Raw genomic sequence first — 72,089 nt, 5'->3', positions numbered from 1 at the left:
CTGAGTTAAAAGAAAGAGGCTTAGCAGAGTTATGTATTGACGGATGCACGTGATGATTTCAGGACACAGAGCCCTTATAGCTATGCCCTGGCTGATTGAGGCAGGAAGTAAAATACTTTAAATTGTAATAAGTGATCTAGCAGTGAATTCATTATAGGACCAGCTTATTTCATTTGTTTGTGCAGTACTAGCGTGTGTACTGAGTCACTAATACCAGTCATGCTTCGGGTATTTGCCTTGGACCAATGGTCAATGGCACCCAGTGAATCTCAAGTCACATCCATTACATGTTTTTCCTAGCTCAGAATCACCATGCTGGCAAGACTGTGCAGGCACCCAAAGGGATGAGTAAGGAGCCTGTTCCCTCCATGTGTCATACATTCTCTCACCCCACCCCCCACATGGAAGCCAGGAAAACCTTGGTTTGACCCAAAATTTAGCACTGCTACAGTGCCACAAAAAACAGAGGCTCTTGCTGTAATATGTAGGTCTACAAGACCACAGAATACACAGAGCCTTAAATACAGAGCATTTTGTACATTAAGCTACAGAGACATTAGTTAATAAATACATGGGATTTTACAGGTGTTAAATTAGCCAGTGGAGGAAGGCTAATATTCCATTAATGTAACAGAAATATTATAAAAAAAATTAAAATGAATACACAAGCTACTAAGTTTTTAAAGTATGGTTCTGATTTCCTGAGCTATAACAATTATGAAATTCACCAGAGTTGGCGCTTTTCTGGTTCTGCTAGACTAGGCATCCAGGGCTGGCCTTACCATGAGGCGAACTGAGGTGGCCACCTCAGGTGCCAGACTGGGGTGGGGGTGGGGGCGCCACTAGGACCCAGAGTAGAAAATTGTGTCTGCTGCTGGTGCATATGTATTCTCTCTGCTCTAGATGCACAGAGAGGGTGGAGTGCTGTGCTGGAGGAAGGAGGGCACAAGAGACATAACTGGCAGGCAGGAGAAAAGGTGAGAGGGAATAACAGAAAGCAGCAGGAGCTGCAGGGAGAGAGAGGAGGAGGAGCCTCTTATGTACCTCTCTAGCACCCCCAGGAGCCTGGACTGATTAACACCAGCTTCTCAGGGAGCTTCCTGTTTCCTGCTGCTTCCCTGAACCCACTTGAGGAGAACAGGCAGTCAACTGAAGTAGTAGGAGCCAGTTAGGCCGTTAAGATGCTGGTATCTTCCCTCACTCAGGCCCTGCCACCAGCCTGCTTATTTGTCCCCTTCAACTGAGTGTTGAGAGCCACCATAGCTGGCACAGAATAGCAGTCATGAGTGAAAGAAGAAAACGCCCCTCTGGGGCAGCATTCAGAAAAAGAAAGCAAACAAAGGAAGCTTTTCTATCTAAGCAAGAAGGAGCTCTCCTGAGATACATAGACACAAATGTTCATGGTGAGCCTTCCGGCCCCAGTGAGGATGTGAGTGGTGAGGAGATGCCTGATCTTCCAGTTAGTCAGAGTGCAGGTGACCTGGCAGCTACTACAGCATCCATATCTCCATCTCGAATGGATGTAACTATGCACATTCCTGAAGAAAAGTGTAGATCAGAGAAGAGTGTGGTGGAGGCACAAGAAACAGCTGCTGCAGGGTTTAGTTCCTTAAGTCTAGATTATCCAGGACTGTGGACCCACTTGAGCAGTAGTCTGACTTGCTTGTACTGCATGGGCCACAGAAAGTGAAAAACTTCATCTTCCTCAAAGATAATGAAAATAGAAGTTTCCATCCAACACATTACTGGCGTGAAATCCCCAATGGTGACAAAGTGGAGAGGCCATAGCTTATGTACTCAAAAGCCCAGAATGCTGCATACTGGTTTTGTTGCAAACTCTTCCAGTCTAATGTTCGAGCCACATTGGGTTCTACAGGAACAAAGGACTGGAAAAATCTGGCTAGAAATCAGGCATGCCATGAGAAGGCAGCAAATCACCAGAGAGCATTCCATAGGTGGAAAGAGCTTGAGATGAGACTAAGGTTAAAGGCCACCATAGATGATCAGCATTAAGAGAAGATTGCATCAGAGTCTCTTTACTGGCAAAATGTTCTGAAAAGGCTCATTGCCATTGTGAGAATGCTTGCTACCCAAAACCTAGCACTGCGTGGCACTTCAGATCAACTGTATGAGCCAAACAATGGAAACTTCCTTAAAACTGTGGAGCTGATGGCTGAGTTTGATGCTGTACTCCAGGAGCATCTTAGAAGAGTCACCACCCAAGAAATGTACACACACCACTACCTTGGAAAAACAATTCAAAATGAGATCATACAGTTACTGACAACAAAAATCAAATAGAAGATTGTGGCAGATCTCAAGTCAGGAAGATATTACTCTGTTATTCTGGACTGTACACCTGATATCAGCCATACCGAACAAATTACTTTAATGGTGCGTTTTGTAACAACAACAGAACCTAGTGAAAATGTCCCTGCAATGGTGACTGTCAGAGAGCATTTTCTAGAATGTACTGACATTGATGATAATACAGGAGCTGGTATGACAAATGTGCTTCTTAAAAAGCTGGAAGATACAGGAATTGCGATAGCTGACATGAGAGGCCAGGGCTACAATAATAGGGCCAACATGAGAGGAAAGAACAGAGGAGTGCAGACACAGATCCAAGAGTTAAACCCTCGTGGTTTTTTTTGTCCCATGCAGTTCTCATTCATTGAACTTGGTGGTCAGTGATGCAGCATCAGCTTCTAGTGAGGCTGCTGAATTTTTTAATGTAATTCAAAGCATCTATGTATTTTTCTCTGCATCAACTCATTGATGGCAAATTTTGAAGCAACATCTGGGAACATCCTCTCTGACACTGAAACCACTGAGTGCCACACGATGGGAAAGTCAAGTGGAGGCAATAAAGCCTATCAAACACCAAATTGGGAAGACAGATGATGCCAATATGGAGGATAATGCTATGACAGGAACTGTTCGTGGGAGAACAGTGGCAGAGGGAAATGGAATCACCAGAAACATACATAACTTCAAATTTCTGTGTAGCTTAGTGTTGTGGCATGACATACTGTTTGAAATAAATGTTGTAAGCAAGAGACTCCAAGGTGTTGACCTTGATATATCTGGAGCAATGGAACAACTGAACAAAGCAAAGTCATACCTACAGTCTTACCGGTCAGATGAGGGATTTCAAAATGTTCTGAAGAGTGCACAGAAGTTGGCAGAGGAACTTCACACTGAAGTTATTTTCCCACCCATTCAAGAATACAAGAGTCACCGAAGAAGAAGACATTTTGATTATGAGGCACGGGATAATCCCGTAAGAGACCACAAACAGCAATTCAAAGTTGAATTCTTTAACCAGGTGCTAGATCGTGGAATACAGTCAGTTGAAGAAGGTTTCATGCAGCTCAAGGAACACAGCAGTATATTTGGGATGTTGTATGATATTCCAAAACTCCTCACTATACCTGAAGAAGACCTACACCAGCAATGCAGGGCACTAGAGACAGTGTTGACACATGATGACGTGCAATATTGATGCGAGTGATTTAGGTGATGAACTGAAAGCCCTTTCAAGATACATTTCAGCAGGGTCAACTCCAAAGGCTGTACTGGAATATATGTGCACAAATAAGATGACCACCCTCTTTCCAAATGCTTTTGTTGCTCTACGCATACTTCTAACACTTTTTCTGTAACAGTTGCCAGTGGAGAACGCAGCTTCTACAAGCTGAAGTTAATAAAAACACATCTACGTTCCACAATAACACAGGAGAGACTGGTCGGCCTTGCAACCATCTCAATAGAGCACGAGCTGGCCCAGACTGTGGACCTTCAGCAGGAAGCAGTTCAAATCTTTGCAACCAAGAATGCACGGAAAGCACCACTTTGATTATTCAAACAGATAAAAATGCCAGTGTTTACTATGCAGACAAGAAAAGTTACTTTTGCTGTTCAGGTGTTTGAAAGTTAAGTGTTACTTAAAATTTTTGAACAAGGCATTTTAAGTTGTTAGTTCTCCTTTATTGGGGTAGGTAGCAGAGGAGTAGAACAGGAAGAAGGCAGAACTGAGACCTTTCAAAGTTTTGGCCCAAGCGAGGAGGCATGGGGGCATCATTTGAGCTCCCCGCCTCAGGTACCAAAATGTTGTGGGCCGGCCCTGTAGGCATCCTATTAACAAACAAAAGAGTGCATTCAAGAAGTAAGTGGAGCCAGTACATCTCCAAAATGAGCTTTAAAGAAGCACATTTAACACTGAAACACTTTCATTGCTTACTGAACCTCTGCTCCCCACTTTGGGTAAAGACATGATTAAAAGTCAGGGTGGGAGTAAACCTAAATGTTACCTGTGAGGATTCCATTTGGAATGAACATGCCCATTCGTGTCACATATAACAACATGCATTGCGTATAAATGGCTTTTCTGTAATGTTCTGTATCGATATCTACCTTTAGTGCTACAGCATCTGCTGCTTGTTACCAATGTAAACTAAAGGAGGGTAGCTTAGTATACACCACTGATGACAATGTACAAAATACCTGATGATAGAACATATCCTAAACCCACTGAAGTCAATGAAAAGGCTCCCACGGACTGACTTGGATCAAGCCCTATACAGACACAGAAATAATAGAACACTGACATTGTCTTCAAAACACATGAGCTTGTTATATTTTAGTTTTGATGCAGAATATGACAATGACAACATAAAACAAAACTCACATAGTTGACTTTGTTAATTGCTAAGTGTGTCATTACCTGATGGAAGGCTGAGTATGCTCCCTCAGTTAAGGACTGAGTTCAAGAGTTGCAAAGCAGTAGAGAAAATTACACGTAGTGTGAGAGGGAAAAGGGAGGAATTGCCTTCATCTGAAAATCCTTTATTATTATCATTTAATACTACAACATGATTCTGACTTGCCACTTTTTAATGGTCATCTGGTGAAACGACACAATGGTTTCTAATGGTTCAACAGAGCCATAACTAGGCACTTAGAGCCCGAGCAAGCAAGCATATTTACACCCCCTACCATGTTTTCCCATCATATTTTCCACTCCATTCAAAGGTGGCACGTAACTGTTCATAGTAGGGGAGCACAATTCAAAGGTTCTGGGAGAGTATGTTTCAAACTGTGTAGTGCGCCCCCTGAGGGGGTGTGAAGGAACATTTGTGGGGGGGGGGGGAAGCAGCAAAACCAGGTGGCTCGGGCCAATGATGGCAGATGGCTCGGGCCAACCCCAAATGGTGGGGCTCATGATGGAGTTCGTGGAAGGAGCCCCACCTCCACCCCATGACTCACCTCAGCAGGCCACCCAGCCTGTCTCAGTTAGGGGGGCACAACCAAAAATCAGGGGGAGTAGGGGCATATGACCCCATGTGCCCTCCCCCCACACATCACTTCTGGCCCCATTTTCCTGCCCCCACAGCTTTGCATCTGAGGCCGGTGCCCTGATCATCCCACCCTGGTTACTGAGCCCTGTGACTCAGTATATCCCATTGGTTCTGTCAAGCAGTTGTTCAAATTGTCATACCATGTTACAATTGAAATTAATACGTGTGAATCTCCATTTTGAGAGATTTAGTTTAGCACAATTCTCACGGATTTAGTTAATTAGCAGGTTTGCTTGTTCACTGGTTTTCTTTTCTGATTAAATTATGTTACTAAACCACATTTAACCATGCTCCTTAAAGCATAATTTTATGCTGAAAAGTAACTATGTGTAAAAAAAGGAACCTTCTTACTCAACCACTTTATTCTTGTTGATTATATTTTGAGTCCGATCTGATGTCATTAGAGACATATGTTTTACTGCATTTTACTCCTATTACCCCTGCAGAGCCAAATACAGCTAAGAGAGAGTGAGCTGTATTCTATTCCTACTGGTGCACCATCAACACAATTGTTTATTAAGTTCCATTCATTTACATCTGTGTAATCCTACTGAAGGCAACGGAGTTTCACGGAACTTACTGAAGGCGTAAGGTTCTGGGAAACAGTGGAGCTGTATAGCTGTACAGTAATTGAGGCATAAATTGACCTACAGGTCCCTTTATTATGCTGAAGAAGCACAAGAAGGAAATCATCCAATCCGATTCTTAGATCGCAGGTTGAATCTGCAGGGCTGGCAGTTAGAAGGATCATTTTTAATTGGAAACTGAGCACATTTAATAGAGGCAATAAGTGTAGAACCCCATGATGCCATTTTTGTAGGCTCACTTTTCAGAACAAATACATCCTTTTAGGTGTTAAGGAAGCTGTTCTGGTAAGTAAGTCATATAGGAGCCAGTGAACTATGTACAAGCTATTTTAACATCTGTCAAAACTTGCTGAAAAATACTTATTTTAAGAAGTTTGTTTTCTAGTTGTTATTTATTATGAGTTTAGAATGCTTTGTTAAACACAGAGGGCATGGTCCCTGCCTGCTCCCGTTCATATCAATGTCAACAAGAGTGCAATATTTCATGACAATCCTCATTTATTGCATTCCTGACTTCTTGAATAGCAAAGTGCATGAAGGAGGAGGATTTTCCTGTGTTTGAGTTCTAATTTTCTCCATGAATCTGGCATCTACTAAAATGATTTTATGTGTGATATTATTGAGTAAGGCTGCGCAAAACCACAAAAAAATAAACTTCATAGGGAAGCGCCACCTAGCTGGCAAAATTTCCTTATTTATGTGGCCCAGTTTGGTTCAACATACTGTGCAGCCAATACTTAGTTACGTAAGTTGCTTCATTACAAAAGATCACTGTAGCAATCAGAATGCTAAATGAATCAGATGGGTCGGCTTGGAATGTAATTCTCAATGCAGAGGCTGGGATGCGATGCCATTGAGGCCTACGTATCAGTGCTATAGGCAGAACTAGAGGACTCAAAAAACCATCCAAAGCTTCTCTTCAACAAATTAAGAAAATACAGACACCAGGGAGGCAATTGGAGTCTAGTTTGATCACCTCAGACTGACCAACGTAGAGGGGCATACAGCTATTAGGGAGAAAAGTGTTAAAAATGAAGTGGAGAGGTAGGAAAAACAAGAAAGCTGAAATATAGCAACTGGAAATATTGTGCAGCAGGTTAGTGAAATCAGATGAAGTACTGAGGTTTTTAATCCAAATGTATATTATATAGTATTCCACTGCTAGCTCTTACACTATCAGAAGATGAATGAATTGCTTTGATAGAGAAATAGATCCTTGACATTTTAGGACCTGATCGTTCAATCTTAATCAACTCTTGCTCTATCTGTCTAGCGATATAGTAATACAGTTCTGATTATGATACCATCTAAGCACCTCCCAAGTATTTAAAAATGTTAAAAACCATATCCCTCTTCCTTCCTGCCTGTCGGAGAAATAGCCTGATAAGTTCACAGGGTTCTTTGATTGTTTGATGATTTTTATATGAATGGGAACGTGTGTGTAACAGTGTGGCTTGCCTTAGTAAGCCAGCCCTAATTACAAGATGAGCCCCACCTGTGGGGAAACAGGTTATTCAAATATAAAAGACAGCACAGGGGTGATGACTGAGAGAAGTTTAGGAATTAGGAGACACCAATAAAGAAGGAAGCAGGACCAGAGGCTGAGTGCCAGCCAGAAAGAGATGGTGATGATGGCTTCAGGTGGAGTAGCCTAACAGAGAAGGAACTGTCAGCTGAAGAATGGGAGCTAAATTTGAACTATTGAATTATGCTTTTTGACTTTGTTGATGATTCTCTGGATTATTTTGTGGCTCAGGACTCTGAGGTCTGTGTGAACTTTATTTGACATTAAACCAGCCCCAGAAAGGTGTGCTGTGAGCTACAACAGAGACAGTCTGGAGTACTTAAGGGGCCTGCAGGGGGGGTTAACAGGGCAGGGTGCCTATGGTGACGAGGGGGTGCCTAATAAGCAGCCACACCCTAAAGTGCACTATCTGTGAAGAATTATTAACTCAACAAAACTAATTTAGTGTTGTGTTGTGATGTTAACAGTCCTTATTTCTTGCCATTGTGATTTTCAGAGTCTAGGTCCACCTCCTGTGAAAGTTCTGTCTCCTGCACTCAGATCTTTTGCATTCTGTGATTAGTTTTAGTTCAAGTGTAACTTGGCTGTCATCAGGGCTGGATTACCCAACAGGCAGACTAAGCACGTGCTTAGAGCACCAGAAAAGCAGGGGGCACCACAAAAGTGAGGATTTTTTGGAAAAAATTTGATATTTCAAAAAAAGCATCGAAGTAGTCATCATGGGAAAAATCAGAACTTCTGTTAGAATTCCTTACACTCCACTATACACTCTTCCCCTGTTTTTCTGTTCTCTTTTTATTACTTATCCCCACTTAAACCAGGGGGGCATCCTACTAATGTAGATCGAAATAATGCAAGGAAATCAGATCCTGTCATGTATTGCAATAAATTTATGTTTTATTATTAATATATTCTTCTGAGTTATACATACTTGATTCATTTTTTTTTTGTTTCTTATATATATATATATATATATATATATATAAAAATAGTGTACGTTCTGTAATTTGGGATTTTTTTAAGCTCAGATAACTGAGATAAGGGGCAGGATGTAATGTAACCAACTGAGTGGAGCACAGAAACATAAACTGGCGGAAGAAAAGAAACAAAAAACTAGTGAAATTTTCCAAAATCTTCCAAAGCTGACATCATTTTTCAAAGCAAATCCATCAGAAGCAACATCTTCTCTCAGTAGCACAAACATCGTTCCAAAACCTATAGGTGTTTCAGAGACTGACCCTTCTTCTATTGGTGAAACAAACACCATTCCAGAACATGTGGATGTGTCAGAGACTGTAACTGATCATCCTACTCCTGGTGGTAAAACAGATATTGTTCTAGAAGGTGTGGATGTGTCAGAGACTGAACCTGCTCATGCTGTAAATAATAGGAGAAAAGATCCTGGTATGTGGGTTGATTTCAGTACCAGTGATGTAGCTTACTGGTTAGATCATGGACCAAATAACTGTCAACACCACGCTGGTCCATTTGAGAAATCACGTCGGACTTTTACCAATGGGAAACAAACAAGATATTGTCTACAAAAAATATTTTTCTGCATGAAAGCAAATGGTGAGAAATACACTCGAGAATGGCTACTATATTCACCATCAACAGGGTCTGTGTACTGTTTTGTTTGCAAACTTTTTGCATATAAACCTTCAACATCCCGGTTTGCTGCAGATGGATTTAGTGACTGGCGGAATACTGTTTTAATTGAACAACATGAAAATAGCACTACTCACAGAGAGTCAGTGTTGACATATTTCAATCGAAGACAGGGCTTTGGATTGACACAAAAATTGGAAGAACAAATTAAAGGGGAGCGTGAATACTGGCAACATGTCTTGCAGCGTGTTATAGCTGTTATTCAAACATTATCTGAACGTGGCCTGCCTTTCCGTGGATCAAATGACACATTTGGATCATTGCAGAATGGAAATTTCTTGGGATTGTTGGAGCTTGTGGCTCAGTTTGACCCATTTTTAGCAGGCCATACCTCAAAATATGGGAATGCCAGCAAAGGTAACCCATCATACTTATCCAAGACAATATGTGATGAACTCATTGGTCTAATGAGTGACAAAGTTCGTTCAGCTATTGTGGATGAAATGAGTATGGCTGGGTACTTCAGTTTATCTGTCGACTCTACACCTGATCTTTCATATATTGATCAATTGAGTATTGTACTAAGATAAGTGTCTCCCACACATGGAAAACCAGTTGAATGATTTATAACAATCCTCAATTTGAAAAGCCACACTGGTGAAGAAATGGCAAATCAAGTACTGCATTATCTGTGCCAAGTTTGCAAAATAGATTTCTCAAAGTGCAGAGGTCAGTCTTATGACAACACTGCCAACATGTAAGGGTGTTATCAAGGAATGCAGAAGAAGCTTTTAGAACAGAAGAAATATGCCATATTCATACCATGTGCTGCACACTCTCTCAATCTTGTTGGCTGCAGTGCTGTTGATTGTTGTCCGGTGGCAGTAAGTTTTTTCTCAACAGTCCAGTTAGTTTATACATTTTTCTCTGCCTTAACAAACCAATGCACGGTTCTTAAAACATATTTGGGCAATGATTGTGTGTTGAAATCTCTTTCTAATACTCACTGGGAGGCACGCGCTGTGGCAACAAGTGCAATTCTGGAGTCCTACTCAAAGATTGTGGATGCATTAGAAAGTACAGCTGAAGACCAATCACAAAAGGGAGAAACTATATGAGAGGCAGAAAATATTGCAAACAAGATGCAAGAACTAGAGTTTGTATTCATGTTGACCATGTGGAATGAAATTTTATAACACTTTTACCACACAAGTCAAGCTTTCCCAGAAAAAGAATTGGATTTGAAAACATGTGCAGACCTCTGTCAATCATTAGCAGACCACTTACACACTTTGAGGAACGATTTTGAAAGATTTGAAGACATATATCAAAAGATATCTTGCCTGATACTAATGACAAAGAAGCCCAGTCCCGCAAGCGAATCAGGAAAAAAACAAGCAAATGATAGCAGTACAACAGAAACAGCATTGAATCCTAGAGACAAATTTCGCATATCTACTTACTACGCTATAATTGATACACTTGAAGCTCATATGAAGAGGAGAGGTGAAGTGTACAAAGAAGTATCTCAAGTAGATTTTCTTTTCTAAACGATATGGACTTATCTGACAAACAATATTCACAAAGTTCCCAAAAGCTAGTTGACTCGAACATGAATCTCTGTGGAGAAGTACGGCAGTTCCACTGTTATATGCACGCAAAGTTTAATGAAACAGGAAAAATGAAGTTCAGTCACATTGATCTTCATGACACAATACTGAAAGACGGAATACAATATTGTAGAGATCGCACTCCGTATTTTTCTAACATGGATGATTACTAACTACTCCGCAGAACGCTCTTTTTCTCAGCTGAAAAGAATAAAAAACCTTCAGAGAACAACAATGTGTCAGGACAGACTTGATTCCCTTTCTCTATTGTGTATGGAAGCAGACATGCTTCGTCAAGTCAGCTTCGATGAACTTATCCAGAATTTTGCAATCAGAAAATCTAGAAAGAAGCTATTTTAATTTCAGCATACATGTAAAAAGTTTTGTGTCATTTTGAAAAATAAAATGTTATTTTATGGTATAGTATTGTTTTTATTTTGAATTACTTATGTGGGGGCACCATAATCTTTTCAGTGCTTAGGGCCTCTAAAGGTCTTAACCCGGCCCTGGCTGTCATCAGAAGTCATGCTCATAGAGGGAGAGGCAATCTCTCATGTAGCTAGAGCCAGTTCCTAGGGCTTCTTACATTAAGACAGAGCCCTAGACTGAATTCTATATTTAATGAGGAGCCAGTGAAGAGTGAAGCACCAGGGTGATGGTGTTTAGTGATGTGTTGCTGTGTGGTATTTTAGGGTGGTTTCATTCCAAAATATAACAAGTTGCAATTATCAAACCTGATGGCCAAAAATGTATGGAACGCCATAGCCAGTGGTGGGTCGGATAGGATAGGGTGCAATCCTATGGCTAGCCAGAGACCTGTATGAATTATTTTGCCACCATAGCTATTTGTATCCAGTAGCAATGAGTCAAAAAGGACCTAAGGCCTACAGACCAAACTAATAATCTGAGGGCAGACCGTTTCAGTAGTGTAATAGGGGATGCATGTTTTTCCGAAGTGCTTCCTTCTCCTTGCTAGTATCACCTGTCTTGCCTGGATTTAGTATTAACCAGTTGCTCTTCATCCAGGTGCTGGTTTGGACTAGGCATTGCAAAAATGGGGACATATTGCTGTTTATGTTTGATGTAAAGGAGATGTAGAGTTGGATGTTCTCTGTGTACTGTTGGCAGGTCAGTCCCATATTATCTCACTAGCTCTCCCAATGGCTCCTTACAGAGGTTGAATAAATAAGGGAGAGTACTGAACCTATGGGGCTCCATAGATCAGGGCTTTAAATGTGCAGGAACAGTTTCCCGTAACAACCCTCTGGATTTTTTCTGAAACAGACCTGACACATTTTGGGGGTACTTGCATTCATTCCTAGAGCTTTTTGCAAGTGGGACGGGAGACAACAGTGTCAAATACCATAGACAGGTCAGTAGGATGAGTTACAAGTGTACTCCCTTCTTGGTTCCAGAAGAAACCATGGCACAAAAAGGCACTCTTGTGAACACAGTACTTTAAGTGTCTGTTGGAAAAAATTGAGACATAGCATTTAATATTCTCAGACCCTTCTTTTTTCCAGACCTGAGGCCTAACAATGAAAATAAGAACAGGTTCTTCTGCTAAGTCATGCATTTTTGATGAGGAAATAGACACTGCCACTTTTATTCTGCAAAATATAGAATGAGATCATGCTAAAATGTATGTTTTCTTGGAGCCAGAGTCTGCTCAGCATCTGTTAGACAAAATCAAGAAGCAGGTCCCAGGGGAAATAGACACTGAATCAGATTAAAGACATTACTAGAGACTCTTTCCTGTGGTTAAAATCGCTGTCTATGACACACAGTTTCAAGTAATGGCATTCTATCCCTTGTCTTTGAAAAAGAACATAATTATCTCACTGGTAGAACTACCCGTACAAGTATATTCCATGTAAATAAGCCACTTTTTTTTAATTAAGGTGCAATAATAATTGATTTTTATCCTTATAAAACTAAAAAATGAGGCTTGCTTGCCAATGTATGCCCAGTATAGAGTCGTTCATGAACCATGACAGAGTTCATAAGTCATGTTTGAGACCGGGTAAATTACTGTTCCAATTACACATAGCATCACCTTCAACTCCTGCATCCAACTGTTCATCCTGCACATTCAGACTCGTCAGCTACATATAGAATGAATATGTTGATTTGTGTTTAAAATGTACTGTTAGCAAAATCACCACTGTATTAAGATTGCTCTGCAAGTATGCAAACGTATTAATAATAATTTTCTTTTGGGTGTTTGGACTGACATGCTTGGCCAGATTTAACCACATGAGCTTAATGAATTCCTCTTATGACTTCACTTGGAGTCCCACAAGGAATAAATTTGCCCCACTGAGATGCCTGTTTGAATTTACTGTTTACATAAACTTGAACTAGGCCTTGTCTGCATTAGGCCGATCTATGCAAAATTTCCAACTGGTACAACTCTGCTCATGGTAGGAGCAGCAGGTGCTCAGCACTTCTGAAAACTAGGCCACTCCTTTATCCATTTAAATATGGATTTATAAGCACTTTAAAGCTTGGGCCAAATTTTGAAATAAAGAAAAGAACAAAGGTACTAAAATATCAAAATGGGCTGTCAAACTGCTCAACGGGTTCTTTGGTTTTTGTTTTGTTTTGGTTTTTTTGGGTGGGGGGGGGTCTGTTCTTCCTTTTTACCCACTTCCTTTTTTCCATCTCTTCTCACTTCCTCCCCTGTTTATCTTTCTCCTCTTACCCCAACCTCCTTCCAGGTCAATCCAAGCTCTTGTCCCCTAAAATAACTGCAATATATTTTATTACCACTGTTTCAAAATGGAATGAACATATACCTTATAAAACACAAATATATGAAGACTTGTTAAGGGGACAAGAGCCTTGCTGGTGGAAAGGCTGATAGATGGGAAAGTGAAATTAATCTAAAGAGTTTAAAGCTTTTTTAAAAAATCGAATTCCCTTTCTATGATGTCACAGCCCCATTTTCTATGCTTTTAATGTCTTTCTTTTTTATTATCATGTTTTAAAAGGTTTTTCTGCACACAGCAAAGAGAGAGAGAGAAACTGAAGGGCCACCAACTACATTATGCACCTCCATGTCCTGAGTCAAATCTGGCACATTACTGGGTAAAAAGCCCGTGAGAGACAGGTTGATGCCATTTGGACGTTGTGTTTTAGGATATTCTCTTTTCATGTGGTCAAAGTCAAAGATGACACTCACAGGGAAGTTGGTAGGCATTTGGGGCAGATGTCCATACTACCTTAGGTAGCATTGGGCAGTTATTTTGAGAAAGGGGGACCCACCTAGTTAGAAAACTGATCTCTTCATTCAACTTGAATTCATACCATTTGATGTTTTCAATCATTCAAGGATGCTTGATCTGAATGGTGTACAACTTCTTTTCAATTCTGAGAGTGAGGCATGTTTCAATCCCAATAGGAGAATACTAATCACTGAAGCATTATATTATCCTCAGCTTTGCCTCTCTCCTTTATCAGGGTGTTTGGTTTACAAAAGTCATTCTTGACGAGGTGCCTCATTACTGACTACGCTTTTGCAGTGTGGACTTAAAGTTCTTTCTTGATGGCACCCATGGTGTTGACAACAGAGCCAAAGTAGGTGAAATCACCAACAATTTTGACTGGGTGGTTACCCACTAAGATGCTAGAGCCTATAGCATGTTCAAAATTGACAGTAATAGAAATTTGGTTTTACCCCAATTTATTTTCAGGCTGACTTTTGCCACTGATCTTTCCAGGGCTTAAAGTGCCGCAAATAACTTGCTCATTGATTTGGCAAACTCAATGTTCATGAGTTTCTTATCATTAAGGCATGTGCCTAAAATTCATGTACGTGGTGGCTGCTCAAGCACATTGTTTACATTGACGGCATTCAAATGTTCCGGGGTTGCAACATATCCTAGTCAAATGCCCGACCTAACTGGGAAGGTGGTTCTTTCCTCTTGTGATGGGAGGGATGCAGCCTGGACTCTGGGATCGCTGTGCCTGCTTAATTCTCCAGCCTAGGCTGTCTCTCACAATGCTTTGCTAGTGACAAGCAGCAAGCCCCTCCAGGTACTGATATCACTCAGCACAATCCCATGTGGAGCCCCTACCCAGCTAGATTATGTGAATGCTCCCAGAGCCACTCATGAATCACAAAGGCACCAGCCAAATCCCCCCAGCTCCCAGCCTTGTGCCTCAGGAATAAACCATCTTGCACTGCTCAAGATGAGCAGTGCAAATTTATTAATTGGTTCGCAATTTCATCAGTGGAAAGTGGATATACACCAGCCTTTGTAACTCTGAGCAAATACCCTTACCAAACACTTCAGGCAAACTCACTGGTAAAGATAAACAGTTTGTAGTGGGGTGCCTGCCCCCCTCCTGCAGAACAGGGGATAAAAGCAGCCCTGGAGAGGGCTGTGGCTGGGGGAAAAGAGTGAAAGCAGCTGAGGGAGTAGCTGACCACAGCTGTGGCCAGCTCAATTAGGGCCCAGCTGGCCCTGATAAGAGGGCTGGGGAGAGAAGGGCTAGCTACCTGAGAGGAAGGTACCTGAACTGGAGTAATGCTGGGGAATAGGGTAAGGGAGCTGGGGAGCTCCAGCCTGGTAAAACCCCCAAGCTGCAGGCCTTGATGAAGGCCTATGAAAAGGTACTGGGGCTGCACAGCGGCAGCCTGAGAATAGGCAAAGGCAGCAGGTCCTAACCCCTTGCCAATGATGAGTGGCCATTGTTCTTTCTCCTGATACCTTACATGGCATGCTTTATATGTAAAATCACAATTCTACATAAATGAGAAATATGGGGGTTACAGGGTGCTTCCCCCAAGGTATAGAATGTCACACCCCTATCGGAAGACCACAGCTTGAGCAGTCCTCGTATAGGAGACACATCAGTATACAAAGTTTGTCAAGGAGGGCTATGAGTGATATGGAAACATTTTGGCTGATTTTGAAAGTCCTACAACCTTGATTTCCACAAATGCAATATGAATGGGGAGTTTGAATTATCATGCTTTTGTGATAAACTGGTGTGCTGGGAAGACTTGCCCTGTTGTGGAACAGGCAGAAGTGAAGTCATACTGTGGTCTCCTCTTGCTTCCCAAGGTATCAGTAGCTTGGGCCAACAAGGCAGAAACGAACTTTCCTCAGGAAGAGTAATGCCATGATAGTTACAACCATCTAGTGTGCTGCCTTTGTTTCCAAAGTGGTAAAATAATGCCTCTTTGCCAGTCAGACTGGACCAACTCAGTTCTCCAGCAAATATTTAAGTGTCTGTAGTCATAAGAGTAGCTGGTCCAGCACTTTTAAACAGTTCCACAGGTTCCTACTGCCTTATTTCTCTTGCATCTAAATTTGCCAGGATCATTTTGCAAGGACAGGGTCAACTTGCAGACTTTATGTCAGGGTCCAAAGAAATTGGGGGTGCATTTAGCAGCTGAATGAAATGTTCACTCCAGCATGCCATGTGCTCAGCTTCTGTATCAATTAACTGACCAGAACTGGAGTAGATTTTGCCAAATGAATGACCTTTCTCATTGTGTAAGTGTTACACAAGGAGACAAAATTGTTCCTGGCAGAATATACCTCCAATGCAATGACTTTGGCTTCCATAAAAGCTTTGTAATCAGCATGTATTATGAGTGCCATTTAGCTTATAATTCACAACCACATCACCTCTCAAACAAGCCATGTGATGCTGTTCAATGGTGCTTAAGGTATTAATATAGCATTTTTGTTGTTGGCAAGCTAACTGAAAAATCTAAGTACAGGAACCAGTCAGAGAAAAGGCAAATTAGAATATTGTGAATATACACCTTGCTATATAAACATTGAGAAATAACAGTACAGTGTTTAATTTAATCTTTCTATGGATTTGTTCTCATCACTGTACCTGAGTGACTTTTTTCCCCCTTTAAATAGGGGGATCTCGATAGCCTTGGTAAAGAGATTTTCTTTTGAGTTTGACTGTAGGATATCTAGACAAAAAGAGTGGATTTTACACTTCATTCTGAAGGCAGTGAGGACTGTAGTCAAATAGTCTCTCAGTTGTGGGCTAACAGCAGAGAAAGCTCTGTCTTCAGCAGTCAATAGTCCCATTCACATTCCAGTGGAATTGTCAGCTAAAGGTGGTCATGACTGTAGCAAGATGTTCCCTTACACAGGTTGGGCCATTTCCATGGAAGGTTTTAAAGACAAAAGCCTGGAACTTGCCTTGGTATTGAACAGGGAGTCAGTGCAATGAGGTGAGCTTCAGAATGATGTGCTTTCAGCAGCCTGTGTTGCTAAGTGAACAGATTGTCTGTCAGCCTTTAATAGCAAGTAATATTGCATGGACTTACATAACTGGCTCAAAATCAAACAAAGTACAGACGTTTGCATCCTCTATGGTTACTCTAAAATGGCCTTACAGTGATGTGTGTTGGGGTGTTTTGTTTTTTAGGGGGGTTTTGGAGTTTTCTTTTTTGCAAATAAGATACCCAGAACCAATAAGAGTTCAGGGAACTACATAACTGTAGAATAGATGCACAATTCTGCATCAATAACTGTACAGAATCCCTCATGCTACTTTGTTGAGAGAATTCGTTTTCAGCCTAATAAGACTTACATTTTGTACATTAAAGACAACTAGGAACAAAACTTTTCACAGAGAAATTTAAGATTCATATAGAAAAATATGCTTACAATTCCATGGCTTCATATGCACATGTAGTTATTGTGGCTGCATGTGCAAGTACTTGATTTGCATGTGCAATAATGCATTTGTACATATAACAGAATCTCAAACTTTCAAACACTGGAGTTACAAACCCACCGGTCAACTACACACCATATTTGGAACTGGAAGTATGCAATCAGGCAGCAGCAGAGACAAAAAGAGCCAGTACAGTACTATGTTTTTGGGAGGGGGGAAAAAAATTCATAGGTTACATTTTTAAAACGACAGGGTAAGGAAACCATTTGTGCTTCTTTCATTTTAAATTAAGATGGCGGAAAACAGCATTTTTTCTGCATAGTAAATTTCAACATCTTAACTCAATGTTCAGTTGTAAACTTTTGAAAGAACAACTACAATGTTTTGTTCAGAGTTACAAATATTGGTGCTCATAACTGAGGTCGTGTGTGTGTGTGTATTCAGGCCTTTCTTCTGAAAATGTGGCCCTATAAATGGCCTCCTTTTTTTATATTTTTATATCTATAGTCAATTTTACAACAAACCTTTCTTCCCCACCCAACTAAGATCAACAACTATGTTCCCTCTTGAACTGCAAACACTAGGCCTCTGGTATGAGCTCTCTTTTCTCCAGTTTCCTTAACTTCCTATTGCACTTAGTATGAATAGGGACAAATTAAGAAGAAATACATTTATTTACTCTGTATATTTTACAGTTGAAATGGGCAAAAGAGTATCAAAATAGAAAGGAGTTCTCAATATCACTGTGTATGAAATAACTCTGCCTTTGCTACTGCACCTCAGAGCCAAGAATATATGGAAGCACATGATAAATGGGGGTGAGGGGGAACAACTTTACTTTGTAGTTTCCATTCATCACTGAAGTCAGTACTAAATAACAAAAAGTCAAAAGTAGAATATAATTAAAAGGAGGCTGAAAGCAGTCAAAGAAAACACAGAGATGCATTAAACACTAATCAGAAGCTGTAGGTTTCAACAGCACTTCTTCCACAGCAGGAACAGCTTGTCAGTACCATGGTGGTTAGAAAGAGAAGGAGTACTTGTGGCTACAGCTCACTTCATCAAAAGCTTATGCTCAAATAAATTTGTTAGCCTCTAAGGTGCCACAAGTACTCCTTTTCTTGCGGATACAGACTAACACGGCTGCTACTCTGAAACCTGTCATGGTGGTTAGTTTTTTAATAATAAAAACCCCAGCATGAAGCGATTCCTGATTTCATTATTAAATAAATAAACTAGCAAAACAATTAGCCAACAGGGGAAATGCACCATTGGGAAAGTTCAGAATGGGCTTGTTGGGAGTGATGTCGGTAAATTAGCTGCCAGCTCTTCCAAGTCTGCGAGTGTCAGCTGACCTTTGACAAACTCATAGCTGGAAACTAGACCAACTTGCCTGTGTGTTTAATATTGTTCAAGATCGGTGCTGAATTTGTAAGAATGTCTTTAAATTCTGTAAAATGCTTAGAAATTGCTGCATGCATTAATCTTACTTGTAATGTCTGTATAAGGCATTACAAGATATGTCCATTTTGCTTTATAATTGTAAAAATGCCTGCTCTGAACTTGTGAACCTAAGCAGGAAAAGTGGTTCCCTTTCCCATCCAGAACTATCAAGACTAAGTGGGTCACTGTGGAACATCGCAACACAAAGGCTGGTTTAATGGTCCTCTTACACCCAGGAAGGTGCTACCACGAGAGAAAGCACATCCCATCAGCTCAAACTCTGGAAGAGGGGAAATAAAGACAGATAAAAATATTTTCATGTCCGCTCTTTGCTGTTTGGACTCTTAGAAGGGCTGGAGCTAAGAAACAAACACAAAAAAGCAGAGATCCTCAGAGCCACACTGGGTTAGCCCCAAGAAGACACTCGGTGGGGAGTGTGAGGGAATTCTGCACCCCTGTGCATATGCAGAATTTTTCCCCTGCAGATTTCTTTGCTTCCCTACAGAAAAATTATTTTCTGACCAGGAAGCCACAAGAGCAGTCATGCGACCCTCCCCAGCAGTATGTTTTGGGAGCCCAGGGAAGCCGGCAGCAAGGTAAATCACTGTGGGGCAGGGAGCAGGACTGAAGAAAACCAGACTAGTGCCTCCTCCCCTGTGCCAGGCTGTTAGTCCCAGCTGGGCTGGGGAAGACAGGACTTCCTCTTCCCGTGCCCAGCATCCAGGCCTGTGTCAGACCCACCCCCCGATTTCTCCCCCAGCTGTAGGAAGCTCTGCAACCTCCAGCTTGCTTCCTGCACCCTTAGCTCCTCAGCTGCTGGAAGAGGGATCACTGTACAGGGAGCTGCTCCTCAATCCGCCCAAACCTCAAGTATTCAGACCCTCCCACTGAGCCCTACGCCCCCTGCACCTTGACCACCCCGACAAGCCACCTGCACCCAGATTGCCACCCTACCAAGCCCCAACCAACTGTACATGGATCCCTACCCCACTGAGCCCCACTCTACCAGCATCTGGAACCCTCCAATGAGACCCCACATGCCCAGCCCCCCACGCTGTGCCCTAACCATCTTCAGCTGGACCCCCTGCAGAGTCCCATTACCATTGCAGCCAGAACCCCCCAACAAGCCTCTGTGCATCCAGATTCCCCCCCGGATCCGCCACTGAGCTGCCTGCACCCAGATTGCCCTCTCAATCCACACCTGGATCTTCCCCTGCACCCTAAACCGCTCCACACTTGGATCCTGCATTGCTGAGCCTGCCTGTCCATCCACACCTGGTGCACTTGGCACAGAGGGGCAGGCCCAGTCCTTGCACTGTATTAGGTTTGGGTACACCCCCACTGCTCAGTCTGTGTCCTGGGGAGCTGCACAATGATCTCCCACCTCCGTTCAGCCAGTGGCCTGCACTCCCCAACGCCATGCTGGAGCCTCCACATTTATTTGACAAATAAGATTTGCAGAATTTTTTTTTTTTTGACACCGAACACGCTTGGGAGTAAGTGCTGACTGATTACCACCTCTGTCACCTTTTGGAACCATACATTGAACTCACTTGTGTGTATATATGTTGCCTGCTTAATAAAGCCTCAATTAGTTTATTCTAGAATTGGCTACCAGCATTCTCATTGGTGAGAAATCTAAGGTACAAATTGATCTGGGGTAAGTGACTGCTCTCTTGGGACTGGTAGCAACCTGAATATTTTGTGACTTTAGTATAAGTAACCATTCATTACTAAGTCCAGCTACCCTGGGTGGCAAGTTTGAACGATGTGCCTAAGGGGACTGTCTAGGACTCCATGGTAAGACTGTTCCAGTGATCCAGGCGTTCACAGTAGGTACTGGGTTGGTGAAATCGAATTACAGAACATACTACCACTTTGGGGAGTGTGCCCTACTTCTGGCACACTGCCCTGAGTTTAGCACTTAGTCATGAGCCACTCCAGACAGTATGACACTGGGGAAGGAAGGAGATACAAAGTGGAGACTGGAAACCCAGGTTGTGTGGGGGAAGGACAAGAGACAGGAGGATGAAGAGAGCAGAAGGGCCAGAAATTAATAAAGGGCATCTGTAAAGGATGACTACAGACTTAAGCTGCAGTTGAAAGGTAACATCATTAACCCACAGCAATTTACACCCCTGTGTTTATGTTGTTAGCATCACTCCACAAAGTGTATAGCTCTTTCACTTCTCATGGTGAGAAAGAAAAAGATTGATATAATACAGCTTCCACTGTGGAATGCTTTAGAATATGTAGCTGTAGTGGAAGATACTGCTATGCTTTAGAGCAAATATAGTCAGCGTCATACTAGCTGACACCTTAACAAGTCAACCATGACGCTTGAGGGGTTTTGTTTTGTTTTGTTTTGGGGGGGGGGGGGAAGGGCACAGTTGTACAGCTGCAAATATTTTCTTTTAATTCCCCCAAATTTTCATTTTCTAAACCTAGAGATAGAAGAGGCGTGTCTGAAAAACAAACAATTCACGGGGGGGAGGGGGGGGAGGAGTATGGAAAGCAAATCTGCTCTTATAAATATAAAATAAAGGAATAGTGCACCAAGGTATCACTTGTGTACTAGGTTGAATTTTACAACTTTGTGATCTGTTATACAGATTTGAACAACATTCTCATGTTAAGAGCTACACTGTTACAGCACTTGAATCATCTATAAAATATTTTCATACTGTAATCTGTAACCTATATTGAAAAAGTAGTTTTACTGTGTTACTCATTTGACCAAGACTAGCCAGATGGTGTCCTAAACTAGGGAAGTGAGGCAGGGGCCAGAGCAACAGTACCTGTGGCCAAATTGCCAGCCCAAAGCATTGGCCTGTGACTGACCAGCCAAGCAAGACTTATACAATCACATTTTTAAAATTTATTAATTTTCAATGTTTTCTTGTAACAAACCAAACAAATTCTACAGTATATAAAAGTACTATTTTGGAAAAGACCACAATATTTATAAAATGCTTAGATTTTCAGGTATTAACTACAATTTTTATTGCTGCCAAGTTATGTTAATTTAGATTTACTTTATTATGGTCTCCCTAGGAACAGATAGGGGTCCATGGAAGAAAAGTCGTTATGCTAACATTAAAAGTAAGCTAGTTAACTGACATACAATCAACACACTTCCTTTCCCAAAGAGCTTACAATCAAAATTAGGAACTAAGAAGTCAACCTACATTTCAAAATATGCAAGCAAATAAAGTTTATTTACATTATTGTTAGTACATCTAGTTGTTCCCGTCATGCTTACAGGTGCTATGAAAAAGGTGGCCATGTGATTAAAATATTGGAACTAGGTTCAGGTTCCAAGTCTACCAGATTTTTTGGACAGGACTTTAGGCAAGTCACTTAGATCTCATCTACGTGCACAAATTACACCTTGTTACCTAGGGTGGTATAGTCAGAGCAGTACAAACTCCTTGTGTGAGCACAATTATATGGGATACACATGGTCCCATAGTTATTCCCCGCTGGAGTACGGCATCAGGCACTTCTATGCCACCATCACTGCATCTACACGAGGGGTTACACCTGTCCAGGGATGTTGGTAAATACACACATACCCTTCTCTCCTGCCCCCCGACCCAGCTAGGAGAGCTGCAGCCCAGGCCTCGGTGTCTCAGCTCCCCAGCTGTGGAAAGGGGGATAACGCCTCCTTTTTCCCCCACCCAGAGCTAGCCCCACCCCCGCCACCACCCCTTGTTCCCTGCGCGTACCAGCACCGGGGGAAGGGCCAGGGCCCGGACTGTGGCGGGGGCTTCCCCAGCGCTCCTGTACCAGGAATACCAGCACGGGCGGGACGCAATCCCCGCCGGGGGTGGGACCCCCAAGCACAGGAAGGGCAGGAGACGCTGCTGTCCCCCAGCTGGAGCAGCCGCCCCGCCACAGGCCCCCAGGGGGGCGTGGGACCCGGCGGGCTCCTGCACCCCCTTCCCCAGCCTGGCAGGGCCAGGGCCAGCCCCACTCACCACGCCCGGCCGGGGCTCCCGCCCCCCTTATTTGGGAAGGAGACATGAATAAATTAGCGCGCGCCCGCGCGCACCCCCAGTATCGGTCCCCATGGAAACCGGGCGGCTCGGCCCCCAGCGGTCATGCCCGCCCACGCACGATGCTTCCAACTCACAACCGCTCTGTCCCCTAGGTGCTCCCACCGGAAGCATATTTATAGCTTTGGGGGATACGTGCTTGCGTCACGGAGCACGCCGCCCCGTGCGTCAGCGTGCGTGAACGTAATGGGAACGTGACAGACGCACGGCGCGATCTATTTATAGACGAGAGGGGAGGGAAAGTACCGGTCTCAGGGATCTCGGCCATTTTGCTGTGTCGCTCGCACGCGCTTGCGTGGGGCAGGACTGGACGGGCAGGAGGCGGTGCTGAGGGATGTCACGTGATGGGTTGGCGCTAGTCCCGCCTCTCTTTCCTCGAAGCCGCGGGTCCCGGGAATTCGAGCGGGGGTGGGAGGGGCTGCGAGTCTCATGGCAGCAAGCGGGGAGGGCCCCCCGCGCGCCCGCTGCTGCCACGGCCTGGGCGCTGCTCAGACACCCCCGCCCGGCGCCCTGCTGCGGGGTCCCCGCACACCGAGCTCGGGACTCCGAGTTACCGCCGCCCCTCCACCCCGGCTCCGGGCCAGGCCCGGGGGGGTGCGCGGGGCGTCCCCTGCGGGCCAGGCGCGGGGCGCACACGCTGACTGCGGGGCCCCAGCTGACAGGGGTGGGACGTGAACCTGCGTGACTCACTTGCCGCTTTCTGTGCCGCTCTCCTTTAAAGTGCTGGTGAGGCTGCAGCCGGGGAAACCCGGGGCGAATGAGAGGCACCAGGGAGGGGAGCGGGCCGGGTGCTCCTGGCCACTAGACTAGCTGAGTGGGCCTGGCAGCCTTTTGCCGGCTGTCACTTTGCTTCCCTTTCCTCCAAATGATTGGTGTCAGATACGTTGTGAATGCATTGGCGAGGGATGAGGTTTGAAAGGCTCCTGGGTACACTTTGTGATCATTTAAGTATCTTCTCTTCTGCTTATCTAATGCTCTGTGCGTGCAACAATATTATCAGAGGTAGCAGGGGAAAAAATCATCCAGGTAACCAGAGCAGCAGCAAAGTGCCTGTAGTCCACAAAAGAGTGGCATGGTTTTCAAAACTGTTTCTCTCCTCTTCCTCATTCTCCCAGTGTTGAGGTTATAGTTACCTCTATGCAAAAACCAGTGTGACAGTCACTGGTTATGATTAATTCCGTACTATATCTGAGCATTGCTCTTGAGTGACCCCTCTCTAGGAAAACTGTATAGCTTTTTGCGTTTTAGTGTTGTAGCTGTGTACTAGTGTGTGTGGGCAGGGGGGATGAATCTTCCGTAAAACAATCTCTCGGTTAAGAAAGCCACCCACAGTGCCTACAATTATTTTGTATTTACGTCGGTAGGAAAACACTGTTCCAGTTTAAACTATGCTGCTTCACTATATATAACTCTGTCTTTGCTAACTGTATTATTACCTAAATCCATCCTAAAGTAGCTTAAAAACTTTTCTTCAGCAAGCAGATGACTTCCCTTCCCCAGACCTTTTTTAAAATATTTTATTATTTTAGAAGAGTAATCTGCTGTCTCTGAAACTTTCTTTAAAATCAGAAACTGCTGTACAGTTGAATCCTTAAAAGCTGCCTTTCTTCACATATGTACAGACATTCTCTGTCTCCTCAATGTATTCCCTTTGAGGGTTACTAACTTTGTGATTTATGAGTGACAAAATGGAGTCTGAGCTTCGTGACTGAAGAATAAAATGTACATTTTAGCCCAGAAAGTGATGTCCCAAATAAAAATGGAGGTTTTTTGAATAACATCATCTAGCTAAGTACACTTCTACCGTACAGCCCAGTCTTTTACTTTTATATGGAGCAATGCTATGTCCCTTTTGGCAGCGCCTAGCTATTATGTACAGGCTTATGATTCCTCCTTCATTGCCAGAGGTGCACCTCAAAGGCTCTCAAGAAAAGACAGTTGTAGACTTGAGCCCAGAGAAAAACAATCTTGCTAGAGAGAGTGGCAGTTAGTGCTGGGCTCTAGCTCCATTGTCAGGCTCTTGCATTGCATGCCCATGATGTACACATATTTTAAAGGGCCTTTGGGAACTGAAGAGAGCAGTGCTTTTACTAGCCTCAATTCAATACTCTTCCAAAGAAACTAGCACTTATATGTAATAAAGCAGGTGCTTGGAGGTATAAAGAAGCACCCCGGGAGAATACTCGTCACCAGTAGTGTGTGATATTAGCTCAAGGAAGCACCTCCCAATTATATCAACCTACAGCTCCTTTCTGGGATGATGCTTCCACCTTCTCTCTCCTTCCAAACTATCAGTTCTGGGAGCTGCTACCACCTGTTCTGCAGCCTCCACTTCCACCACGTGGTTTTCAGCTGTGCTGTTGCTGCTTGGGCAGAACACCAGGCTGTACAGTCACTGTCACGGACCCTGCTTGTACCAGTCCTAGAAATTCTCCACTCCCCCAACACCAGATTCTTTGGGTCTGTCACATGAGCACACGACAGCAGCAGGCTTCCATGGGACCCACGCAGCATCGCTGGTATGCAGCTCAGACAAGCTGCTGCTATTGGGTTGATTCCAACTGTAGCATGAGGCCAGGCATAGGAGATGAGGGGAGTAATGACTACTGCCAATTTCTGGGACTGGTGGAAGGATATATCTGAAACCAGGACAGGCTTGCCCCCCTACCTCACTCTGTGAACGAGACTAGCATGCAGTATCCCCACACGCCCACACTAAGAGATTACAGTAGGCAACATCCTTATGTCTTGTAAATATTTTAAAATGTCTCTGGGTAAAATAGACTCACTGCCTAGGGGATGACATGCACAATGATCAGTGCCTCTGCTTTCTTCTATCCCTTGTGAATGATACCTTAGCTCATGAAATATTATATCAGTGTTGTCAGTCTCATATGTTCAAAAATCATGACTCAGGCCTCATAAAATCATGTGAGTGGCTTAAAAACCATGAGAGTTTTAAAAGTAAAACAGTGTTAGCGTTATTTGCCTTCTGACCCTTCAGAGTGCACTCACTATTTTCTCTGTAACTATGGAGGGCTAGGTGTATTACTTTTTCAAAAAAATGAAAGCCAAGAATCATACAAAATATTTTGAATCCAGGAACCTGGACTTTAAGAAAAACACCAAATAATGAAAGATTCATGACAAAATTGTGAAAGTGGGCAATACTGGCATATGTATATTTCTCTCTTTATATCTATCCACTTTGTAACTTCACATTTTGAACAAAATTAAAAACATAGTTTTGCACTATTTTTAAATTCCTAGTTAATATTACAAAGCCATAAAGAATGGAACGGGGTCATCTGTCTACCTTCATTCATCCAGGAATAAATATATCTCTTAGGAGTAGTTTTACTTCTATGGAAAAGGGATCATCATTGTACTTTTAAATGTATTACATGTGTTATGTAAAAGGAATAAGAAATCTTTTAAAGCTAGGCTAATGATACTGCCATTAGCTGTGTGTTAATTGTCCTGAATGACTTCAGCATTTCTGGGGCAGTTCTCAAAACAGCTCGGAAGAACCAATCATCACCCTTCAAGACCAGATGGAATACAATGTGTCTAATATCTTAACAGTGCTAAAGGAAATACAGGCAGAGATCCACCTATTTAATAGACTATCAACATATTTTAACGTGCCCTTCGGAGCAGACTCCATAGGCCTTTTGAAACCATAAACATTGCTAAATTCAAGAGACGTATACCAGAAAACCTCAACAAGCAAATGTAGAAAATCAACCAGATTATTTAGATCTGACATCAAAATGATTGAAAATGCTTGGAGGGATTCTTTCAGTAAATTAAAGAGAAATAAGATTGCTAGTCTCTTTTCCAAATATAAGTATAGGATTTACACATAAAATAGGCCTCAAATCCACAACTGGATAGTTATGAGGGGCCTTATGAGCTGGTGCAGCATCCCATAGACTGCAATAAGGCTCCATACAGCTGAAGGATGGGACCTCAGTTTGCAATTTTTTAAATACAGTGAAACTGTATTAGGCAGCCTCCTGTCTTAAAACACTGCATATCCCCCCCCCCCACACACACACACACACACACCGGGCTTGCCCCTCCTCAGTATCACCAATCGTAATAAGTACTGTTCAGCCACACTTTTGTTTAAAAATCACCTCCAGTTTTTGTCTGTCCTTTGAGTGGTCACTAAAGGCAAGTTTCATTTTAGCCTTGTCTCATGTTCTGGCTCTGCCTATTGAGCTAAAGCAAAAGGATGAAGAATTTTCTACGCTACAGCATTTTACAGTGTTTGAACAGAGTTGTAAACAACCAAGTTAGTTGGTACAATAGTAAACATATTTAATCTTGAAGCTGGTGAAGTAATGTATTTTACTGGACCAACTTCTGTTGGTGAAAGGGACAACTTTTCAAGCTTACACAGAGCTCTTCTTCAGGTCTGGGATAGGTACTCAGAGTGACACAGAATGACAACGTGGAATAGGTTGTTTAGCATAAGCAGTTAATATGTATTATAAGAGACCACTCAAGGTGAACTGGCCAGTTAACACCTCTACAGTCACTGGACAAAAGAAAATGAGGGGGAGGGGAGCTAATGGGTTACAGATATTTAGTATCTAGGTAAATTATTAATTTAAACCACAATACTGGAAACAAAAAGAAAAGGAGTACTTGTGGCACCTTAGAGACTAACCAATTTATTTGAGCATGAGCTTTCGTGAGCTACAGCTCACTTCATCAGATGCATACCGTGGAAACTGCAGCAGACTTTATATATACACAGAGAATATGAAACAATACCTCCTCCCACCCCACTGTCCTGCTGGTAATAGCTTATCTAAAGTAATCAGCAGGTTAGGCCATTTCCAGCACAAATCCAGGTTTTCTCACCCTCCACCCCCCCACACAAATTCACTCTCCTGCTGGTGATAGCCCATCCAAAGTGACAACTCTTTACACAATGTGCATGATAATGAAGTTAGGCCATTTCCTGCACAAATCCAGGTTCTCTCACTCCCTCACCCCTCTCCAAAAACCCACCCCCATACACACACAGACTCACTCTCCTGCTGGTAACAGTAAATAGTCCCTGACTTCACTGACCAGTAGAGGGAACCTAGGGTTCACCTCGACCAGCTAATGTGCTAAAGTATAATTTGCCTCATCTACACTAGAGCTTTATTTTGTTTTTTAATTTATTGTAGTGTGGATAGGCCCGAAGTCATTACCAATATTGAATAATCTAACTCAATTGTTCACAACCATATTCAAACATAGTAAAATACGGTAGCCTAATCCAGCTTAGGAGAAAATGAAAAAAAGAGTAGAATCTCTTTAAAAGACTCATTCAGATGGGAAGAACTTTTAAGTCGGGTTTCCAAATATTAGTACTTGACCACCTGATGCTTATCACTTATAATGATATTGGTGAAATTATTTAAATCTGCTAATATTTTAACACAAGTAATACATCATAAAGGAAATAAAATAAATGGATTTAATCTATATAGCTGAGATGGTGAAGTTGAAAAATCAAAAAGTGGTGCATACATTCCATACTTATCAACAAATATAGAAAATTTATAAAATTTAACTGAGTAGGCTGACTTTAAAAGAAACCTTTAGATAATGTGGAGTCCTCTAAAAATGTTTGTAGTATGAAGAAGCAAATAAAAAACAACTGAACTATATATATAGATATATATAAATAGATCATGAAATTAAATAATTTTTAATAAAATACCTTTAAAATATTGAGTTCAGTTCTTGTCATTAGAAAGACAATATCATGATGGGAAAAAAGTACAATGAATGATAAAGGTACAATGAATGAGGTACATCTCATTACTAAAACATATAAACTGAGAAAGGGGTATAATTTCTTGATCTTAAATTTAGAAAAGCAGTAAGGAGACTTAATTTAATTTTATAAAACCTTAAATGGTACAAATATTGTAAATCTAAGTTACTATTTTCATCACACAAATGATGAACACAGAAGGGCATAACTGGAAAAGAGAACTAATTCAGAACAGATGTCAGGAAGCACTTTTTCCTGCACTAGCCATAAATATGTGGAATGACCAGTGAGAAATTTTGTTAGAGTGAAAACACCAGAATCATTTAATAACTAAATACATGAAAGCATCAGACTGCCAAAAATGGAATGAGCATTGCTGAAGAAAATTGCCTAAAATTCTGAAGTATGCATAGTGACAACTGCCCAAACTTACATGCAGCATGATAAACAATCAACTCTCATTTCCTCTTCTCTTACAGAAATTTATGAAAATGCTTTGTGAAATATATAAAAGATTATTCAAAGCATCATTTTGTTGATAAATGACATTCAATATCCTTTATGTAATTTGTTTACATCTTCATTAGCGTACACTATGTGGACTTTTAAATAATACATGTAAATACACATACTAGTCTTTTCATTTAAAGAATCATAGAAATTAGAGATAACCTTATAGGACTTCACTATCTTGAAACAAAAGGGAAGACCAATTGTGGCATATCGATCTTTCAAAGTTCAAGCTGTGGTTATGCACAAGAAGAAGAATGGTCTCATCAAACTCCACTACAGCATCTATGAACTCCTGATTGGTAGAACTGGTCTGAGCGGTGAATAGCCTAATTAATCTGGTCTCTAACAAAGTAGGTTATTTCATGCTATGAGAAGTTTTCAAGTGATTTTATAGTTAAGATGACTCAGATCTGGATCAAGTTATCAGCATGTACTGAGTCTTTTTTTGTATTTCAGGTAACGAGAGGTCCGGAACTGCTGGAGGAGCTTTGGGCTAAAAATTGAATCCATGTCTTTCTGGTTTTGAATGAGGTTGCCAATGGTAGGAGCTATCATTATTTAAATATTATTTAAAAACTTTTTCTCCAGTTCAAGTAACCAATCCCATCAAGGTTGCTCAGTCTCAGGTTTCTCTATTTTGGAAAGTTGATCAAGAACATTGCAATGGACAGCTCTGTTGATACCAGGACTCCCCAGATTTCCATTACCCATTTCCAGTTTTAGGCCTGGGTACCATACAGACCAAGACTTTACCAGCAGTGCTGGAAAAAATCTCCTTTTGGACAAGATTAAATGTCCATTATGATTCTTTTATAGCCATCAATTGTTACTGCGTGTGTTGGCCATGAAGTGTGGTTGACCCATCTATGGATTCCAGCAGAGTAGATGGATTTGCCTTTGAGTGTTTCCTGAGAGCAGTAGAGTGTTATTACTGGCCTGCACAAAAGGCTCTCTCAAGTGAGGTTTGACAAGATTCTATTTTACTATTCCTTTGTTCAGTATATATATATAAGAGGGAAGATATTGCATGTGCTTGAGCTGCAGTGTTTCCCATATGAGATGACTCTCAGCTTTACATCATCATTCCATTGGACCCAGATGGTGAAGCTGAGAAATTTGCCCAGCATCTGGCTGAGAAATGGTTTAGCTGGCTGATAGTCAGCCCAGATAAGAATAAGGAAGTAATACTTTTATATAAATCAGTGGTATGCCTCATGTGGAATACTGTGTGCAGCACTGGTTACCCCATCTAATAAAGGATATTGCTGAACGAGAGGAGATTCAGAGAAGAACAATGAGAATGATCAAAGGCTGAAGAAGCTCTCATATGAAGAGAGATTGGAAAGATTGGGATTGTTTACCTTACAAACGAGAAATAAGAGAGGACATGATAAAGGTATAATGAATGATATAGAGAAGGTAGATGGGGAGCTTCTGTTATCCCTGTCTCATGATGCAAGAACAAGGGAAAATTCAATGAAATTAAAAAGTGGGAAATTCACAACCCAATCAAGCTTAATTACTTATTTTTCACACAATATGTAATTAAGCTATGGAACTCATTGCCACAGTAAGTCATTAAGGCCAAGAATGTAACAAGATTCAAAAAGGGATTGGATGTTTATATGGCTATCAAGACTATCCAGAGTTATAATTAACAACAATAAAAATTTTGGAAGGGCTATTAAATCTTGTGGTTCAAGGTTTAAGTCAATCTCTAAATATTAGATATCAGAATGAGACCTATGTGGGGGGCAGATTATTTCACATCTGCCTAATGCAGGTTCTTGTGCCATCCTCTGAAGCATGTGTTGCTGGTCATTGTCAGAGACAGGACTCTGGACTAGATGGATTGCTGGTCTGATCCAGTATTGCAATTCCTATCTTCCTATGTCATGCTGATAAACTCTGGGGAGCAATCAGAAGAGGCAAAAATGGTATCTTCCCACTCATTTTTCTGCTGTTTGTATTCAAATTTGCAATCTGGGTATAATTTTGGACCCCGTGGCTGCTCTAGATGTCCAGGTAGCAGCAGTGGCCAAGAGTACTGTTTTAAAATCTATACCTAGATGTTTTTGAGGTGCTATTTTTGGTGCAGCCCTTGCCCCAATGATCCATGCCTTTGTCCCTCCAAGACTGGATTACTGCATTCTATTTTGTATGGAGCTATACCTGATGACCATTTAGAAGCATCAGCTGGCGCATAATATAGCTGGTTATGACTTAAGTGGTACTTCTCACAGAAAGCACTTGAGCTCCATGATCTGCACTGGCTGACAGCTAGTTTCTGAGTGCAGTTTAAGGTGTTGGTCTTGTCCTTTATAAAGTCCTAAATTTGTGTCCAGGTTCCTTAGATGATGTCTCTCTACTCATGTTCTATCATTGCTGGTACAATCAGATGAGGCACTCAGCCTCACAGCTCACTTGTTTCAATGGAAGAGCAACTAGGGGTCCTTGACTCAGGAACTCAACTCCCCTTTGGTTTGACAAAGCCCAGATCTGTTGACTTCCAGGGCTCACTTCAAGACATAGCTGTTTTCCTAAAGCAGTAGAGGCAGAATCCTGGGGCCCCGTTTTCCTCCCAGGAATGGCAGCAGGGGCCCCTTCCTCTTGGGAGCAGCAGGGACAGCAGCAGCAAGAACCCCCCCTTTCCCTTGCTGAGAGTCAGGCTTGGCAGCACAGAATCCACACAATAGTTAGTCCAGCAGCTGGACTGTATTTGCTTGGGTGGCTAGGCGGGGCCACTGCCCTTCTCTTCTCCTCTTGCTGCATCTAAATTACTCTGCTGAGTTGATGTGCCAGTCACCCCTAAACCATGAATTTGGAAGTTCACATCTCATTGTGATGCATGGGGCAGTCCACACCCTGCAATTTCAGCTTCAAGCTATCTGCAGACTCAGGAAGAGATAGCGGCATCAATTTCAAGAATTTCTTCACAATCATACGAGCTAGAAAGTTCCTTTTTTAAAAATGAAAGCAGAGATTCTGTCCTTATCATGTGGTTCTAGGAGATAGGTTCCTAGCTCAGGCCTATATTGCCTATGCCTTGATCTGGCTCTGTACATACAATCCAGTGAAAGGAACTAGAACTAGTTCATCCATTCAGTTGACAATTTATTTTAGCTGATTCACCACCTCCTTACATATTAGCCCCAGCGAAAGAAAGATTTCTGTTGGTGTTTAATCCCTTTTGACCTATGACATAAAATCACACAGCCCAATTGTGACCTTTTGACTGTGACAAACATGAAAGGAAAACAGATATGATAGGTGCTTAGGTAAACTTATTTAGATAAGAAAATAAGGAATGTCTATAATTCAAGGGATCTTTGGTCCTATGTATAAACTAATAACTAATAATAATCCTTAGCTCTTATATGATGCTTTTTATCCCTAACTCCAAAAGCACCTTTTGAAGTGGCATTTTGCAGACAGTGAACTGAGTTCTAGAAAAGTGAGGTGAATTGGCCAAGGTCACATAGCAGGCCAGTGACAAAGCAAGAAATAGAATCTACTAGATCTCTTGAGTCCTGTTCACACCCTATCCACTGGGCCACACTGGCTCCTTGCAAAAATAGCTATAACTATACAAATAAAAAATACAGGAAGATTACAAGGAAGAAATATTAATTTACTAACAGGCAGATAAAAGATGAACATGCAACACGCCATTCCTGTGAGTCGGATAGGGTGGATTGGCCTAACAAGCCATTACCTCCGAAACTCACTTATTATAGAAACAACAAACCAAACTTGGCAACACTGTCCTGCTTTCTGTGTCTGCAGAGGATGAAAAAAAAAAAAGAGATTCCTGTGTCAGCATTAGAGAACTAAGATATGTTTGAGAAGTGTATTTACGAGAATTCTGATGCATTGCCCAGCCCTACCAAAGTATCTGAGGTGCCTGCTTTTTAGGGGTTTCACAGTTTCATAGATATTAAGGCTAGAAGGAACCATCAGATTATCGTCTACTCTGACCTCCTGTGTAGCACAAGCAATGCTTAAAGTGGGGAATGGGGGGGAGCGGAGCGGAGCAGGGAGGAATTGCAAAGGGTCAGGGGGAGTTTTTAAATCAAGCACGGCTGCTGATGGGTGCACTTTAAGCACTTTTTCTTACCAATGCTGCCAATCCCAGATTGTGATAGAAGTCCCCACACACACTTTTTTTCAGATCACTTTAAGCACTGAACACGGGCTATAGAATTTCACCTAGTTACCCCTGTTCTGAGCCCAATAATTTGTGTTTGGCTAAAGAATATCTTCCAGTGAAGCATCCAGTCTTAATTAAGACTTAAGACCTCACGAGATGTCAAATCCACCATTTATTTTAGTTATCTGTTCCAATGGTGACTCACTCTCACGGGTAAAAACCTGTGCTTTATTTCTAATTTGAATTTGTCTGACTTTTACTTTCAGTGCCATTGGTTCTTGTTGTGTCTTTTTCTACGAGAGTAAAGAGCCCTTTAATACTGATATTTTCTCCATGAAGATACTTTTACAATGTAATCAAGTCACCTTTCAGTCTTATTTTTGATAAGACAGAGTTCTTTAAGTCTCTTACTGTATGGAATTTTCTCCAGCTGCCGAACAATTTTTGTGGCTCTTTTCCGCACCCTCTTCAATTTGTCAACATCATTTTTAAAATGTGGATGCCAAAACTGGACACAGTATTCCAGTATCTGTCTCATCAATGTATAAAGTTAAAATAACGTCCTTACTTCTACTCACTAATCACATTTATATATCCAAGGATCGCACTAGCCCTTTTGATACAGCTTCACACTGAGAACTCAGCATCCCACTGAGTTGCTTTGTGAGAAAATTATCCCCCTGCTACTTAAGGTAAAAGGGGCTGTGAATCTAATTGGAATCTCCCACTGTCATCATCTGGAACCCTTAATGTTATCCCAGGCTACGGAGCTGCTGACAGGCTGCTCTAGGAGACAGGCAGACAGCTTAGCTAATCAAGCACAAAAGTGATGAGAGACCCATCCAGAAAAAAGAAAGGGGGATAGATAATCAAAAATGGGGAAAGAGTGAGGCTTTTCTACACTAGCACTTTTGTCAGCATGGACAGCACTATGTCAGCGGGAGACTCACTCCTATGATGTAGTTACTGCCACTAGTTGGGGGTGGTTTAATTATTCCAGCAGGAGAGTTCTCTCCCGCCGGCTAGAGAAGCTACACAGGAGACCTTGCAGCAGTACAGCTGTGTTGCTGTATGGCCCATAGTATAGACATAGCCTGAGAGAACAGTAAATGAAACAGAGTAAGATGATACGTAACAAATGTAAAAGGCAATTCACGATATAGTTTAACAGTTGCAAGCAAAACAGATGTGATGGGAAAATATTGTAACAGGATTAACCTCAGAGGGCTTTGCTAACGAGTAGAAAGATGTTAGGGAAAGTGTTAATTTAAAAGTTGGTAAATTAGAGGAGTTATCCCTTGTTAGCATGAACCAAAAGTATCTGTCAGCTAGAAACTCAATATGTGCTGGATAAATAAAACAGATTTTTTTTTTTAAATGTCAAACAATGACCAGGGTTCATGTAATACTCCAGCTGAGTTATTAGCACCTCTGGTAGGAAAAGTTACTTTCTGGTCCCTTAAGGATATTGAAGATCTGAGCTAAGGTTTATTAAACAGATGAAGTGAAAGGGCATGAACAAGTCATGTAATAATTTGAACTAAATAAGTTAACAGAGAAAGTCAAGAATATTTGTTATTTTATTAGTTGTAATTCAAAGAGAGTGCCATCTCCTTGGCACTGAACAGCAGCAACCCGACTCTGCACAGCATCTATTTCACAAAAAGCCAGCCACCTGTTGGATAGATACTAGTCTTTCTCCCAGGCAAGGATGAGCGTTGTCTCTCTTTTTTTCAAAGTGGACTCCATCAAACAGAACTGTGTTTATGTGAGGATTAAAGCTTATGCCAAAAACATATTTTATGAGTGTGTGTTCACCATTCTCCACCATCAATACAATGCCAGTAGGGATTTCATTCAGAATTGTGTCATTATTCAATAATACACTTACTTAAATTAAGATCCCTGTGAAGGCATCATCTTATTAAATAAGATGGTGTGCTTGCATATCTGAAACATATCTGGTCCTGGCCTCTTCAAATCCAAATCAACTCTTGTGTGGGTAGAACTATTGTGGTTAAAGCAATCAGAACATATTTATAACAGTTATAAACCCCTGGTTTCAATCACCTGAATTTCTCTCAGAAATTCACTCTTTGGGCAGTAATTGCCCCTGCACAGCCCATGGGCTTAAACTGTAGTTCCACCCACACAGCCTTATCCTTGACCACACTTCCTGCTTTGAGATGCAGTTGGCATGATAACCTCCCTCCCCTCCCAAAGAGGTAGCATGGGTTCTCCTTCTCCCAGCCCCAGAAAGGCAGAGGTTATAGCAGGGGGGTTCCAGTACTTATTCCAGCAGCTAGATTATATTTGCTTGGGTGGGTGGGATTTACTGCACATTTCTCCTCCTGCCACCTACAGGGTCCTTCACTGGACTAGTGTTGTCAGGGTCCCCTAAAGCAGTTGGTGTTGGTATTAACAGATCACTGAAACGCATAGGGTAGTTCACCCATCTCAGTGATACGGTTCCAGGCTGTCTGCAGACTCAGGCATATGTCACTGTCTCAATTAGAATCATATCCTGTATTCATGCCTTTCTTCACCACTACCAGGGCTATGCATTTACTTAAAAAAAAGAAAGCTGACATTCTTAGTCAAATGATTCCAGGAGCTTGGGGCCTAGGAATGGACCTAGACAATCTATGCTTTAATCGGCTCTTGGAGCAATCAACTGCCACTTCAAATAAGAAATGTCTACCCAACAGTTAAACTTATCACAGCAAAGTTATTTGTACAATACATGAGTGAAAAAACAAAGTGAATCCCTCCACTTGCTCCCCACCCTAGTCTACTACATCATATTGAAGCTTTCCCTTATCACCCTCAGCTCTACAGAACTCCACCCTTCCTACTTACCGTCCCTGATCAAGCTTTGTGCTGCCTCCTGTCTCCTTCATTGTCCCAATACTTCCAGTCTTGTCTACCCATTCACCAGTCTCCCCCTCCTTTTTCCACTTTCCCCTTATGCACAGAAAGGCAGTCACTGAGCTCATTCACAAAGCCCCTATATTTAAGTCCCTCTTCCAGGCCCACTTCCTCCATGCTGCTTACAATGAATCAAGTTGACTTGTATATAAATATTATATAACTAGTCTGTTGTTGTTCCCTTTCCCCTAAGATTTGTTCACTTGTCTGTCTTCAAATACTAAGGGCTGCCTGGAACAGGTCCCCTCCTTCTCAAGTGTTTCAAAAGCACTAGCATACATTTGTACAAAATTGATGAAAGTTTCCCTGGGTATAACTACATTGACCACAGGGTAGCAGAGATTAATTCCAAATAGCAGGTTACAAACTCACTACTCCAAGGAGTAACTTGGCCTCAAGTGTTTCAAGGGACACGGTCAACTTGACTTTTTGAAACTCCCCCTCCCCCCCAAAATCCAGTTAATGGTAGCATATCCTTCAAACAGGATGTCCTGAATTATTTTGAAATCCTCTACACATTAATAAGGCTTTTTCTGCCCCTGCTTTGTAGAACAATCTTTTCAACAAGGAAGAACCTAAGATAGGAGGTGAGCGGTCCGAAAGCGCAGGGGCGCGCTCTATACCCAGGCTGCTGTCAGACTTGACAAGCAAGCAAACTGAACACATGCAGATTTCTTCGCTCGCCGACCTCTGTCACTGATTGTTATTTTAGGAGTTATCTGTGAATATTGGAGGTACAGAAATCTGATTTCCCAGTTGAAGAGGTCTCTCTAAACTAGGGGACCGGGGGGAAGGCTGTAATCAAGGGGAGGAATTACGGGAATCAAAAGGGAATCGGGGTCACTCCGGAACTGGGTTGAGGAAAATATCAGGCAACGCCGCAGCCCGTCCGCCGGGCAGCGGGCGTTGCGCACTCTCTCCAGTTCCCCTTACAGCCAGGCACACCGGGACGAGTAGGCAGATGACAACATGGAAAGCGAAGTATTTTTATCGCGGCTGTGCAGGGGGGAACGGCGGGCGGAAAGTGCCACCAGTTCCCTCTGCCCTGGGCCGCCCACACAGGGAGCGCATCAAAGGGAATCTCCCCTGGTCTGCGGCTTGTCAGCCCCGGGGATGAGCGCACCGGCCCGTCATGGCATTTTCACTTCTCAACGCGCTTACTCAACAGGCGGGCGGGGGCTCCCAACAAGCCGCCGCTTCTGCCGTGAGGTCACCGCTCCGCTATGCGAGCCCGCCGCCGCCCCCTGCTCCGCTCCATTGCATCAGGCAGGGGTATCCCCACAGCGCCCGGCCGGGGCAGCCCTTGGCACGGAGTCCGCGCCCTGCCCGCAGGGCGGCGCAGGTGGGGTCCCGGCTCCCCCCGCCCTGAGCACCAGGCGGCCAGCGCGGGGCGTTTGGCCGGCGCCCGGGGAGGGCAGGTGACCGCAGGCGCTACGCATTCCCGAGCGGGGAATCACCGGCCGCCCCCGCGCCGGGGCACCGCGTCAGCCAGCCTGACAGCGGGCTGGGCGCTCGGTGGGAAACGGTGCAGCGCGCCAGGCTGCCGAGGCACTTCTTGCCGGGAAGTTTCTCCAGCTTCCCCTTGGGCGGCACCCAGCAGCCCGCAGGCCAGCCCGGCTCTCCGCCTGCTGCTGCCGGCAGCGGCACTACCCGGTGCAGGGGCCCGGCCCCCGACCCACCGCGGCCGGCAGCCCGGGGGGGGGGGGCAGCAAGGGCGCAGCAGCGCTCGCTGGTGAGCGGGCTCCATCCCTGAGGTCCCCCGCCCCGAGGAAGCCAGGCGGGGGCGCGGCCCTCACGACAATAGGACTCGCCAGGGCTATAAATACCCGGCTGCAGCTATATTTGGCTTGGCCGGATCAAAGCAGGGACCCAAAATAGCCCCAGCACCCCGCGCGCGCGCGCGCGCCCGGCCCGTCGCCGCCGCCGCTCAATGGGCTCCGCCCCCTCCCCCGCGCGATCGCAATCGGCTTACACAGCCCAGAGGCTAAATTTAGCAACACAGTTTGCGTCAATCACGCGCCTCTTGTGCGTCAGGTCCCGGGTCCCGCCCCTTGGAATGGAGCCCGGCGCATCGTGTGCGGGGATTGGGCGCGCCGGCAAGAGGACGGCGTTCCATAGTGACGTGTGCCCTCTGATTGGCTCCGAAAGGGGCTCGCTGTTTAAGAAAGTAGAAAAAATATCTAGTGTTGGGTAACCGCCTGCGGCCGGATTCCTCGCTTGGAGCCCAAGTGCTCCCTCTGTGAGATGGATTGGGAAGGGATGTGACACTCACATAGGAGATCGAGGGCTGGGGGCGCTGAGCAGTGCCCCGGTGGACTTCTGGTCCCGGACTCACTGCAAGTTACATATTAAAAGCTCCGCTTGTTTCAGTGAGACTCTTACCCGCATGCACACACGGATTCGCAAAGACACCCCCCTCCCCAAATAGCAAGCCAACCCATGTCTCCTTCAAATCAGAACTGCACCCCTCCCTCCGGAGAGGAAAAGCAAGAAAACCAGCTTCACAGGACTGAGTGCAGAAACCCATTTAGTTCCCAGGAATTGTGTAATATAGACACCAGAGGAGAAGGAGGATCGTGAATCCAGCCTAAACAAAGTGAAAGTGCGATCGGCGTCTCTTCTTTCACTCCCTCCTCGTCCCTGCATGTGTGTGAGCAGCAGCCGCAGCTGTTTCATTCAAATTTGTATTTTCTATGCAGTTTGCAATGTCCAGCTCTTATTTGTTTGGGTGCAAATTAATCCACCATATGGAGAATTATTATGAAAAGAAAGTAAAGCCTCCTCCTGAGGCTACCCTCATTCACATTGCGAAGACGCGAGCAAGCATAAAATCAGACAGAGCAACAATCATTTGTTACAATGGATAACTGAGAGCCCAGCTAGAGCGAAAGCGAATTGAGTTACAGCTACACCTATAAGCAAAAACAACGAGGAGTCCTGATGAAGTTTCCCGAAGTGACTGGTTTGTGACCCGAGCAGAGAGACCCAGCCGGGTATAATGAGATCCTTCAGAACCTGCGCCTTGTTCCTACACTTTAAAAAGTTTCCTTTTACTTTTTTCTCTTAAACAGTTTTAATCGTCATCAATAATAAGCGCGATTTACATGTCCAAAGTGTCGTCTGAACTTTACCTTATTAAATACTTTCTTATTTTGTCCTGAAATATATACGGTTAAGCAATGCTCCTGTGTGCAGTAACAGCATAAGGCATTGCTCTAATTCTTAATCCTGGCCATAGATATTATTGATAAATATCTACACTGCCACTAACATTCCCGCGCCTCCTGCACTCAGACCCAGCCTGCCAGCCATATCCTCCCTCTCCCCTCCTGGTAACGTCTCGCAGGTTGACAGCAGTCTGAAAATTTAAGCAGAGCGTCGCAGCCAGATGCCGGCAGTGTAGGTGCGGGGCCGGGGCTTTCTCACACACGCCGCACTGTACCGAGGGAGAGACTCACAGAGTCTGGGGCGGGCGGGCGCGCGGGGGGTGGGCAGTAGCGTCAGGCTCCCATGGCGTCACTATTGACGTCTCGCATTCCAGTCGCTCTATGGCGAGGCCGCTAGGGCTCCTCTCACATAAATGACGTTCAGAGAGAGGGAGAGGGAGAGAGCAGCGGCAGAGGAGTCTCCTTCCTCTCTCGCCTCACACACACAGAGACAGAGGGAGAGAGAGAGAGAGAGAGAGACCCAGGGAGAGGCAGAGGCAGATCTCTCTCACTGAGCCAGCGCATATAAACAAAGGCACATTGCTGCAGCTGGCTGATCATCACTCACTCTCTCGCACACACGCTCCACTCCGGAGCACCACCACCACCACCACCACCAGCAGCAGCAGCAGCAGCAGCAGCAGCAGCAGGCTGCTCTCAGCTCCTGGTCTCTCAAGCCTCCGTAATCCTTTCCCATGACTCGGGATAGCGCAGCCTCCAGCTGTACAGCCTCCAAGAACCTCTTGGGTTTGCCTTTTATAATTTTGCCACTGGACGGAGCCTACATGCACATTTAAGGAAACGGGCATTTACAAACTAGATGTAAAGACGGAACCGCCACAGCAATCAAGTATGTATATATGAATGGGAGAGAGAGAATGTGGATGGACTTGGTAAAAGTTGTGCTGCCGGTTATATTGCTCTTGAAATGACAACTGTTTGTGATGAACACCAGTGTTACTAATCTAACATGCTGGGGGCTGTACCCTGGAACTTTTACTCCTTTCTGTCCTGGGTGGATATATATTTGATGCTGGTTTGTTAGCCCGTACTTGAGACTTTTCCTCTCCTAAACAGGAGAGCTGGGTTTCTGAAATAGAAGCCTCAGCCGAAAACTACGGTATTTCTGCTAGTTGTTGTCATGGAAATGATGCTGCCGCCGGCGGTGGGGAGTTTGCAGCTCGGGTGAAGCGAAGAATGGCAGTCAATTCGTTAGTCTCTAAGGTGCCACAAGTACTCCTTTTCTTTTTGAGTAATTTGTCTCTTCCTTTAACTGTGCTTGGGAAATAAGTGGTTTTGTTTGTGCAAGTTAGGACTAATAGGGACTGCAGGGCAGGTTGATCTGATCTCGCTTTAGGAGAGAACAAACAAACTGCTGGAAGAGTTCGCCGAAGAGGTAATTGTTGGAATGTGGCATATTGTAATGAAATGAGATGGGATCTTTGCTAGGCACGTCTGCCTGGCAGATGCTCCTAAGAAATTTGCACTTTTCCCTTTGGAGGTCATAGATTGTAATTACTTACTATACAGACCCAGCACGTGTGTCACAGTACAGAGGAGCTGCATTTCACTCGCTGCCTTAACTCGCTGTATAACTGTCTCTCTTCCTAACTGTGCAACAGCGCCTGTCTTTAAAAGAATCCTTAACATGTTGTATACTGGGCATTCAAGTGTGGTATATCGTGGGCAGCTATTGGTCTGCAGTATCGCGATACTGCGCTGTCCCGGTGGCGGTATGGATCGTCTAAACTTTAATACTTAACTTACGTTGTTGAGAAGTGTTGTTTGGTTTTCACCCTATTTTGAGCTAAAGGATTTAACTCCCAAAGTTTTCCCAAATAAAGGGCGGAAAATGCTATTTTTAGGGGGGCGGAGGGGGGTCCCCTGCGAGCGTCACTTTCAAATAAACTTCTGGAATTAGTCACGGGAATTCTCTCCAGCCTGCTTCAGCTTATTAGCTTCTTCCATTCCTTTTCTTTTTTTTCTCCGTGGGGACTGTTGTATGTTAAATTCTTCTTGTCCCAATGATGACACACTGAGAGCGAGAGGCTGAGAAACAGAGAGCGGCCGGGGCCGCTCAGAGATGAAATTGACTGAAGTTGCGCGCTATTTGCTGGAGTTCCGTGGGTTGGTTTGATAGTTACGTAGCGATTAAATTACAAACTAGCCGCTACTCGACATGCAGCTGAAACTTTAATTCAGTGACGCTTCCCCTTCGCGGTCCCTCCCGGGGTAAAGGAAGGTTTCGAAACTCAGCTGAAGAGCCACAATCACAATGGAGCATTTCACGGTTTCCTCCTCAGATTACCCGGGGGAGGGGGTGTCACTTGGGGCTGAATGTAGAGTGTAAGGAGGAAGAAAGGCTCTTTGACAAGGGTAGTTATTCCTTCCTAATTTACAGCCCTCCAGGCTCTGTGCTCCTGGCTCAGCGGCTGCAGTCTGGAGGAGTGTTGCATGTTTGAAGGCGCAGAGAGTGTCTCTAGGTAACCGGCGGCTTTGGGGGAGGAGGGGAGCCCTGGGGCGCTCAGTGCAGTGGGAGAAGCGGCCTTGCAAGCGCTGGCCCAAGAGCAGGGAGGGATGGAAAAGCCCGGGAGAAGAAGAGCAGATGAGCGTTTGACACCCCGAGCGCTTCGCGGGGCATGATGGCAAAAGTAGGCGAAAGTTCTTGGCCAGGACTCGCGCTAATAGACACAAGGGAGGAAGTGGGGGGGGGGTCTCTCCTGACACGGGCGGCGATGTTAGTGCCTCCCCGCCGAAATGCAAAGCCTCCCCTCTGATACGCAGGTGTTGGCTTCAAGAATAAGCGTGACAAAGCCAAACCAGGTAAGAGATGAGCCACAGCAAAGCACCGGGGGGGAGGAGCGAGGGCAGAAGAGGGCGCAAGGGCGGCGGAGCCTTCGGGGGACAGGAGAAAGGCCGCTGGTTTTAGGGCTGCGCTTGCTGAAGGAGAGGGGGGTTGTCAGGAGGCTACGAGGACAGCAAACGTGCTGGAGCCCTCCAGGTGCTGAATATTATCGGAAGAGGGAAAGGAACTTCTCTAAAATGGTGTCGTTATTGGATGCCCGACCCGCTGGGGGGGTCTCTCACCGCAGATTAGACTAAAGCGTCGCTTTTATATCGTGTGCGAGGGGCGCTGCAATCCCGAGGCAGGGCAAGAACAGAAGCTGGCATTGGGGCTGATCTAGGTTTGGGGGCTGAGCGGGGGCTGATCCCCGGGGTTCCTCCACCCCCCCGGGGAGAGGGCGAGCGCCGACCCTTCGGGGACTGCACGGAGAAGGCAAGCTCGGCGGGGTAGGGGTAAGAAATCCTTTCAGTTCACTGCAAGAGCCTGTCTACCTTGGCCATACCTGTCCTCTGGCCTGGATCCACCCGGATTTAAACTTCCTGCTGGCCTGCCGAAAATGCCCCCACATGTAGCACAAAAAAGGGCCAAGCCAGTTAGAGGGGAAAGTTGCTAAACATTTTCCACGGCGTCTTTCTCTGTGCGTTTTCTCTGGGCGAAAGGAGGAGGCTTTCATGGCTTTACGCCCAATCCGATCCCGATATTGCCATAACGTTGCTACTGACAAAAGAGTGTGTAAACTTCCTTTCCATGGCACCTTCCGACTCTTCCCCTGGCGTCCTGAGCGAGAGAGAAGGCGGGGGGGGGGGGGGTGGCAGCATTAGGGCTGGAGTTTTCTTAACCTCTGGGGAAAAGGCTGCGACCTGTTTTCTGAGGAACACGAGAAGCCCCTCGCCGGTTTGGGGGGGAGCTGGGGCTGAATTGTACATCTGTCTCTCCCCTCCCAGTTCCCACGCTAACGCTGTTATCCCAGGCTGCAGGTGGCCGAGCAGTGGCTTTCCCTTCAGAACCTGCCTCCCATCGCCGGCTCTGCGGCTCGTTTTCAGCCCCACGGCGTGATCTCAGCCCGGGTCTCCGAGCCTGGCTCCCGCGACCGGGTGCAGACCGCCTTGTGACTCCCGACCTCTCTCTTTCCCTGCTGTGCGACAGAGCCCGGTTCGGAAGAGCGCCCCACGCTGAGCCCCGGCTCCAAACCCGGACCCGCAGACCGGCCCCAGCCAGCCCGCATTCCGCCTCCTCCTGCAGCCTCCGCCGTCCAGACGACCAGCCCCACCATTCAGCGAGCAAGATACCCTCCAGGTAACAGACACACCGCGGCTGGGGGGCCCCTGCCCGCTCAGAGCCCGCACACGTATTCAGCCCCGAAGTACATGGTGTAAATGCAGAGTCGCTCCTCTGAAGTCAATGGAGTTATTCTGGGTTTACACGTGCGGAACAAAGAGAGCAGAATCCAGACAATTGGCTTCTCCCAGCAACAAGGAATTAGTGGAATCGGAGTGAGAATAAAGTCTCCTGCCAATACGCCGAGCTTCTTTTGCAAATGCTATCAACAGTTTTAATATTTTCAAACTCGTAGGGCCAAATTCCGCTCTTGCAACGCCATTTCGCTTTGAACAGGGCGCGGGGAGTTTGCCTTCGAGAAGATTTTGCTCCCCGATTTAATTGCATGGTCATTCAGAGACTGTATTTAATAAAACTTTTACTGTTATGACTGAATCCATAGGAATTAAAAGTCCCTGACCAACATTAAAAATTGAAAGAGAAAATTGCAAGCAAGTGGGTGGGATGTTATGGTGAACATTATTAACTCGTATTCTCATGTACCATTCTTGCAAAGATTTCAGAAAGGTTAGTGCCTCTGAATGTTCCTAACCAGATTTTGTATTGATTCATCTTGGTCTTGCTAATACATCGTTTTAAAACGGGGCTCGTGGTTATTTTAGGTACATTGTGTTAAGAAATAATAATAATTAAATTGTCACGTTATTATTTATTTTTGAGGAAAACTAATCCCAGTGCTTAAAGTAGAAAGAAAAAACAGGGGTTAGAACTAGTCAGTAGATCACACTGGGAATCAGGCTAGTAAGAGGAGTTCTGCAGATCCGAATAGATCCTTACCTTAATTCTTTCCTCCTCCTTTTCTTCAAATAGGGTTTAATGCAGATTTCTATTTCCTTATAGCAAATTTAGCATAATAGTTTCTTAAAGTGAAATAGCCATGTTATATTCAGTAGTGCAGGTATTCTTGCTGAAGAGAAGAGGAACAGCAGGTCATCTCTTATCAATGCCTGCTCCTGTTCAGCACAGGCAGAAAATCCTTCTCCTTCACAAGATTCTGTGTCAACATGTCAATTTGTGACATTATTTATCTGCTTGTTAAACTGCATTTCTCAAAGAATTTTCATTGGAGGTGTATGGAAGGAGTTTCATTTCCTTTTACTCTATTACCATATAAGTAACATATTTAGGAAAACCAGTTGTTTAACTTCCCTTGTTTGATAATATCACAAGTTGGCACTGAGTTTTCTTTCTTAATTTGCATTAGTTCAACTGTGTATATGCACCCAGAGACTGGCAGGCACATTTTAGAAATAAAAATAAATAAAATTTTTGAGGTAAGATTTATGAAGATTTTGTCCTATTTTTTAAAAAAATATATAGTATTTGGATATATAAATAAAAGTAGTCTTCAAAGAATCATTTTAGGAAACAAAAGCAGTAATTTTCTCCCACATTTTTACAAAGTTCCTTGAAAACTTGAAAAAGCTGGTCTTTCTTCTGACATGAAAATCCAATAATTAAAATCTGTTCTTAATTTAAATGTGTTTGTCTACAAATTAGGAATTAAAAGTTTATTTAATAGAAATTAATTTGATTATTGTGTGAGAGTTTCTAGTAAATGTTTTAAGAAACCAAAGTAAAGGGACTTCTTAAAATATCCAGGAAGAACAGCTACCTTTAACCTTTAGAAATGTTTGTATGTATCATTTATCCAGTGCCTCTGGAATATGAATTATACTGGTTATAAAGAGATAAACTAGTCCTAATTTTGAAATATATTTCCTCCAAGGGTAATAATACTTCTTTACTTTCTCAGGTTTTCCATGTGAAAGCATTTCCCTCACTAATAATAAGATGTATGTTTTGTCAAAGTGAAACTCACTGACTGTCTTTAGCTTCAATTGCAAATACTGGGCTTGAAACCTGTAGTGACTAAGCAGGCAAACCTCATACAGATTGCTGCATTGGGTCTGTGAGCAATAAAGTGAAGAACAGAGAAGTGGAAAATAAATAAATAAATCAACTCCTTGTGTGAGTGAACTGGATTTACTTTCATGATGCAATGTAAAAAAAATACAGGACTAGTATCAACCTCAACCTAGATCTCCTATAGCAATCGAGACAGAAATACAGTGTACTTTTGCCTTTACGTTTTAAAAAACGTTAGGGTCTATTGTGCCATCTTTTTTAGCAGTCCTCCCTATAATGGGGAGTTCTTCTTAAAAGCTGATGGTAAGATATCCCCCTTAATTATGATCTGATCAAAAATACAGTATGTAGGCTCTAGGTCAAGTAAGAAGTATTTATCTTCACAGCTCCTAAGTAACAGATACAGTGATTTCAGTTGTGTCTTTGAAGTACACTCTAGACAATACCTTTATATACATAATAGACTGTGATAGTGTGGTTTTTCTACACATGAAAATTTTATGGCATAATTGCATGTATTCATATACTGTTTCATGCTTCTTGTTTAATTCTCATTGACATCTATGTCTGTTAGGCAGTAGAGCTAGGGCACTTAGGGCCAGCTTCTGCTCTCACTTACACCAGTGTAAAATTGGGGTAACTCCAGTAATTTCAGCCAACGTAACTGAGAGCAGAATGTGGCCCCATATGCATCTAATACATATTTCTTCTCAAATACTGAGTACTCAGAGGAAATTTATAACTCCCACATTCTGGCAGTGGGTGTCTAATTTCTCTCCGTGAAATGCAGGAAATCACCATAAAAGGCTAAGAGAAATGTAAGTGATGACCTGAAGCTGCAGCCGCAACGTGGTTGTTGTTTGTTGTTGTTGCTAATGGCCCCTTTTGCCCTTGCAGATATGCCCTGTGTGCAAGCTCAGTATAGCCCTTCACCTCCTGGTTCGAGTTATGCAGCTCAGACCTACGCATATGGCTCAGAGTACAGCTCGGAGATCATGAATCCTGACTACACCAAACTGACCATGGACCTGAGCAGCACCGAGATCACTGCCACCGCCACCACCTCCCTGCCCAGCTTCAGCACCTTCATGGAGGGTTACTCTGGCAGCTATGAGCTCAAGCCCTCCTGCCTGTACCAAATGCAATCTGCCTCCTCCAGCCAGAGGCCCCTCATAAAAATGGAAGACAGCCGGCTACATAGTTACCACTCCTCACTGCCGCCCTCCACAGATGAAGGGATGCCCAGCACCTCCATGTACTTCAAGCAGTCCCCACCTTCCACGCCCACCACTCCCGGATTCCCTTCTCACCAGGCCTCCATGTGGGATGAACCCCCACATCCGCTGCAACCTGCACAGACCTGCATGGCCCCCAGCCACCTGATGGACTCTGCCCCTATGAAGACTGTGCCCACCCGCTTCCCCCTCTTCCACTTCAAGCACTCGCCACCCCACACGCCTGCAGCTGGTGCCCACATGTGCTATGACCCTGCTGCCCTGAGCCTGCCTCTGGGATCTGACAGACCCACTGCCGGTCAAACCACTATGGAGAACCATCCTTATGGGCTCCCCCTGGCCAAAAGAGCAGCCGCCTTAGCCTTCTCGCCACTGGGCCTCAATGCAGCCACTTCCAGCCTGTTGGGCGAGAGCAGTGGCAGCAGCAGTGGCCTGCCTTCCCCACCCAGCAGGAGCTCCTCGTCTGGAGAAGGCACTTGCGCTGTGTGCGGGGACAATGCTGCCTGCCAACACTATGGGGTACGGACGTGCGAGGGGTGCAAGGGCTTCTTTAAGGTGAGAACCGTATATACTTACGCACAGATGCCAACCCCCCATCCCAAGTCATCCCCACACCATTCACGCTAACCACTGACTGCTTCGGTTGTTGTTATGCTGATAAGTTCACTCAGAAAAGTTAGGATGATTCTGTGAGCCAAGTGTATGTTAGAGTGAAAACCCACCATCTGGGTAGTGTGGTGGGGGAAGGTAGACACCAAGTGACTATTCATACAAAGCCAAATAATATCTTCCAGAGGATGTAGTGTAGAGATTGGGCTAGTTCTCACCCAGAGTCTCAGGGCGTGGCTACACTGCAGGTTAGTCTGCACCAAAGAGGTGTAAATTTTAGTGCACATTAGTATGTCATGCACTAACTGGCCTGTGGGACCCTACTGCCGTGCACTAAAAGTTCCCTAGTGTGCGTTAATGTAATCCCGGCCATTTCAAAAAGTACTAAGAATGCATGCTGTGCTAGTCAGTGTGCAACATGCTAGTGTGCACGAGAATTTATACTGCTCTGGTGTGGACTAACACACTGTGAAGACAAGGCCTCAGTTGGCTGAATCACTGGAGCTAAACTGATATACACCAGCCTAGTGTCTGGCACATAATGACTTTCCGTGAAGTGCAGGGCAACTATTTCAGGAGCTTCTCTTGAAATAAATCTAGCTGCATTTATTTTGCTCTCAACAAATTGGACTTTTCTGAGGCATTCAGACTAATTAAATATTTTTAAAACAAGGCATGAAATACAGATGTCCCAATAATTCAGCTAGTAGTAACAGTGAAAAGTGTAATCTCCCTCCATAGGGTAATCCAAAGAAATGTAGATTTAAGGACATGCCAAGGAGGCAATTGAGTCAATGTATGTTATAAAACAGAACATTTGTAATGCTAGGAAGTTGCTGCTTGACTACAACTATTTAGTTGAGAAACCAGTGAATTCTGATCTGTGAAAGGTATTAAGTAGTGCAATGACGAAGCACTATTCAGTGCCTCAATATTAGCTCTGAGACTAACTGAGAAGGTTCTGGGTACAGGTAATACATAACGCATTCACTATGAAGAAAAATTCTGCTTATGCTTTCTGGGTTTATGTATTTTTTGTTTGTTTTTAATGCTAGGTTTTAGTATTTGTTTTTGCTTTTTACAGATCGTATGTAAGGTTTCAGTTTACTCTTACAAATGGCATGTTTAAATTTAGAGCTTGCAGTAGATCTTAGGGTTTGATTTATTAGTATCAAGGTTGAAGGTTTGATTTAGTCAATTTCTTTCTGTAAAGATCGGAGACCTGCTCCTGTTTAAGTTAATGGAAGTTTTTGCATTGGCTTTGATAGGAGCAGGAAGTTTAAAACATTTTTTTATTGCACTTACTACTAGTAACATTACTCAATGATAATACTTTTATAATCTGGTAAATATACACATATCTATTAAAACTCCTAGTTGTGTAAATATAATTAGAATAGGTACCAAAAATCATCTGGGAAAAGTAGCTATGAAGTTCCTACTCCTGTGGAAGTCAATAGCTAAACTGCTGTGAATTTATATGGGAGCAGGATTGGGCCCTAAATTTACAAAATGATTTTCCAAGTACAAGATGCAATTGTCATTTAAGTGGTGAATCATTTGATGTGTTTCTTATTTTTATTACTTTTGATCTTGTCTTTTATTGCACAAGGAACACAAATGTGAAAGAAATAACATTTTTCTACATAATTTCATATTGATGAAAGATTCAGTTTATAATGTCACAGTAATTATGAATTTTATTGTGGTTGCTTTTAAGTCTTTGCTATTAATTGCTCATCTGTGGAAAAATTGAGTTATTTATTGAAATAGCATTGATTTTAAATATTAAAACACATTACACTTTTTGTACCAATATCTGCTTTATTCTTTTTCTAGTCTTAACTTATTTTTATAAAATCTGAACTATTTGATAGCTTTCGAAATTATTTGTTAGAATATAAATGTAGGATTTTAAAAATAAATTGGTCAGCATCTCTCCAAACATTTGTTTTATAGCTAAGCAAGTGTCAGTATAAATATAACTCCATTCATTTTCTCCAAATTAAGTTATTTTTCCATGAGAGTTAACTAAATTGTGAAAGGTTTGGGGGTTTTTTGGTTTGGTTTGGTTTTTGTAGTTTTGATTTCATCTGTACTGATTTTAATGGCTAGCAAAACCAGTTATTGTGATATTTGACTAACAACAGCGATAGCAAGAGAAGTACATACCAGATTATTTTGATTCTATTTTAATAAGGTCAGTAATAATCAGGGGAATGAACCAAGTAGAAAATTGTTCCCAAAGGGATATTAAAAGCGGAGATAATCTAATCCCCAAAGGTAGATGCGATGACCTGGTAATTTCAGATATGATTTTATCATTCAAAGTTGGCTGTCTCCTGAGACTTGCTTCAGAACAATCCTAGACAATTTTCATTGTCAGCAGCTAACACCAATAAAACTGTTTTTCCTCCGGGCTAGTGTGTTAGGAAATTAATTTTATCTAATTATACAAATTGCACTGTCGCTTTTCACATTGTAATTAAAATACATCTTGTCAGGTCCTAGCTCATTCAAGAAACTATCAGTTGACTATTTCTGCGTTGCATTTTCTCAGAGAACAGTTCAGAAAAACGCAAAATATGTTTGTTTGGCAAATAAAAACTGTCCAGTGGATAAGAGACGTCGTAACAGATGCCAGTACTGCCGCTTTCAGAAGTGTCTCAGTGTTGGCATGGTTAAAGAAGGTAAGGAACGTATGCTATCATAAGCACAAATATCTGAATATTAAATTTGCTTATGTTAAAATATATAGATTTAATTTTATGAGGAATTTTATAATGGTAGGCTTTTTAGTTTACTTACCTCCAAAGCGTGGGTCTATGCAATATATGTAAGTTGTTTTTTTTCTTTTTCCAGGCGTTAGGTTTATAATATCTGGATACTCTGGAACCACAGGTTCAAGAACTGCAAGGTCATCAGAGGAAGATATTTTCCCAGTGACCCTGGCCAAAGTTTCTCCTCCCTTTCCTGCTGTACAGTGTGCTGTACTGCAGTTGGCTGCCACCTCACAGAGGGGCTGCATTACATTGTGTCCTGCGTACCTTTACATAGGGCGCTGGTCTGTTCCCATGGAATTAAATATAAGGTTTGCCATTGATTGTAATGGAACCAGGATTGAATCCTGCAAATGCTTAAGGATGTGAGTAGTCCCACTGATGGAAGTACTCACATGAGTAAGCATTTTCAGGATCAGGCCCATAGCATGTGAAGTGTTTTAAGGAAGCTAAGAATTATTCAGTAAGAAGGCTTAAATGTACATTATTCGTATAATTATTGGGGTTTGTATTTGTGTGTGTGTGTGTGCAAAACTTAAACATACAGGGACAGAACAGGGGTTACATAAAAAGGGTGCTGGTCAGATGTAACATTGCTGGCTACAAGTCTGAGCTTCACACTGTTTTATAATATTCACTTATATCTCTGCAATTAAGGATGGCAGTGATATATCTATCTATCTATCTATCTATCTATCTAAATGGAAGCATATTATGGATTTTGCTGGGCTAATCATAATTAAGAACTAACCTGGTGCTCATTTGTGGTTGTAGCTTTTTGGTGATGTCTTTGTGGACTGATTTTTGTTCTTCTTTAATCAGTTGTCCGTACTGATAGCCTGAAAGGGAGAAGAGGTCGTCTGCCTTCCAAACCAAAGAGCCCTTTACAGCAGGAACCTTCCCAGCCCTCCCCACCTTCTCCTCCAATCAGTATGATGAATGCCCTGGTCCGCGCTTTAACTGACTCCACACCCCGAGAGCTTGATTATTCCAGAGTATGTTTTATGATTTTTTGCATAGAAATAATTGCTAAATTGTATTTTTTAAAATTTAACAATCAGTACATTGAAATGAGAGAACTGTAAAATTTAGATAAAGTAATAACTGACCCAGTGCCCTATTCCAGGTGTGTCGGCACTGACTTAAATGGAGTTACACTGGGAATTAATTTTAGCCTCTATCTGTTGTGATACAGAGTTTAAGACACAAGACTATCTGCAGTACTCCCCACAGGTGTGCTAAAGCAAGTGTGCATAGGTAAATAGGGCACTGTTCCCGCAACAGGCTGTGCGCAACCGTGCAGAGCTCCATTGACTTTAACAGGACTCAGGGCAGACTCCGGGATGTGCTCCTGTGCAGTCAGTTGTGGGATTGGGGTCTTAATTTCTAGTTTGGAAAACCTAACTGCTTTTCTCATATTCAGATAGATGGGTTACGAGAAGTTATACCTGGTTGTTGAAACAAATAGGCATCCGGCTCTGCTCCAGTTAAAATCAATGGGAGTTTCACCATTGTTTTCAGTAGGAGCAGAATTGGACCATTGCATCATACAGCATGCATATTAGGTTGACGGAGTAAATTATAATGATACTGACCTCCTTTGTAATGTGCTTTGAGACCTACTTGATGAAAAGCACTATATAAGAGATAGGTATTATTTATTATTGATTAATCCAAGTCTGTCGAATAGTTCTTTAAATCAAACTGAAAAAAATAATTGAAAAAGCAAAGAATTCTCATATATTGTAGATTTTTGTAACTTTATTTTTATATATTTATTTTATTTAAATAGTGACGAGCTATTTTGTTATCTATTGCAGAAAATAGGCTATAGCTCACCTGCACTTATTAAAATATATGATTGAAATTCCAAAACAAGGAAAGAAAAAACACATATGTGGAAAATCATGAACAAATCCCTTTCTCTTTGTTAAATTTTACTAAATATGAGACTGGTCAAAACAACATCACTCTATGCAGCCAATGCATCATTTACTATTAAGAAGATTCTATATATTCTATTATATTTTATATATATTAATAACCTTTCCATTTATTTGTAATTATATTGACATTCTTTAATAATTATAGGCACATTACAGATGCTTTTCTACAGGCTAATCTATAGTTACCTATAGAATTTTTTTGCTCTGTTTATTAAGCACCCAGTTTATATTTTTGTCTGATGATTTTTAATGGGAGAATGCATTGGGTATATTTTCATTTATTTTAACTTTCCCAAAACACATTGGGCCTGAACCTACAAACATTTATGCATGTCAGTAACTTTACTGATGTACATAGTCCTACTGAATTAAATGGACTTACTTCTGTGAGTAAAGTTACCCAGATGTGTATATACAGGATTGAGCCCCTTAATGTATACTGATAGATGTATAGCTTTTTGACATTGACAAAAATCCAATGAAAATTGTGTATTTTTTATGTGATTTTCTTTTAAAAAACCTACAGTGACTATTTCAGTTCATACAAAAATAGCTCATAGATCTAAGTGGCTAATATTTTTTATGATGGTGTACAATTTCATTGGAAGCCTAAGGAAAACTGCATTGTTGATGTTAAATTAGTTTATGCTTCGTAACGAAAAGATTCTGTTGTATCTGATTGGTGGTTGGCAGGATTGGTGGTTGACACCCTAACTTTACTTTAGAGTAAAATATAATAGTTGGTAGTGCTTCGTAGTACTGAAAACCTCTTTTTAAGCCTCCTAACATAAATTAATGAATCATATCTTTGTAAATGTTCTGCATATTTTTTAAGGAATTAGCGTGAACAAAATGAAAACTGTAAATCAACTGATATTAGTGGAATGGTATATGTAGTAAAAACATGTACTTACAAAACCACTTTCATGAATTCTGTTGCTGAGCAGAGTAATTATAGGTGTGTTCAGTAAGATACTAATTCTGCAATGCATTGCATGCAGGTGGACCCCATGCCTTGATGGAGGGGCACCCACACACAATACATTGCAGGAATGGGGCTTTAATTTTTCAAATTTCTAGCATACTGTAATCTAATAATATTGTCTTGCCTGCCGTAATAAAATAGCAATAAAAACCTCAATACAGGATTTGTTTAAAAAAAAAAAAGAATCAGTACATTGCACAAAGAAAATCCAAATAATCATATAACCTTGGAATGTCAAAACAAATCTTATTTCTATTCAGAACATTGCTACTCTTCATTTCGGAGTTGGTTTTAATTTATCTGTCCACAGTAACAGAATATTAAGATATATGGTTTCCAAAACAATTACTAGGAAGATTGTTTTATAACTTATTAAAGGCCAAGGGCCATATTCGTCTCACACCTGTTTCACTGTTGTAATTCCATGAAGTTCAGACTTGTACTGTGTAAGTGACAAGCGAATAAAGCCCCAAATCTAGCACTCCTTATTCAGGCAGCATTCCCATCAACTTCAGTAAGAATTTTGCCTGATTAAGGGTAAAATAGGGCAGTAATCTGTATTTATAATAAAACCCTCTGTATATAGAGGCCAGAAATTAAGCAAATGCCAGGGTCACAATGCAGAAACAGGAGATGCACTAAGAGTATAAGTGCTCCTCCCCTTGAAATCTAAGGAAGCCTCCTCCATGTTTTTGAAACCATGCAAGCTCCAGGAGGTCTGACATAAGCAGGAAGGAGTGGAACAGGGGTGTATGACCACTTTGCACAGCATCAGACTTTCATATCCTACATAAAATAATGCTGCTGTACACAGGAGCTCCCCTTGGGGAAAATCTTGGCAGCAACCACAGGCTCTTCTGACTTTCTCCCAAAGTGCCTCCAGTTTGTGGTGATGTCTCATGGAGTGCAGAGTGCTCCCCTTTCTCTTCAATGATCTCTTGACTAAGGCCAGGCCTGCTAGTTGTTTTCTGCAGGAGTGAGGTAAACACCAGCTCCTTCCCATGGGGTGATTGTTGGGTTTTCCCAGTGAAGGGAATGATTTGTGCGTAATCCAGGACTGTAGAATTTGGCCCCATTTGGTTTCCTCATCTATTTTTGGTAAAATGTGAGCCTTTCTAGTAATGAATGACATATTCTAGCAGTGACTAACCGTTCAAAGGCAGGAAATACAATTTCTGTCATTCTGCTCATCATGCTCCCATGGGCTGGATTGAGCTACTAGAATTAGCAAAACAAATCTAAGAAATATGTAGAGTTATTAAACATATATTCAGTTTAATAAACCTGCAGCTCTAATGTAACACGGAAATATTCACGTTAGAGTTAGAAAATGGTAACATTCTGTGTTGTTGCTGCCATTATAGGTCAATTTAATGTGGTCAAGGAGTGCTTTAAAAATACTGGGCCAGATTTATCCCGATTGACTTCAGATGAGCTACGCATGGGATGGCTTTAGAGCGTTATATTTTTTTCTTTTTGCTGATTTCTGTGGCTCAGAGCATGTCCTGCCTCAGAAATACCTGTGGAAGGGGGAGGAATTTCCCTCACATCATTCTGTTTCCCCTCATGGAATGAATGTGCCAGAGTTCCACCCCTGCACAACCAAGTAGGTCTCCCTAGAGCCAAGCAGATCCTGGGGTTCTGCATCTCCTCCACATTGGCTCTGGGGCTTCCTGGCTGTGGCTGTCTCCAGAGCCCATTAAATGGGGGCTCCCCAATATGTAGCTCTGCAGAAAAGTTAATACAGCCTGGAGGTATCGTACCTTTTCCAAGCAATTTGTGTGGGGCTGGTGGGTGCTTGCCCTCTCCCAGATCAGGTCCATCTGTTCCCTAACCCACGTCCATCTCCTCGCGTAGTGTGGATATAGGGGGTACCACAAAAGTTGCTACCCTCCAAAATTTCTGCATGGGATGGGGGGATCCACACACAGAGGGTCCCCTGCATGCAAAGGTCTTGGGGGCAGGATCTGACCTGGGGGGAGGAGAGATGTTTTACTTACCCAATAACTATGACAAAGAACATCCAAAATGCATGATGTCATGCAGCACTTTGGAGGGACTTGGCTGCCAGCGTATTTGAGTGCAGCCAGATTTCCCATGAGTCTGGAGTAACTGCCCAGGTCAGTTCCTCCTTCCCCCCCTTTGCCCCCTCCCCATTTTGCCTTTGGGAATTTGTGGAGGTTGTTCACTTGCACTGGAGCCTTCTTATTTTCTAATCACTTATGGCCTCACCATGTAACCTACTAAACAAGTATCCTGCTCTAAGGCCAAAATGATAGGGAGATGTACATTGTGGTTTATGTTTTGTAATAATTAGCAAACAGGCTGACAGCACGCAGGAGTCAGATGGCACACCCAGAGGTGACATGCCCCTATGGCACCACATAGCCACCCCCCTCCTCTGCACAGTCTGAGTAGCACGTAAAACAGGAGTCCGGGAACTGACGGTCTGTGCAGCACGTGCTCCTTGAATTCCAGTGTCACACACGAGCCAGATCAATTTGCCCTGCTAACCTCAGGGGGAAGCCAAATCCCAGCACCCAGACTGAGTATCTGGGCTGAGTACTGGGCAGATGCACAGAGGACTAGTGGTGATGGTGATGAAATCATCCTCCTAGCCCCCTCCAGGCCATGGAGAAGCTGCATAGCCACTCCACAATGGCTATTGCTTCCAATGGCTAGAATAGCCTCTCTTCCCACTTGTGCACCCCCGGCCCCCTTCATGGCGGGAGGACCAAGGACTTGTGTAACCATGCAATGTGCACACCCTGAACAGCCCCCGTCCTCTCCCCAGCCCTGCATCTTCCTGTCTGCACTGGTTCAGTGTCAGGTGACCCTCCATAGCTACAGGGGCAGGATTTTCCCCATATGAACTTCGTCAGAGGGATCACATGTGCTTTTATGACTGGGAGAGGCAATGGGAGCACAGGATGAGAAATGGCCCTGCAGCTAATGCTGGGTTGAGCAGACAGGAATTACTTAGTGCCAGCAGAGATACCTCAGATGTGGCCAGAGTTATGTAGGGTTTCCAGTGTCACTTCTTGTGTATCTCCAACCTACCCATGATTCTGAGACCATTCATCCTGCTCATTCTACACCATTGGTGAACCTGCTTCCCCTAGGGGAGTATGTAGTGGACAAGAGCTACACACTCCAGGGTTCCTCTTTGCACCTTCCCCCTCTCACTCCTCCACAGAGGAAGAGCTTGTGGCTGCAGTAACAGCCTCAATCAGATCTGCAAGGGTGGTGAGGTGGCAGTAATAGGGGCCCAAGAAACATTCCTGTTTGTCATTGAGGGAGGCTGGGGGGTCTTTCCCCTCCCACCTTGTCCCCCTTGATGGTGCTATCAACGGACTCCTCAAGTCAATGGTCTCTGTCTCTAGCTGCCATTTGAGGGTGCTCTTTGAAGCGCTTCTCTCCGTCAGCTGTGGAGATCTTTTGGTGGGGGGCCCAGGGCGATACTGTTTTGCACTAAATCCCTCCCAGAAATTACTCCAAAGGACCTAGTGGAGAGGAAGTTGTTACAGCCATGGAGTAAATTCCAGATTCATCTCTCTCCACTCAGGAAACCAGCAGCACTTCTCAGACACAGTAATAGGCTGGGCCACATCACTCTGGCTGTGCTCCATGTCACAGAGAGACTAGGGCCAGGCTTAGACCCTGGGCATAAGATTTGAATTCAGAAATGACAGGATCCAGTAGTGAGGAAGTCGGAAGTGGTAGCAGGGAAGGAGCTGCAGTCTGTTGGCAGGTCATGGGGAAGTTAAGGAAGCTGGGGCTGTTGGAAGGATTGGTTGTGTCAACAAGATGATACATTCTTTACCTAAACCTAAAAATTGTTCGGTTCTGATGATGAGGTCATTTTGGCCAGTTATTTTACTTTGAACCAATTTTTTATTCAGATGGATTGATGCTGCATGTGTCAGATAAGAAAAGAGGTTTATCCCACATGCCTCTCGCACGGTGAGATAGTGATTTGGAGGAAATCTGCATTTACAATACATTGAGCCAAATTCATCAGTGGGAAATTTAAAAATTGTGATACGTTAAACAGAATTCTTATATCCTTCCAGTTTTAAAAGTGATGCTAACCACCAGATTTCTAGTTTTGTTGACTAACAGCATATGGATAAAGGCCAAATTTGGTCATTTATAAAATGCCTGATTTCTATAAATTTCTATAAAAAAATTAATCACAATTAATCTCAGGATTAAAAAAATAATTGTGATTAATCGTATGAAAATCACTCTGTTAAACAATAATAGAATACCATTTATTTACATATTTTTGGATGTTTTCTACATTTTCAAATATACTGATTTCAATTACAACACAGAATACAAAGTGTACAGTGCTCACTTTACATTTATTTTTGATTACAAATGTTTGCACTGTAAAAAACATAATAAATAGTATTTTTCAATTCACCTAATACAAATACTGTAGTGCAGTCTCTTTAGCATGAAAGTTGAACTTACAAATGTAGAATTATGTACAAAAAACCCTACATTCCAAAATAAAACAATGTAAAACATTAGAGCCTACATGTCCACTCAGTCCTACTTCTTGTTCAGCCAATCATTCAGATAAACAATTTTGTTTACATTTTCAGAAGATAATGCTGCCTGCTTCTTGTTTACAATGTCACCTGAAAGTGAGAACAGATGGTCACATGGCACTGTTGTAGCTGGCGTTGCAAGATATTTACAGGCCAAATGCACTAAAGACTCATGTCCCTTTATGTTTCAACCACCATTCCAGAGGACATGCAACCATGCTGATGATGGGTTCTGCTCAATAATGATCCAAAACTGTGCGGACCAACACATGTTCATTTTCATCATCTGAGTCAGATGCCACCAGCAGAAGGTTGATTTTCTTTTTTGGTGGTTTGGGTTCTGTAGTTTCCACATCAGAGTGTTGCTCTTTTAAGATTTCTGAAAGCATACTCCACACCTCGTCCCTCTCAGATTTTGAACGGCACTTCAGATTCTTAAATCTTGGGTCGAGTGCTGTAGCTGTCTTAAAAATTTCACATCAGTATCTTCTTTGCATTTTGACAAATTTGCAGTGAAAGTGTTCTTAAAACGAACAACATGTGCTGGGTCATCATTTGAGGCTGCTATAACATGAAATATATGGCAGAATGCAGGTAAAACAGCAGGGGACGTACAATTCTCCCCCAAGGAGTTCAGTCACAAATTTAATTAATGCATTATTTTTTTAACGAGCATCATAAGCATGGAAGTACGTCCTCTGGAACAATGGCCGAAGCATGAAGAGGCATATGACTCTTTAGCGCATCTGGCACGTAAATATCTTGCAACGTCAGCTACAACAGTGCCAAGCAAACACCTGTTCTCACTTTCAGGTGACATTGTAATTAAGAAGTGGGCAACAGTTTCTCCCATAAATGTAAACAAACTTGTTTCTCTTAGCGACTGGCTGAACAAGAAGTAGCACTGAGTGGACGTGTAGGCTCTAAAGTTTTACATTGGTTTGTTTTTGAGTGCAGTTATATAACAAAAAAACCTACATTTTTTAATTTGCACTTTCATGATAAAGAGATTGAACTCCAGTACTTGTACGATGTGAATTGAAAAGTACTATTTCTTTGATCATTTTTACAGTGCAAAGATTTGTATAAAATAATATAAAGTTAGCACTGTACACTTTGTATTCAGTGTTGTAATTGAAATCAATATATTTGAAAATGTAGAAAAATTTCCAAAATATTTAATAGGTTTCAATTGGTATTCTATTGCTTAACAGTGCAATTAATCACAATTAATTTTTTTAATCACGATTAATTTTTTGAGTTAATCACATGAGTCAACTGCGATTAATTGACAGCCCTACTATAAATGCATATAGTTACAGTTACGGTATTCAAGAGCTACCTATATTAGAAGTAAAACACACATATACACACACCCACACACACATATATATATATAGGTATTACATTCATATTTAACTGTTTATTATCCCTTTGATAAAATAACCTACTGTCTTTGAGCAGACAGCATTGTATGTATTGTGGCATTCTTTAAAAACGCATAATATTACTTTCTGTGGCTTTCATTTTAGTACTGTTCCACTGACCAGGCTGCTGCAGGCACAGATGCAGAACATGTACAACAGTTCTATAATCTTCTGACTGCCTCCATTGACATATCCAGGGGCTGGGCGGAAAAAATTCCAGGATTTACTGATCTCCCAAAGGAAGATCAGACATTACTCATAGAATCAGCTTTTTTGGAGCTGTTTGTACTAAGACTCTCCATCAGGTAATTACTTGTGATTGAAAATAATCCCATATTAAATTGATGTGAAAAACTGTGAATTTCTACTTTTTTTTTTTAAAGGATAAGTAGAGCGATAGCTTTACTTTTGTCATTTGTGAAAACAGCCGAAAAGAAACAGCAACAAAAGACACAAAATACTGTAAAAAGAAAAGGAGTACTTGTGGCACTTTAGAGACTAACAAATTTATTTCAGCATAAGCTTTCGTGAGCTACAGCTTATGCTCAAATAAATTTGTTAGTCTCTAAGGTGCCACAAGTACTCCTTTTCTTTTTGAGGATACAGTCTAACACGGCTGCTACTCTGAAACCTGACAAAATACTGTGTTCAATTTGTGATACAAGTGAAGAAAAATAAGAAAATAATGTACAGAAATGGAATAATATTATTCTCACTAACGTGCTTCCATTTATTGGATTTACCAAATCTTCTTTTCTCCTTTTAATCATAATTTGTCCTTGTTTACTTTCGAGTGAGGCTGTTTTGTACTTGCCTATATGACCTGTAGAAGAGCATTTGTAATGCAATGGTTTGAGTTTTTTTTCCTTTCACACAGATGTCTTGAAATTCTGTTTTGGAAGGGGATAAAGGGGCTCCAAAATCCTGTTCAGATTGTTTTTCTTCCTAATACCAAGTCATTTCATAGAGTGAGGTGCCATTTGTCAGCCTGGCACTAGTTAAGACATTGTATCTAAGATAGTTACAGGGAAATCCCAGGATGGAGTTTTGAGTTATGCCCCTGTTTCTTTAGGGCGAAGATGAACTATGTTTGATTGTTTATTTGTTTTTATCAGGGATTCTTTTTAGTGTTTAGTTATAGTCTGACAAATACTGTGAATTTTTCACATAAGAGATTTTCTGCCTTGAGTATTACAGTATGTTCTGTGCGTTTGTGTACATTAGTTTATATATTTTCTATTGTTTTGTCTTCAACAATTTTTGAAATTTGAGAAATGTAAGGGAGGAAACACTAAGGATCACAGAATGAAAATAATCTCTGCTTTCTCCAAGTCATATTATTACTGTATTTCAAAGCATATACACTTTGTCTTCCTTAGGTTCAAACATACAGTATTTAATGTAAAATGTCTCTGCTGCTTGTGCCTTTGGCAGGACCAAAAAATCTTAACTAATTAGACAATCTACAGCACATGCTACAGTTAACCTCAGGCTTATAGCTCTCCAAAGTAAGCAATCATAGAAGCTTGTTTGTTGTAGTTTTGCCCACAGGAAGAAGCATATTGTCAAACATAAATGCCCACATATGCCCGTAATAATATGTGTTAGATATTAAATGATACACATTTCACTATTGTTTGTACATCTTTTTGTAAAATTATGTGTGTTTATGATTTAAATTTTTTTTCAAGATCTGATACTGCTGAAGATAAGTTTGTATTCTGCAATGGACTTGTGCTTCATAGACTTCAGTGCCTTCGTGGATTTGGGGAGTGGCTCGAGTCAATTAAAGACTTTTCATTAAATTTACAGAGCCTTAACCTTGATATCCCAGCCTTAGCATGTTTATCAGCTCTAAGTATGATTACAGGTAAGTGCTCTTTTGGTAACAGAAATCTTCAAATACTAGCACTGTATTGTTAGCATAGATCTGAGCACTTTCAGTCAATTTTGCTATATTCCAGATAAGGTGAGCTTGATTTTTGAACATTTGTAATGGCGATATTGAAAGTCTGGCTGGCAATAGTGTACATTCACTCACTCACTCACGGAAACACCTATTGGAATCAGAATGACTCCCTCTTTCTCCAGGGTTTTATGTTTTCTTGGAATATTCTTTAAAAAGGTGAAATACATCTCAAACCATATAGCACTGGGGGCAGGGGGATGCAATAGGAATTTTTGTGCATAGTGTTAGTGAATAATTTGTGTATACATAAGACCATTTCAGCCCCTCTGCTGCATGGGGCAAAGGGGATGAAACTAGTACAAATGCCTACCACATCTGGCTAGTAAGCACAGAATGGGGGCATTGTAACCTGGAAAGCGTAATTTCTCTACAGCAGAAGCCCTTCCATTTAAACGTTGTGGACTTGAGGCTTTGTGTGATTTGGGGGGCACGGCTGACTGAAGTGGAGTGAGCTGGGGGCAGATGTCCCTGATAATCTTATAGAAATACAGCAGGACTTAGTGTTACTCAGAGCGGCGTTCACTTCCGGTCTTTTCTGTTTAACCCCTCTCAGAGAGGACGATAATGTACAGATGCAGCTGGGTCTTCAGTGATGATACAGTGCCTCGTTGTACCATGGCTCTAAGGTGGAGAGGGGCTGAATCTTTACAAAGATGCCCTGAGATCCACAGAAATGGAAATGGATTTCCTCACAGATCTCAGGGCATCTACAAAGTTGTAAGTTTTACTCCCAATCCCCTGCAAGTAGCATCATTCTTTCACCCTGGATGCAATGATTCTCTGGAGACCTGAGGTGAAATCCTGGCTGCATTGAAGTCAAGGGCAAAATTCCCATTGTCTTCAATGATACCAGGATTTCATCTGAAGAGTTTCTAGGGTACTTTTCCCTCCTGCAGTTGGGGATGATTTAGTACATACTAGTTTTAGCTTCAATACTGGTTTCCTATGAAAAGTATTTCCTTATTTTTAAAATCAATTTGTACTCATTTCACCATGATTAAGAGAGGTACAATAAGTGCCAGATTCTGATCTCATTTACACCATGTGTACATGCAGAATAACTCAGTAGGGTTACTTTGCTTTACACTCATGTAAGAACCAGGCCCAAAATGAGTGAATTGTTATAGCAAGAAGAAAATGTCCTTGACTTTTTTTTCTCCTTTTACCTAACTATGAGACCTGTTCCTAATTATTTTCCTGGAGATTTAGGGGATTTAGTTAAAGGAATAAAACCTAATGCAAGCATTGTGTGAACATGTGATATGTTCTTCCTCATATACCTGAACGCTGTTTTAGCATCATGGTGCTTGCTCATTCACACCCTGTTCAGTTGCCCTTACATAAACAAGTAAAGATTGTCCTGTGGCTGAGTTGGATGCACATAAAATGTTTAACGACAATAACTTTTAATACATTCCCATGTTTCTTGCAGTTTCCAGTGATAAAAGCCCTTTTGGTATAGAGATATTTGCTGTGTTTTGTTAGTCTTCTCAAAACCTCCAGACAAATGAAAGTAATCATTTCCTCTAAATATGAAGAAATAACATTTCTCTCCCTACCAATGTTGTGTGTCTGTATTTGTCAAACATTGATATTCTTTTTCCCTATATTTGTAATGGAGCTTGAAGTTGATCTAAATTTTTGTTTATTCCTTTGTCTGATGATGTTGGCATATCTCCATTAATATGTTTTTTTAAGAATTTACTATAAAATGATGAGTGGTATAGAAAGCCCAGAGAGAGAGAGAGAGAGAGAGAGAGGTGATTGCAGTAGAAGGAACAGCACAAAATACTGTTTGAGCTGCTTATCTTTATTGTTTCTCAACGATAGCAGAATGGGGAAATGGTTATAATCTGGAGAATGTTCTGGTTTAATACTCCTTGTTGTGGGATTTGTTCATGGAGAATCACTTCCTGGCTTTCCCCGACAGCCTGAGTATGCCACTGCACAGACTTGTCTCAGGCAGCACCAACCTCAGAAACAGTCCCTGCACCATGTATCTAAGTAAACAGAAGGGCTTCTGAGAGTGGTGCTCTGCTTGTTCTGCCTGACCTCAGGAGTGCTCTTCATGAATCAAAGAGGCCAGTGCTCTCAGGAGGGGGTGGGGGGAAGTGGTATGGTAGTCAGTGGGATGCTGGGAGCAGGACAGAGGAAGGGAAGTAGTTGGAGGGTGTTTGAGAGAACTCACTCTCCTGTGGAGCGGCAAGGAAAGAGGACAGTAAAAGCCAGTACTGGGGCTAAAAGAGGTTTTCGTTCTCCCTCCCCATCCCCAATCCCTGTGCTCCCAGTGGTCAAGTCCTCCCCCACTCCCCAAATCCCACTGAATGCCATTCTCCTTTCTCAACTGCCCAGCCCAGCCCCTCTGCTTTTACTCTTCTATGCTGCTAAACCCTGCCTTCCCCACAGTAAAATTAACCTGGACCATTTCACTCTCCCAAAGCCAGACAACCCTCTCACCCTCACATCCCGCAGTGATATACCAGCAACCCCTTCACACCAGGCTGTCAAATCCTGTAGCTGCTCCCCCTGGCCTCACTGCACAGAAGCAGCATCACACATTCCTGTAGCCCGGCTGAGAGAGCATGCATTCAGTGGAACTGAACGAATGGACTGCAGCTGCTCGTCCCAGCCACTGGGGAACGCTCAAGCTCCTGCTCTGCAGGCAGCCTGTCTGCTCCTCCCCTGCTGGATTTTGGGGAAGAGCAGCCAGGGAGGGGAGTGGACCAGTGCTGTCCTCAGAAATCTCAACATAGTATCCAGCTACCCTCACTTAGCTTCAAACTACCTCCCCAGTTACCCTCCAGACATCCAGCACCCACCCATCCCAGCACTCCCAGACGCCCTACAGTACCCAACCACCCCAACACCTTCCAGACATGCATCCATCTACCCAGTATCTCTCGACACTCTCCAGTAACTGTGTGAGCATCCTCCGCCATTCTTCTACCTATCCCAGCCAACCCACTCTCAGCTGACAACTTTTGTGCCTCTCCATGTCCTACTCCCTTCCCCCAATCTCCTCCCCCTGCCCCAGTGTGGGTGAAAGCATACTGACAAGATGGAACTTATGGTTATAGGCAAATTATTTACAAATATGTAAATTGACTCATTAAATAATTTGTGTAATGTCACACTGGGACTACACACAGTTTGAAGGGTGTTGTAAATATATTGTCAATACTAAGCACAGAGATAAATTGAAAGGTATACAGCAGCATGAAATATACAGAAAAAGACTAAAAAGACAGACGTTTTTAATTAATTAAATAGGCACATTATGTTATTAATGTAAAAGTCCATACATGTGTTTTTTTCTGTTTATTTGATGTTCCGGGCTTTGACGCAGAATATAAGACAGTGCGCTGCAGACTCAATAGGTCCCTTATGACAGGTCATAAGGTTATAGTATTAGCCTTCACCCAGATTAGAAGAACTGACATCTGGTCTGATGAAGGTGGGTCGCAAACAGTAAACTCAAAACTCCACAATACCATAGTAGGCCTTTTTTATTTAAGGTGCTCCTCTAGGATCTTCCTCTCTCTGTCTCTGTTCTCCTTTTTACGTCCTTCAGTTAGTTAGGCAGGGCTAGACACATCTTCCTCCAGAGCACGTCAACACCGCTTTGAGCATCAGCCAGAAGAGAGTAATTAGAAAACAGTGCAAGACGCTCTTCCCACATCCCCATGAGAGCAAGAAATGAGTTCTATGCTGTTCTGGTTTTTTGGATCACTTTCGCTAGAGATTTTGAAATGTGGGATCCAAAGGTCTGAAGAACCAGAAGATGCTTAAGTAGAACAGTGCCAACATGGAAAGCACAGAGGCAGTGAAGCCCGGAATTTCTTTCAATTTTGGAAGAGGAAGAGCTTGTAAAAAGGGAAGAGGAAATCAAATAATTATACTGAAACTGGGAGAGACCCTAATTTTCAATATAATTGGCTAGGAGGCCCTTTTTGAATCTGGGACATTCACTGTTGTTGTTGCATCCAGGATATTAATACATCTCTGGTGGATAGGAATTAATTAAACAAGACCCAGATTGACTTAAATACAGAGCCTAAAAACCCCTTGTATATTTGCAGAGGGTGGTGTTTTCTAGAGAGGTAGGCCTGCATCACTGAATTGGTCCTATCCTGCTATACTCCACCACTGTCCGGAGTGAGGGAGGGCAGGCAAGCTAAGCCTGGAACTTTGCTCTGGTCTTTCATTTTCTTCCTGCAGAAGTGTGACCTTCAGCGGATTTATCGCCAGGAATCACATAGAGATCTCCTGGGGTGAAATGTAGGGAAAGCAGAAGGGTGTGAAAAACTGTCTGTGTTCAAATTTCTCAGGATTAACTCCTGACTTTGCAGAGGTCTAGATGCCAAATTTCTGAAAGACTCCTGACGATGAGTCATTTTATTCAGGTTTATGGAGGGAACACCCACCATGAGATACCATTTTTGTTGCAAAAGTGGGTGACAGGCCAATTAACCAGGGAGAGATTAACAAGGCAGAAAAATCCTACTTTTCACCTGCCCTGCACCTGCTTCACTGCTACTGTAAGGAGGTCTATGTACAATAGTATTTGTGCACCTCCTCCGTTATTTAGTGAAAACCTCTTTTTTGACTAGCTGTCCTTCTTAGGGCAAATCCTGCCCTTGTTATTCACATGTGCACTGCCGCTGAAGAGAAAAGGCCTAATTGATATCCAGAGGCAACGGTTACAACTCCATTGACTTCAGTGTAGTTGCACTTGCTTATACCAAAGGCCTGCTCCTGCTCCCATTGGAGTCAGTGACAGAATGGTGGGCTCCAGGTCTTAATCTGACCCAGTGGGAGGACGCACATGGATAAAACAAGCAAGATTTGTCTCCGTCTGCTTAGAGTCACTTGGATGCTACCAGAAAAGCACTTTCCAGTGACTTCAGAGATGTGATAAACTAATAGATCAAAAAGAAAAGGAGTACTTGTGGCACCTTAGAGACTAACAAATTTATTTGAGCATAAGCTTTCATGAGCTACAGCTCACTTCATTGGATGCATTCAGTGGAAAATACAGTGGGGAGATTTATATACATAGAGAACATGAAACAATGGGTGTTACCATACATACAGTAACGAGAGTGATCACTTAAGGTAAGCTATTACCAGCAGGAGGGCGGGGGTGGGGGGTGGGGAATAAACATGGGGAAATAGTTTTACTTTGTGTAATGACCCATCCACTCCCAGTCTCTATTCAAGCCTAAGTTAATTGTATCCAGTTTGCAAATTAATTCCAATTCAGCAGTCTCTCCTTGGAGTCTGTTTTTGAAGTTTTTTTGTTGAAGAATTGCAACTTTTAGGTCTATAATCAAGTGACCAAAGAGATTGAAGTGTTCTCCGACTGGTTTTTGAATGTTATAATTCTTGACATCTGATTTGTGTCCATTTATTCTTTTACGTAGAGACTGTCCAGTTTGACCAATGTACATGGCAGAGGGGCATTGCTGGCACATGATGGCATATATCACATTGGTAGATGTGCAGGTGAACGAGCCTCTGATAGTGTGGCTGATGTGATTAGGCCCTGTGATGGTGTCCCCTGAATAGATATGTGGACACAGTTGGCAACGGGCTTTGTTGCAAGGATAGGTTCCTGGGTTAGTGGTTTTGTTGTGTGGTGTGTGCTTGCTGGTGAGTATCTGCTTCAGGTTGGGGGGCTGTCTGTAAGCAAGGACTGGCCTGTCTCCCAAGATCTGTGAGAGTGATGGGTTGTCCTTCAGGATAGGTTGCAGATCCTTGATGATGTGTTGGAGAGGTTTTAGTTGGGGGCTGAAGGTGATGGCTAGTGGCGTTCTGTTATTTTCTTTGTTGGGCCTGTCCTGTAGTAGGTGACTTCTGGGTACTCTTCTGGCTCTGTCAATCTGTTTCTTCACTTCAGCAGGTGGGTATTGTAGTTGTAAGAATGCTTGATAGAGATCTTGTAGGTGTTTGTCTCTGTCTGAGGGGTTGGAGCAAATGCGGTTGTATCGTAGAGCTTGGCTGTAGACAATGGATCATGTGGTGTGGTCTGGATGAAAGCTGCAGGCATGTAGGTAGGAAAAGTGGTCAGTAGGTTTCTGGTATAGGATGGTGTTTATGTGACCATCGCTTATTAGCACCATAGTGTCCAGGAAGCGGATCTCTTGTGTGGACTAGTCCAGGCTGAGGTTGATGGTGGGATGGAAATTGTTGAAATCATGGTGGAATTCCTCAAGGGCCTCTTTTCCATGGGTCCAGATGATGAAGATGTCATCAATGTAGTGCAAGTAGAGTAGGGGCATTAGGGGACGAGAGCTGAAGAAGCGTTGTTCCAAGTCAGCCATAAAAACATTGGCATACTGTGAGGCCATGCGGGTACCCATAGCAGTGCTGCTGATTTGAAGGTATACATTGTCCCCAAATGTGAAATAGTTATGGGTGAGGACAAAGTCACAAAGTTCAGCCACCAGGTTTGCCGTGACATTATCGGGGATACTGTTCTTGACGGCTTGTAGTCCATCTTTGTGTGGAATGTTGGTGTAGAGGGCTTCTACATCCAGAGTGGCCAGGATGGTGTTTTCAGGAAGATCACCGATGGATTGTAGTTTCCTCAGGAAGTCAGTGGTGTCTCAAAGGTAGCTGGGAGTGCTGGTAGCATAGGGCCTGTGGAGGGAGTCTACATAGCCAGACAATCCTGCTGTCAGGGTGCCAATGCCTGAGATGACGGGGTGTCCAGGATTTCCAGGTTTATGGATCTTGGGTAGCAGATAGAATACCCCAGGTCGGGGTTCCAAGGGTGTGTCTGTGCGGATTTGTTCTTGTGCTTTTTCAGGGAGTTTCTTGAGCAAATGGTGTTGTTTCTTTTGGTAACCCTCAATGGGATCAGAGGTTAATGGCTTGTAGAAAGTGGTGTTGAAGAGCTGCCTAGCAGCCTCTTGTTCATATTCCAATGTCCTAATTTAGATTAAAAAATTTAGAGATTTGGGAAATAAATTGCCTGTGGCCTAGATCTTCAAAGAGATGTTGGGGCCTAAATACCTTTAAGGATCTAGCCCTATGTGCTTAAGTCCAGTAGTTGATTTTCCAAACTCTGCAGCAATGCACAAAGTAATGGGATAGGTTTACAGCATCTCCACTATACTACACAGTTATTTATTTTTAAAGTCAGCCTGTGGATCTGTTTAAGTATACCAGCACTCTGGACCTATAAATATGTCTTCACTAACATTGCTAAAATACAACCTTAACGCAGATTAAAAGGTGGGAACACTTCAAAGATTTAAAGATTAATTTAACGTTTCACAGAATTCCCCAGAAGACTTGGGCCAAAAAATCCGCACAGATTTTTCAACTTTCATAAAATATTTAGTCACTGTGTTCTTTAAATGGCAGTATCCATCTAAGTATTTACTCTAGGTGACCTGTACAGTCAGGCTTACATAATTACATTATACACAATTTACTGGAAATGTATTAAATATTCAGTGACTCTTGTGTTTGAATGTAAACAAGTCACTTCAAATATCTAGGTTTTGAAATTCCTTGAAGGTGAAGACGTTTGAGCAGCTGTTACTAGCTAGATGAGTATTTTTCATGTATTTGTTACATATTGATGTCAGATTGCTGGCAAACGGTAGAGTATATTAGCTTCGGGCCAAAGGTTTACACATGTGGGGCCTGATTCTGATCTCACACCAGTATAACTCAGGAGTTAGCTCCATTGAAGTCAATGGAGTTACACAAGTGTCAAAAGGGAAAAATGAGAGGATGATCAGACCCATACACTTCTGTCTATTTCTATTGCAGTTGCCTCCATTTTAATTAGTTTATCAAAAACATATATCCCAAGCAGTCACTACAGAGAGGAATTCAGGAGCACGGTCCCACACTACACATATACATATACGTGCATGCCTGAGAAGAGTGAGGAGCCCACCAGAACCCCTACACTTTCATTATTCCTAGTTTTGGGGGCAAAGAAGAATGTGCTCCCTGCATTCGTTCCACTTTTTAGGGAGATGACCAGAAGAAAGTGCCTCCTGCCAGATCCTTCCTTCACATGGACAATGGAAAAGAGGGGAAGAAAGACTGGGAGAATGGAGCATAATCTTGGCATAAGGATGGGGAGGGGGAGGGGGCCCTACAGATAATTGGGAGTGCATTGAGCATAAATCTTTCACAACTCCCCACTTCCTCGCCTCCCACCACTCTCCCACCATATTTCCTTGATTGGTTGCAGGCCTAACTATCTACAGTATACTATGTTTGCTAGTTAATTTAATCTGTTTTTTCTTGCTCCTCCCTGGCAATTATAATTGTATTTAAAACAAGAAAGATGATAACGTTGCTTGTGAAGCAAATTCTTACATTTCTGCACATTTGAAATTCAAAGACAAATTAAAATGCAACAGTTATTTGAGATTATTGTTCAGAAACATGTTACATTCATTCATTCATCCAGTAAGTATTGACGGTAAACAATGATGCAAAGCTTTCTTTTCGTATATGTCTGCTAAGAAACTGTTTTTAATGAATCACAGATATGAAGCTTCCTCCTCAAGCTTAATGAACTGAGGATGTGTAACTTCACTGCAGCATTTTAACAGAACATAAATAGGGGAGGGTGCGGGGAAAACACCTTAGCTAGAAGCCATTGGTTTGGTTTTAGGAATTTCAGAAGTTTTTCATGATGGGTAACACAGTAGCTCTTTTACTTTATGCGTTGCTTGCTCGAAGGTGGAAATAGTTGACTTCCAGAGTTCCTTTATCTCAGACTTTTTAGTGATAAATAAAAGCTGTAGATTATCAAAATAAAAAAGAATGGTTGAGGTGCCTTTGGTTTCTTGCAAGAGTGTCTGTAAATTCCTAGTGGAATTCCAGGCCTAGTGCTGATGGAGCTGGCAGTGGATATTGATCTCCACTTGAATTCACTGAATAAATAATGGTTGCCATAGTTATTGAGCATTCACAACTGGTAGGGAGGCAAGGAAATCTCCAAAACACCTCCTGTGATCATTTTGCCATAAAATTGTCCAATTAACTTATGCTTTATATAATTAAAAATGTAGGTAACTATGTAGATAGCTCAGGTTTCTTATATTAATTATAATTTAAATTATAGTTGAAAGCCACCATTAAATATTTTGGTTGCTAACAAGAAAGGGCAATTATTATATCTTCTTATTACATGAAACAAGGTCAGTCAATATTATATGGCATCACTATTCTAATATATTATTATATACTTTCAAAGGTCTTTGTTTTGTCTGTTACAGTATTACCTAGTTATAGGTTGATTACCCTGGAGTAAGGAGCAGATTTATTCTCATAATGACATTGATTTGGCTGTTCTCTTGCCATCCTTTTGCAGAACGACATGGATTAAAAGAACCAAAGAAAGTGGAAGAGCTATGCAACAAGATCACTAGCAGCTTAAAAGATCACTTAGCTTTCAGCTGCCAAAACAAAGGACAGCCACTTGAGTCTGCAGAGCCTAAGGTACTGGGTGTTCTTGCTGACTTGCGTTCTCTCTGCACACTGGGACTGCAGCGCATCTTTTACCTGAAACTGGAAGATTTGGTGCCACCCCCTTCCATTATTGACAAGTTGTTTCTGGATACCCTACCTTTCTGAGTCTCAAATTACCCTCATGAAAGTCTAATGCCCACCAGAGCAGGCAAATGGATTGTGACTTACTGCTAACATTTCTGCGCTTACATAACAGAAAAGCAACTCCAGCCCTAAAATGAGGACTTTTCAGGCGCTTTTTCCTTACAAACTAAGGCCTAAAATTTAACGGCTTACTATTTGGGGGTTCTGTTCTTGTTTTTGTTTGTTTTTTGTGTGATTTGGGTTTTTTTACAAATTGCTAATAAGGCACTTTTGGACAATGCTATCTCAGCAGTAAAAGGTTAACAAGACTGTTTTAAATCTATTGTGTAACACCTCGTCATATATGGGGAATACAAATGTAGAAGCTGTGTTTGAAAACAAGAACAACAAATAGTTGTTTGCCAGGGTAGTATGTGTTTTGTGATGATACCTTTAGCATACTTCCTGTATCAAGGGCACACATCTTGGCACAAAGTAAACAAAAGTTCACTTTTTTTAACAAAGTACATTCAACTGAATATTTCGTATAAATCAGATATAGCAAAATGACAATGGCTGTTAGCTCCCATGTTCAAGTGCAATTTTTTAAAGTGCTGTCTTACTAAGTCTTGTTTATTAACTAATTTATTTTACTATGAAAATAAAATCGAAGAAATCAAGTGAGAAGATTACATGCACTAACTTACATGACAAAGTTTCCCAAACTTGAATCCATGTAGTGTGACTTACTGACAAATGTATGTGGAAGACACAGGGACAATTTGTGGTTCAGCTGAGCACTTGTTCCTTAGATAAGGAAGTAAAAGTAAGTAGTGATTGGAACGCACAGGGTCAGCATCAGGGATAGTTAAGTTTTAGATTTAATCTAGGTAACAAGTTAGTAAACAGACACAAAACGGTTCTGAAGAACAAGCAAGTCTTGTAAAATAGTCTGAATGTAAGAGCTAGGAAGGCTATAGTGGGCTGCATTTAAACATTCCGTGTTCGTACTCCTTTTTTGTATGTTTATATTGTTGATGCCATATTAATATGAAATAATTTGTTGCATAGTGTCTTTATTTGTATAAACGTTTGTATGCATGGTATATTGTAATGGCTTTGCCTGTATTTATTGCAATGACTGCCAGCTCATGGGAGCCGTGTTACACAGAGTAACTAAATGGGGTGTTCACACTGACTCAGATACACCAGTTAGAGAACTATATATATATACATACATACATATATATATATGCATATACATATACATACATATATATATGTGTGTGTGTGCGTGTATATATGTGTGTGTGTCTTTTTATTAACCATTTGTATATAAAATATCTGTCACTTCACAAGCAAAATTATTTTACAGTTTATTTGCAGTGACTTTTAAGGCAGTACTGTTTAGCACTTTGATATTAAAATCTTTCTCATGTTTTGCTAAATTCAAATAATATTTAAAAATTTTAGTTCTAAAAAACTTTATATGCACTGTATTAAGTCAAAATTTTGTTGGTCATT

At 42.4% G+C, this 72,089-nt stretch overlaps 1 protein-coding gene across 1 annotated transcript; it reads left to right on the top strand.

Annotated features, from left to right (window-relative positions):
• Nucleotides 1-40,119: 40,119 nt before the first annotated feature.
• On the top strand, nt 40,120-71,771 carry NR4A3 (nuclear receptor subfamily 4 group A member 3). Its single transcript, XM_077809192.1, has 8 exons — nt 40,120-40,283; nt 43,425-43,574; nt 46,383-47,275; nt 49,890-50,019; nt 50,932-51,104; nt 59,132-59,331; nt 60,718-60,896; nt 70,345-71,771. The coding sequence occupies exons 3-8, from the start codon at nt 46,385-46,387 to the stop codon at nt 70,605-70,607; spliced, it is 1,836 nt and encodes a 611-aa protein (XP_077665318.1). The 5' UTR covers nt 40,120-40,283; nt 43,425-43,574; nt 46,383-46,384; the 3' UTR covers nt 70,608-71,771.
• Nucleotides 71,772-72,089: the final 318 nt, after the last annotated feature.

This window comes from Eretmochelys imbricata, chromosome 2 (assembly GCF_965152235.1).
Source record: "Eretmochelys imbricata isolate rEreImb1 chromosome 2, rEreImb1.hap1, whole genome shotgun sequence".
Lineage (NCBI taxonomy): Eukaryota > Metazoa > Chordata > Testudines > Cheloniidae > Eretmochelys > Eretmochelys imbricata.
This window is presented reverse-complemented; position numbering and strand designations above follow the sequence as displayed.

Coding starts and splice junctions, on each gene's coding strand:
- NR4A3 (XM_077809192.1), top strand. CDS start 46,385: ATGCCCTGTGTGCAAGCTCAGTATAGCCCTTCACCTCCTGGTTCGAGT. Junction 51,105..59,131: donor GAGAGCTTGATTATTCCAGA/GTATGTTTTATG, acceptor CTTTCATTTTAG/TACTGTTCCACTGACCAGGC. Junction 60,897..70,344: donor AGCTCTAAGTATGATTACAG/GTAAGTGCTCTT, acceptor ATCCTTTTGCAG/AACGACATGGATTAAAAGAA.